The sequence below is a fragment of the Gopherus evgoodei genome, unplaced genomic scaffold, assembly GCF_007399415.2.
Source record: "Gopherus evgoodei ecotype Sinaloan lineage unplaced genomic scaffold, rGopEvg1_v1.p scaffold_31_arrow_ctg1, whole genome shotgun sequence".
Lineage (NCBI taxonomy): Eukaryota > Metazoa > Chordata > Testudines > Testudinidae > Gopherus > Gopherus evgoodei.
This window is the reverse complement of record NW_022059983.1, coordinates 5,219,011-5,288,078: the sequence shown is the minus strand read 5'-3', so window position 1 is coordinate 5,288,078 and position 69,068 is coordinate 5,219,011. Positions and strand designations below refer to the sequence as shown.

The following is a 69,068-nucleotide window of genomic DNA, read 5'->3' as shown; positions in this document are numbered from 1 at the left end:
GGCCTGAATGACTATCATGTGGCAAGGAGTTCCGCAGGTTAATGGCACGTTGGCTGGAAAAAGTATAGGGTTAGTCTCATGTTAAACAGGCAAGATTGGGGCTACAGTTCTTCAAAGTGGGGTATTTTGATTCAGGTCAAGCGCTAAATGGGGAATCTTCACTCAGTCTCAATTATCAAGCTAGTGATTTCACTAGTGATTTGCACAGGAGAGGATCTCTGACATGCTGCCAATTCCCACCGATATTCAGAGCCCCCCGCCCCCCTGCAAAACCCAGCCCTAAAAAAGGATGAGACCGTTTATAGCAGGGCCAAAGGATTTCATTGTCGGGGCAGGGGGCATCATGCTGTACGTAACTTGAGTTACTCTGCTCTGTCTTACACTCTGACTTTGGAAACACTTATGGGCCAGATCCCAGCTGGTGTCAATCATCTGCCGCTCTGCTGGAATGAACAGGGCCATAGCTCTGTCCCCCTTTCAGGAGTCGGCTTTGTCTTGCCTCCTCCCAGGTTTCCCCTTATTTAAAAACGACTTGCTTATAAAATCAGACATCAGAACACGAAAGTGTCACAGCACATTAGTACTGAGAAAATGCTACTTTCTCATTTTTACCATATAATTATAAAATAAATCAATTGGAATATGAATATTGCACTTGCATTTCAGTGGACAGTCTACAGAGCAGTTTAAACGAGTCATTGTCTGTATGAAATTGTAGTTTGTACTGACTTCGCTCGTGCTTTTTCTGTATCCTGTTGTAAAACCAGGCAAATAGCTGGATGAACTGATGTACCCCCTGGAAGATCTCTGTGTACCCCCAGGGGTGCCTGTACCCCTGGCTGAGAACCACTGGCTCAGATTATTAGCATAGACGTGTTCGCAGGATTGGGGCCAAAGTGCAAAGCAGATGTGTTGATTGTTCTTTGGTGAATGCGTGTGTCACCGCGACTGCTAAGAGCAATTCCTGCCTTTCTGTTTGGTTCTTGTGAACAAACAATTTCCAGGGAGGGAAATTTCCTTTCGACTGCCTCAGTTCCGCGAAGCCTGAAGCTTTATTGATTAAATGAGACATTTCTGCAAACGCCCCATTTAAAAAAAGAAAAAAGAAATGCTGTCCTCTAAACGCCGAGGATTTTAATTGTATTTTTCATAATCACCTTTAAAAAGAAAATTCACCGAGGTAACAGAGTTACAGCCGCAGCCTTGTTAAACAAAAGGCACCGAGGATCTTCGCAATATCAGATGCAACATTCAAACCTTGATTTATTCAGTTATTTCAATCATTCGCTTCTAGTAATTGCCAAAACTATTCATGGATCAATCAAACGAAAGAGAAATTTTGCTACCTGAATAAAATGACTCATTGTTTCAAAAAACAGTAACCTTACTTAAATCGTTTATTTAAATGTAAACATATTAAATTATTGTGTTTGTTTCTTGTGTTTGCCAAAAGCAAATGAACTAATTCAATTAATAAACGTACTGTACCTTTTGCCTGTGACGTTTTAAAATGCAGCGTAGCAAAGTGTTTTCAGTTATTTGGTTCTAGGGCTCTTCTTCCTAAAGTAATCACATTCGATGAAGAGGTTTATTGATTTTATTGTCTTTGGGAACGGAAGTTTTCATTTAATTTCTTAAAGGCAGCTGTTTGTTTCATTAACTAGTTAAACATGATTGTTTTGATTGGCCTGAGAAAAGGAAATGCTTCGAATATTTTTGGGGAAAAAAAGATGTGAAATGTACCGTATTACACGATTTCAATAGTTTAATCACTAGCTAATTAGTGCATGTAAATTGATTAAACCCAGGAGATCATTTTAATCTACAGGCAGTGAAATCTGACACGATTTGAAAAGACTAGAAAAATGCAATTGAAAAACAATCAGTGTTACTTAATAGAAATAATACACATGAATTTCTAGACATTCCATATTAATTATTAAAGTTGTTAATAAACAGAACTAACAAGCATTTAAATTTTCTTTAGGAAGCAGTTTCATTTTGCAACTTTTATTACTAAATAGGCATTTTAAACATTGAATTCATTAAAATACTATCAGAGATGTTTTTCTAGTGATTTTCATAATAAACATTCATTTTAAAAAGTGAGAATTTCCTCTGATTCCAGAAAGTGTCTTTTAAAATTTAATTTATGAAATGATTTCAATAATTTGTCGCTAATATTCTCAAAAGAAATCATTCAATTAACAAAGAAATAATAATTGGCCCATATAGTAATTGGTTGCCCAGTGTATTAATTAGGTTTTTACTGTATTAATTAATGTATGCTAATTAACTTACTACTATATTAACTTCCATTCTAATAAACTCACTACTGTATTCTGTATTATATTAATTAATCATATACTATTTTGATTCAGAGAATCAATTGATTAATAATACATATTGGCTAGTGTATTAATTAGCTAACATATTAATAAGGCTGGTTAACTTCTGTCTATTAATTGGCTAGTGTATTTATTAAACAACTAATTAAACAAATATTAATCAATGAATCTATTAATCACTAACTGGATTAATTAGCCAGCTGGCACATTAAATAAAATACATAATAAAATAAACATATTAAAATATAACTACTCTATTAATTGCTAATATATTCATTACCGTGATAGCAATCTATTTATTAGCTAACCTACTGACTATATTTGTTTCCCAGCTAATATTTCGATTAAGCCAGTAATACATTAGTAACCTCTCCATTAATTGACCAGTATATAACACAGTTAATTCAAATAGTAATTACTAACTGATCTATTAATTGACAAGACTAGTAATTAACCTGCAGGTGAGTTAACATGTTCCTAGAACTAAATGCAAGTTTTTCTGGCTTTCAGGAGCGCTGGTTCCCCTGTGATTGCTTAGCTCAGCACTACAGCACTTTGCGGGGCTCTCCTAGGGACTCAGGCTGTGATGGGTAGAAAAGCCCAAATGCGGCTTTACGCCGGCACCGACGAGGTGGGACAGTCTGGTGGGTGGTTTGCCATTACATTGCTTTGGCTTTAGTGTCCCCAGGGGCAGTTTTCCGTGTGATCTCAGCAGCACCTCCGTTGGCAGGGTAGGCGGGAGAGACAGAGCGGCTTGTATGCCAGCCCTCGCCTCTTGCAATTTTTTCCCCACAGGGCAACAGACAAATGGTTTGGAGGATCCCAGACCTCCCCCACCCCCAGCACTGGCTGTCTAACCCCCATACCCCATAGCCTCTGGGCACCTCCCACTACCCCAGAAGGGGCTGTCAGCTCCTGTTTATACCAGCACAGAGCTGCAAAGGGCTTTCAGCACCGAACTCCCATTGAGTTCGCTCTACACAGCCAGGCCGGAGGGACCTGAACCTTAGCCTCTGCACCACTTTCTAGGTGCCACAATAAAATCAGGGGATCAGGGCCTTGTTATGCCAGGTGCTACCCAGACACGGCGAGAGCCAGTCCCTGCCCCAGTTGAGATCAGGGCCCCGTCGTGTCAGGCACTGCCCAGATGCAGCGAGAGCCAGTCCCTGCCCAGCTGAGATCAAGGCCTCGTCGTGCCAGGCGCTGCCCGGACGCAGCGAGAGCCAGGCCTTGCCCCAGCTGAGATCAGGGCCCCGTCGTGCCAGGCGCTGCCCGGACACAGCAAGAGACAGTCCCTGCCCCAGCTGGGATCAGGGCCCCGTCGTGCCAGGTGCTGCCCGGACGCAGCGAGAGCCAGTCCCTGCCCCAGCTGGGATCAGGGCCCCGTCGTGCCAGGTGCTGCCCGGACGCAGCGAGAGCCAGTCCCTGCCCCAGCTGGGATCAGGGCCCCGTCGTGTCAGGCACTGCCCGGACGCAGCGAGAGCCAGTCCCTGCCCAGCTGAGATCAAGGCCTCGTCGTGCCAGGCGCTGCCCGGACACAGCAAGAGCCAGGCCCTGCCCCAGCTGGGATCAGGGCCCCGTCGTGCCAGGCGCTGCCCAGACGCAGCGAGAGCCAGTCCCTGCCCCAGCTGGGATCAGGGCCCCGTCGTGCCAGGCGCTGCCCGGACGCAGCGAGAGCCAGGCCCTGCCCAGCTGAGATCAGGGCCCCGTCGTGCCAGGTGCTGCCCGGACGCAGCGAAGCACCTTTCCGCTGCTCTGGCATCACGGGGCCGCGGCTGGCTCCAGAGGGCTGTTTGCTCAGACCCCTATCGCACAGTCTGTTTGCTGTCCCTCCACGAGGTCAGCTCCTTGCCTGCTGGCTGCCCGGACATGGCCCAGCCCTCGCCAAGCTCGGCTCCGCTCCGGCGCCCCGCAGCAGACCCGAAGGCGCCAGCCGACACACCTTCCCTTCCACGCACTCCGCCCCGGGCCAGCGGCCTTGGTAGCCCCACTGGGCAAGGAAGGGGGGAGCGAAAACAGAGCAACCGACACAATGCACAATAGATGGGTGCAGGAAATGGGATACGGGGCCTGTCCCCTTTGAGGGGGGCTCTGATCCGGCCGAGGGCAGGGGATGGGCTGGGTCAGGAGGGCAGGACAGGGACACGGGGCGTGTCCCATCTGGGGGGCTCTGATACAGCCCTAGGGCAGGGGACAGGCTGGCTCAGGGGGCGGGACATGGGGCCTGTCCCCTTCGTGGGGCTCTACTCCAGCCCCAGGGCAGGGGAGAGGCCAGCTCAGGGGTGCAGGACACGGGGCCTGTCCCCTCTGGGGGCTCTGATCTGGCCCCACGGCAAGGAACAGGGAGACTCAGGGGGCAGGACACGGGACCTGGCCCCTCTGGGGGGCTCTGGTCCAGCCCCAGGGCAGGGACAGGCTGGCTAAGGGGGGCTGGACACGGGACCTGTCCCCTCTGGGGGGCTCTGATCCGGCCCCACGGCAGGGACAGGCTGGCTCAGGGGGGCGAGACACGGGACCTGTCCCCTCTGGGGGGCTCTGATCCGGCCCCAGGGCAGGGACAGGCTGGCTCAGGGGGGCGAGACACGGGACCTGTCCCCTCTGGGGGCTCTGATCTGGCCCCAGGGCAAGGAACAGGGAGACTCAGGGGGCAGGACACGGGGCCTGTCCCCTCTGGGGGGCTCTGGTTCAGCCACAGGGCAGGGGACAGGCTGGCTCAGGGGGGCTGGACAGGGGCCTGTCCCCCTGGGGGGCTCTGATCCGGCCCCAGGGCAGGGGAGAGGCCAGCTCGGGGGGCAGGAGAGGGTCATGGGGCCTGTCCCCTCTGGGGGGCTCTGATCCGGCCCCAGGGCAGGGGACAGGTTGGCTCAGGGGGGCGAGACACGGGGCCTGTCCCCCTGGGGGGCTCTGATCCGGCCCCAGGGCAGGGGACAGGCAGACTCAGGGGGGCTGGACACGGGGCCTGTCCCCCTGGGGGGCTCTGATCCGGCCCCAGGGGAGAGGCCAGCTCGGGGGGCAGGAGAGGGTCATGGGGCCTGTCCCCTCTGGGGGGCTCTGATCCGGCCCCAGGGCAGGGGACAGGCTGGCTCAGGGGGGCGAGACACGGGGCCTGTCCCCTCTGGGGGGCTCTGGTCCGGCCCCAGGGCAGGGGACAGGCAGACTCAGGGGGGCTGGACACGGGGCCTGTCCCCCGGGGGGGCTCTGGTCCGGCCCCAGGGCAGGGACAGGCTGGCTCAGGGGGGCGAGACACGGGGCCTGTCCCCTCTGGGGGGCTCTGGTCCGGCCCCAGGGCAGGGGACAGGCAGACTCAGGGGGGCTGGACACGGGACCTGTCCCCTCTGGGGGGCTCTGATCTGGCCCCAGGGCAAGGAACAGGGAGACTCAGGGGGCAGGACACGGGGCCTGTCCCCTCTGGGGGGTTCTGGTCCGGCCCCAGGGCAGGGACAGGCTGGCTAAGGGGGGTGAGACACGGGACCTGTCCCCTCTGGGGGGCTCTGATCCGGCCCCAGGGCAGGGGAGAGGCCAGCTCGGGGGGCAGGAGAGGGTCATGGGGCCTGTCCCCCTGGGGGGCTCTGATCCGGCCCCAGGGAAGGGGAGAGGCCAGCTCGGGGGGCAGGAGAGGGTCATGGGGCCTGTCCCCCTGGGGGGCTCTGATCCGGCCCCAGGGCAGGGGACAGGCTGGCTCAGGGGGGCGGGACATGGGGCCTGTCCCCCGGGGGGGCTTTGATCCGGCCCCAGGGCAGGGGACAGGCTGGCTCAGGGGGGCGGGACATGGGGTCTGTCCCCCTGGGGGGCTCTGATCCGGCCCCAGGGCAGGGGAGAGGCCAGCTCGGGGGGCAGGAGAGGGTCATGGGGCCTGTCCCCTCTGGGGGGGCTCTGATCCGGCCCCAGGGCAGGGGACAGGCAGACTCAGGTCGTGCCGGGTTTTACTGTCCCCGAAGGCCAGGCGCAAACAGCGGCTGGGGCTTGCGACACCAGCTCCGGGGACAACCCAGGGCCCCTCACAAGTGGCGCCGGCTCCGGGCGACAGCCAGGCTGGCCAAGCCGCCTGCCAGAGCTGCTGCCCTCCCCACCAGTTCCCTCTCCCGGGGGTTGGGGGGGTCTCTGCTCTGGTGCTATCAAAACACCTCAAGGACACATCACTACCCGACAGCAAGGGAGAAGCTGAGGGCGGGGTGGGGTGGTGTTTATGTGTCCAAGTAGCGATTAGGGTTGGGGGTGGAATGGAGCTGCGAGGCACTCGACTCTGGCTGGGACTCCTGGGTTCTCTCCCTGGCTCTAGGAGGGGAGTGATGTTTAGTGGTGAGAGCAGGGGTGAGTGGGAGCCAGGACTCCTGGGTTCTGGGAGGGGAGTGGGGTCTAGTGATGAGAGCGGAGGCGGGGATGGAAGCCTGGACTCCTGGGTTCTCTCCCTGGCTCTGGGAGGGGAAGGTAGTGGGGTGGGGTGGTGAGAACAAGGGGAGCTGGGAGCCAGGACTCTTGGCTTCTCTCCCCAGCTCTGGGAGGAGAGTGGGGTCTAGTGGTGAGAGCAGGGGTGGGTGGGAGCCAGGACTCCTGGGTTCTCTTCCTGGTTCTGGGAGGGGAGTGGGGTCTAGTGATGAGAGCGGAGGTGGGGGTGGAAGCCTGGACTCCTGGGTTCTCTCCCTGGCTCTGGGAGGGGAAGGGAGTGGGGTGGGGTGGTGAGAACAAGGGGGACTGGGAGCCAGGACTCCTGGTTTCTCTCCCCAGCTCTGGGAGGAGAGTGGGGTCTAGTGGTTAAAGCAGGAGCCTGGGTGATGGGAGTGGCTCTGTCCCTAACACCAAGGCCAGCTCGTTGGCTCTGTGCCGTTATTCCCATAACCTGTAGCCGTATAGCTCACTGTTGCAACCACTGGTCTATATCTGCAGCAAATATTGTCCAAAGGTGGTGGTGTGAGGTATCTGTGGGAAGGTTCGGGTTTGCTGGTTATGATGCTGCTGCCTGTACACGTGTGTCGCTTTTGTAATTGAAGTTATGAATATGGCTCTATGCCAGCGGTCCCCAATCTTTCCATGTGGTGGGCGCTGGACGACTAGCCACCGAGGAGCGTGGCCGCCAGACAAGCAGCCGCCGAAATGCTACTAACGCCAAGAAACGTTGCCACCAAAATGCTGCTGAGAAGTAGCGTCATCAAGAGGCGTCGCCGCCGAAAATCAGCGGCATTTCAGCAGCGACGCATCTTGATGTTGCTGCTTCTTGGCGGCATTTCAGCAGCTGCTGGTCCGGTGGTCAGTAGGCGGGCTCACGTCGATGCCCCGGCTGGCGCCATGGCACTGCGTCAGGGACCCCTGCTCCGTACTGTCCGTATTTCAAACTTGTGCCATGTGTAGTAAGAGGAGGCCCTGAGATATAAACCTTGGTATCAGAGGCCTGGTGTGAGGCCTAAGACCTGAGCTAAAATAACGGTCAAGACTTTGCTAACATACAGCAAAGTGAAGCTGTGAGCTAGAGGCAGGCCCTGCTCGCAGAAGCTGGCAAGAAAAGGGCTGATGCTGCATAAACGTATGTCCATATAGTGTATTGGAGACCAGAAGTATAAACACGGTACCAGGACACCCTAATACTGGAACAGGCCACAGATAGCAAGGAACAGGCTGACGCATCCCAATGACAGGGCCAAAAGGGGAATATGATGGATAAAGTTGTTTTGTTGGAACCAACATGTACAAGGTGAGAGGCGGCACCTTACTACGTAGAGGGGTTGTACCTTACTGCGTAGAGGGGTTGCACCTTCCTACAAAGAGGGGTTGCACCTCAATACGTCAGGAGTGATGTGTAACTTGTTTCTACCTGTGTATAAGAATGTATCCCTGGGGCGGTGTCTTTGTCCGGCCGAGGGGGCAGTGGAAAGTCCCCCCTCTGACTGAGTTGAGTCCATTGCCAGGGAGCACATATGTACTGGCTAGCAGCATCTTAGCAGCACCTTGGACTTTGTTTGCCAGGGAGCTGGAGACTGTGTTTCTCTTCGGCAATAAACCTGGCCCAGGTGCCTTCGTACCTTACTAGAGTCTGTGGTCATTGGGGGTTCTCTCGGGTCTGCTGTGTCAGCGATCTGTGCAGAGTCGGGGCAGCACCCAGAGGGAAGACACGCACGCAGCCGATGGATATCAACATTGAACAGAGCAGAGCACCACGCTGGTAGCATCTGACAACACCATGCTTTTGAGTGACACCCCAGACAGTTTGGCATCATCACTGCCTGGCTGCCTGATGGCCCATTAAGGACCATCAGCTGTACAACTGACCCCTTGAGAGAAGGCAGATACACCTGGTGACCCAGCAATGCAGGGACCTGCCTAGGGACAGAACTCTGCAGTTTTTTCATGCCATGTGCTGGACACCTTGTCTTTGGGACAAAGAAAGAGAGGCCACCTGACAAAAGACTATGAAAAGCTGCTGCAGCTCCTCCGTCTTGTCTTCAATCCTGCTCTGACCTCTGGAGGGACTTTACTACAAACTGAAGCTCTGAACAAAGGACTGATGACCCATCCCAGCGGGAGATGTTCCAGAGACTTGATTTGAACCTGCAGTTTATTCCATCACTGCTACAAACTTGAACCAAGAACTTTGCCATTACTGTATGTAATTGATTCCATTTAACCAATTCTAGCTCTCAGCTAGATCTTTTTCCTTTTATGAATAAACCTTTAGATTGTAGATTCTAGAGGATTGGCAACAGCATGATTTGTGGGTAAGATCTGATTTGTGTATTGACCTAGGTCTGGGGCTTGGTCCTTTGGGATCGAGAGAACCTTTTTCTTTTACTAGGGTGTCTAAGGGAATTGCTTGGGTGACTTTTGGTTAGCCAGTGGAGTGAGACCAAAGTCTTCTCTGGCTGGCTGGTTTGGTGCCTTGGTGTGCAAAGGACCCCCCAGCCTTGGGCTGTAACTGCCTTGCTCTGAGCAATTTGTCCCAAATTGACACTCAGCTGGGTCCCACCAAAGCCAGAGATGTTTGTGGAAGTAGAGAAAGAACTGACAGGGATTTGTAGGGGATCTTAATGCATGACAGTCTCTGTTAGCAAGAGTCAGGCTAGCTGTAACCCTAATAACACGAGGTTTGTAGAAGTGAGGAATGTGTGAGGCGAGTGGAAAAGAACTGTGTGAGAAGTTGTTTTGACCATGTGTTAGATAATACGCAATGTAGACTGGAGACTCTTAAGTGAGAAAAACAAGATATCAGGATGACCTGTGTATAATCAAAATGAAGCTGTTGCTTATTATAGTCTGTAACAAAAGTATAAATGCTGCTAGAATTGTTTACCTGTTGAGAGACCTGTCTAGGAAGGGGAGACGCTATGTCCTAGTGCACTCTCTCCCTGCTGTAGCTGCTAAACAGAATAAAGTATCTGACTGTGCTGCACCCAACCAAAAAGTGAGAACTGAGTTTTTCTTCAACACGTTACAGGCTCACTTCTCCCAGCACGCTCAGAAGCCAGAGCGCGTGAACCTCAGTCAAACACCCTGAACGGCCACAGGCTCTGGGACCGTTGGGAGAGCAGGAGAGAGGTGGATGGATGGTAGGGTAACAGCAAGAGGAGCAATAGAGAGTGGGAAGATTATTCATAAATACTTATATGAAGGTAGCTCCCCGGCTGGGATCAGGGCCCTGTTGTGCTGGGTTCTGCCCAGACACAGCGAGAGCCAGACCCTGCCCCAGCTGAGATCAGGGCCCTGTTGTGCTGGGTTCTGCCCAGACACAGCGAGAGCCAGACCCTGCCCCAGCTGAGATCAGGGCCCCGTCGTGCCAGGCACTGCACAGACACAGCGAGAGACAGACCCTGCCCCGGATGGGACCAGGGCCCTGTTGTGCCAGAACTGCCATCTGCAGGCGGTACCCAGCCATCTTGTCTCGACTAGGAGAAAACCTCTATTTCCAACCCCTGCTGGAAAGCTGATGCAGCCGTTAGCCTATGCTTCCCCTGCTGGGTTAAAGCCATGCTCCTGCCCTGGGGTTTGATTAGCTGGACCAATGTGGGTTAAAAGCAGCTGGGCCTTTTCTGCACCAGGCTTTTCCAGTGTGGAAGTTCGCACATAGCCAGGGATCAGATTGGGAGGGACAAGGAGAGGGATCCTCCAAGCTCCACCCACAAGACTTCACCCACTGTAATTTGTGCATAAAATACTATTGTGTAACTCCCGGTGCTGGGATGTGTGTGTGTGAATGGTGGTGCCCCCGAACGCCATCCATTCATGGCTCCAAAAGGAGCCGTCACTCACATCACGTCCGAAGAGGTCAAACAGTCGACGACGTCACCATTTCGATCATTACCCTGGGTGCCCGCTGGCCCCTGACTGAGATAAAAAAGGCAGTTCACACCTCTCCCAACAACTGTCTCAGGCTCTCGGCAGACTCAGGCTGACATCTCTGCAGTGGCCACGGCTGAGGGCTGCTCACAACCCTCCGAACACCTGCTTCACACCTCTGCAGACACATCTCTGCATTGCTCACCCTTCTGCTGAGCTCCGTCACCAACAAGCACTAGAGCAGGGGTTGGCAACCTACAGCACGCGTGCCAGAGGCCTGGCACACGGCTACCAGCCGAGGTCCCAGCCGCTGGCCCCGCTCAGCCTGCTGCCGGCTGAGTGAACCCCAGGCCAGCAGGAGGCTGAGTGGGGCCAGCGGCCAGGACCCCAGGCCGGCAGCAGGCATGCCCCGCAGCTCCCCCCTCACCATGCTCGGGTTCTGCAGCTCCCGGGAATGTGAGCCGCCGGGGCGCGGGGCCCTGAGCCTGCTGCGGGAGGGGCATCAGCGGCTCACACTCCTGGGAGCCGCAGAGCCCAAGCGCGGTGAGGGGGGAGCTGGGGGGTGCACAGGGACCACCCCTTGCATGCATCTGCTGCAGAAGCCCCCCGGGGGGGCCACCGGGCTACAGCCCAGGCAGGTGCGCACCCCGCAACTCTCCCCACCCCCGCTGCCTCAGCACTCCAGGTGGAGTTTTGCCTCCACGTGGAGCCAGCGTCTGACCGGCATGGCCTGGTAAGGGGAGTCCCGGGGGGGGGGCAGTCGGGAGCAGGGGGAGGGTTGGATGGGTCGGGAGTTCTGGGGGTCTGCTCAGGGGGCGGGGAGTGGTTGGATGGGGCATGGGAGTCCCGGGGGTCTGTCTGGGGATGGGGGTGTGGATAAGGGTTGGGGCAGTCAGAGGACAGGTAGGGTTCTAGGGGGGCAGTTAGGCCAGGGTGGTCTCAGGAGGGGGCAGTCAGGGGACGAGGAGCAGGGAAGTTTAGGTAGGGTGTGGGGCTCTGGGGGGCAGTTAGGGGCAGGGGTCCCAGGAGGGGACACTCAGGGGGCAAGGAGTGTGGGGGGGGGTCTGATCAGGGCAGTCGGAGTGTGAAGTGGGAGGGAGTGGACGGGGGCAGGGCTAGGGCAGGGCTCTCCCCTCCTTTTTGATTGTTGAAATATGGTAACCACCGCAGTGGGGTAGAGTCGGGAGAGCTTGCAGGGGGGCTGCGCACCCTCCAGGAGAGTTCAGGGGGCAGAGAGGGGGGGAACCTGGTCTGGGGTGCAGCCCCTGGGCACGGCTGGCCCCTGGGGTCTATAAAGGCTCGTTGGGATTTGCCCCTCAATGAGGGGGGGGTACAAGGTGGAAGTTTCGCCTAGGGTGTGAAATATCCATGTACCCAGGGCGTGTGTGCACCCCAGATTAAGAACCACTGCACTAAACTGGTAAGAGCTGCAATTTAATTTAAATTTTAAATGAAGCTTCTTAAACATTTTAAAAAACTTGTTTACTTTACATACAACGCTAGTTTATAGACTTATAGAGAGACACCTTCTAAAAATGTATTACCAGCACGCGAAACCGGAACTCAGGTGAATAAATGAAGACTCGGCCCAGCACGCCAGGAAGGTGCCGACCCCGGACTCGAGCTTCCTCGCTATTATTTGAAGTGGGAGCAAATTCCAGAGACCTGAACTTTAGCTTCTGCAAAAGGGGAGATGGGGAAAATGGTTAGGGCAGCCTGATAAGAGCCGCAATCCCAGCCCAGCATCACCCCCTTTAAACCCTCAACCATCACGTCATGCGAGGGGCCTGGTGGTTGAATGTGAAATCCGTCGCTCAGCGGGCACGCTGGGCTGATCCAATGCCCAGCGGATAACCAGCGGTTCACGGGGGTTTGCTCCCAAGCAGACTGCGCCCAGTGCTGGGGACCTGCGTTCTGGGAAGAGGGGCTCGTCCCAGAACAGGTGCAAAGAAGAGTTCCGAGGATGATCAGAGGAAAGGGGAGCTGATCCTGCAAGAGGAGCTGGGCTTGATTTGCCTAGCAAAATGCAGGCTGAGAAGGCATCTGTGCTCTAGAAATACAGCAGGGGTGGACACCGGGGGAGAAGGGCTGTGGCAGCTAAAGGATGGTGTCGGCACAAGAACAATCTGGCCTGGACTCAGTTGAGCCCAGAAATGAGACGGGAGGGTTTGTGGACCAATCTCCCCTGCCAAGGCGTGGGGAAAACCACCTAACTAGCTTGCAGAGGAAGCCTGAGCCGTTTATGAACAGGCTGGCTCGGGGGCTGGGAATGGGCGACGGGATGGATCACTTGATGATTCCCTGCTCTGTTCATTCCCTCTGGGATCTGCAACCAGCATAGCAGAGGTGAATCTTGAGGATATATAGTCCAGAGAATCACATTCCACCACCTCAGCTCCCAGTGCGGGGGGAAAAAAAATCAAGATGCTCGGCTGCATGGTGGGAAAGACAACTTCATAAAGGTGAGTCGAGAGTAACCGATACCGTGACTGAGTTTGCAGAGAGCCTGAAACACACCTCAAAGAGGTGTGAACTAGGAGTCACAGGGAATTTGGAAGCATGAGGGAGGGGAATAAAGGCTACTTCACGGAGACACAGCACGTTAGTACCGGTGCAGGATTTGGTGCCATGCTGCTGCAAAATATGGGGCTCTGCCGATAAAGCTGTTGGACGAATGGAGGATCGAGAACCCGGAGAGCTGGATGAGTGACTGACTGACTATTGGGACAGACAGCGGCTGGATCGCTACAAAGGAAGAATCTTTCAGACGTTTCCATTTTTGTTTTATTGCCATTTTAAATACTCTCCCCTCCGCCCCGCCTCTTAGAAAAAAGGCAAATGAACAAACCCATGAAATAAATAACCCCGTTAACAGAAATCACCGCACGTGGGAACAACAAAACGAACGTTTTTAAAACCAAAAAAAAGGCTTTTTTTAAAACGCGAAGGCATCCTTCCAACAATGTGATGAGAAACCAGCTTCATCTCCCCTGCTCTCTCGTCAAAACCGATGCTGCGCAAGTGCCTTATTTCAGTCAACGACTCCTGATTTACACCCGGGTTACCAAAGGGGAATTGGTCCCATTGGCTCCCCTGTGTTACTCCTGATCTACTCCCAGATCAGCACCAATGGGTGCACCCATCTAACTAGGGGGAGTTGCCACACACTGGATTTCACTTCTTTCAACTGTATGCACAAAACGTGTTTCCCAACCATTTTTCACTTCCCAGTCACGCGTAAGAGAAAAATTCAGCCCCGTGGAGCTGCGGCCACTTGACAGCAGCTGGGGACCAGGCCCTTCCTTTCTGAAAGTTGTTTTTTTCTTTTTAAATGAGAAGTGATTGAAGGTTTTTGGCCCAAACGCTCCATCACCAAATGCCGACTCATCGGAACGGAAACAGGCCAGGGCCTGTGTTAATTTTGATGAAATTTCATTTTGGGGGGGTGGGGAGAATAGAAAGCGATCAGCCCTCGTGTGAGAGGAACACTTTGCCGTCTGGTTTCTAATGGTCGTTTCATTTTACGCTGCATTATAAGAGTTGGAAAGTCAGTGAGTCAATTTCAGTGGAAATTGCAAAACCCGACGTGTTGTTCCTGCAAACACATGCACCAGTCAGGGAATTTCCAAGGAAACAAAACTCTGGCCCGTGCCCGGCTCCAGGCGCTACAGTGGGACACTGGAAGCAAAGTGACGTTTATCTGCTGCTGCCCTGGCTCTGCTGAGTGAGTTATCGCAGCGGCTGACCCACCGAGGCAGGTGTCGCTCGACACCTGGAGGGGCCGCCTCACCGTGAAACCACAGGAACTTCCACACCGCAATCAGGGGAATCACTCCTCAGTTACCACAGCTTAAACCTAGACTGGCTGCTGTGTAAATCCAGACACTCGCCCACTACCGTGAGCGCACTTTGCTCCTGGACCCCTGGGAGATGGGTTGGAAACAGGAGGGAGCACAGGCTATAATGGCAGAAAGAAAGGAGGGTCAGGGCAAAGCTGGGAGGCAAGATCAAACCAGTATCTTAGATGCCTATATACAAATGCAAGAAGTATGAGTAATAAGCAGGAAGAACTGGAAGTGCTAATAAATAAATACAACTATGACATTATTGGCATTACTGAAACTTGGTGGGATAATACACGACTGGAATGTTGGTGTGGATGGGTACAGTTTGCTCAGGAAGGATAGACAGGGGAAAAAGGGAGGAGGTGTTGCCTTATATATTAAAAATGAACACACTTGGACTGAGGTGGAGATGGACACAGGAGATGGGAGTGTTGAGAGTTTCTGGGTTAGGCTAAAAGGGGTAAAAAACCTGGGTGATGTCGTGCTGGGAGTCTACTACAGGCCACCTAATCAGGTGGAAGAGGTGGATGAGGCTTTTTTCAAACAACTAACAAAATCATCCAAAGCCCAGGATTTGGTGGTGATGGGGGACTTCAACTATCCAGATATATGTTGGGAAAATAACACCGCGAGGCACTGACTATCCAATAAGTTCCTGGACTGCATTGCAGACAACTTTTTATTTCAGAAAGCTACCAGGGGGAAGCTGTTCTAGATTTGATTTTAACAAATAGGGAGGAACTTGTTGAGAATTTGAAAGTAGAAGGTAGCTTGGGTGAAAGTGATCATGAAATAATAGAGTTTGCAATTCTAAGGAAGAGTAGAAGGGAGTACAGCAAAATAGAGACAATGGATTTCAGGAAGGCAGATTTTGGTAAGCTCAGAGAGCTGATAGGTAAGGTCCCATGGGAATCAAGACTAACAACTGAGGAGAGTTGGCAGTTTTTCAAAGTGATGCTATTAAGGGCCCAAAAGCAAGCTATTCCGATGGTTAGGAAAGATAGAAAATGTGGCAAAAGACCACCTTGGCTTAACCACGAGATCTTGCGTGACCTACAAAATAAAAAGGCGTCATATAAAAAATGGAAACTAGGTCAGATTATAAAGGACGAATATAGGCAAATAACACAGGAATGCAGAGGCAAGATTAGAAAGGCAAAGGCACAAAATGAGCTCAAACTAGCTATGGGAATAAAGGGAAACAAGAAGACTTTTTATCAATACATTAGAAGCAAGAGGAAGACTAAGGACAGGGTAGGCCCACTGCTCAATGAGGAGGGGGTAACAGTAACGGGAGACTTGGAAATGGCAGAGATGCTTAATGACTTCTTTGTTTCGGTCTTCACTGAGAAGTCTGAAGGAATGTCTAGTATAGTGAATGCTTACGGGAAGAGGGTAGGTATAGAAGATAAAATAAAAAGAGCAAGTTAAAAATCACTTAGAAAAGTTAGATGCCTGCAAGTCACCAGGGCCTGATGAAATGCATCCTAGAATACTCAAGGAGTTAATAGAGGAGGTATCTGAGCCTCTAGCTATTATCTTTGGGAAATCGTGGGAGACGGGGGAGATTCCAGAAGACTGGAAGGTGGCAAATATAGTGCCCATCTATAAAAAGGGAAATAAAAACAACCCAGGAAACTACAGACCAGTTAGTTTAACTTCTGTGCCAGGGAAGATAATGGAGCAGGTAATTAAAGAAATCATCTGCAAACACTTGGAAGGTGGTAAGGTGATAGGGAATAGCCAGCATGGATTTGTAAAGAACAAATCATGTCAAACTAATCTGATAGCATTCTTTGACAGGATAACAAGCCTTGTGGATAAGGGAGAAGCGGTGCATGTGATATACCTAGACTTTAGTAAGGCATTTGATACGGTCTCGCATGATATTCTTATAGATAAACTAGGAAAGTACAATTTAGATGGGGCTACTATAAGGTGGGTGCATAACTGGCTGGAGAACCGTACTCAGAGAGTAGTTATTAATGGCTCCCAATCCTGCTGGAAAGGTATAACAAGTGGGGTTCCGCAGGGGTCTGTTTTGGGACCGGCTCTGTTCAATATCTTCATCAACGATTTAGATGTTGGCATAGAAAGTACGCTTATTAAGTTTGCGGACGATACCAAACTGGGAGGGATTGCAACTGCTTTGGAGGACAGGGTCAAAATTCAAAATGATCTGGACAAATTGGAGAAATGGTCTGAGGTAAACAGGATGAAGTTCAATAAAGATAAATGCAAAGTGCTCCACCTAGGAAGGAACAATCAGTTTCACACATACAGAATGGGAAGAGACTGTCTAGGAAGGAGTATGGCAGAAAGAGATCTAGGGGTCATAGTAGACCACAAGCTTAATATGAGTCAACAGTGTGATACTGTTGCAAAAAAAGCAAATGTGATTCTGGGATGCATTAACAGGTGTGTTGTAAACAAGACATGAGAAGTCATTCTTCCGCTTTACTCTGCGCTGGTTAGGTCTCAACTGGAGTATTGTGTCCAGTTCTGGGCACCACATTTCAAGAAAGATGTGGAGAAATTGGAGAGGGTCCAGAGAAGAGCAACAAGAATGATGAAAGGTCTTGAGAACATGACCTATGAAGGAAGGCTGAAGGAACTGGGTTTGTTTAGTTTGGAAAAGAGAAGACTGAGAGGGGACATGATAGCAGTTTTCAGGTATCTAAAAGGGTGTCATCAGGAGGAGGGAGAAAACTTGTTCACCTTAGCCTTTAAGGATAGAACAAGAAGCAATGGGCTTAAACTGCAGCAAGGGAGATTTAGGTTGGATATTAGGAAAAAGTTCCTAATTGTCAGGGTAGTTAAACACTGGAATAGATTGCCTAGGGAAGTTGTGGAATCTCCATCTCTGGAGATATTTAAGGGTAGGTTAGATAAATGTCTATTAGGGATGGTCTAGACAGTATTTGGTCCTGCCATGAGGGCAGGGGACTGGACTCGATGACCTCTCGAGGTCCCTTCCAGTCCTAGAGTCTGAGTCTATGAGTGTAAACTCAGGAATCCCCTCTGCACATCCGCCGTTAACACCAGCTGAGTTCCACCCTCGAGTAAATCCAGAGGCACCCTCCTACACCAGCCGTGTTACTCCAGTCAGCCCTGGCGTAAATCCTGAGTTACTCCCACCTCAGTCGCCCCGGGCGGAAAAGTGGAGTAACCCCAACACCAGCGAGTTACTCTGCAATCACCCTCCAGCATAAATCCAAAGTCGCCCCCCTCGCTACACTGCAGTGTAAATCCAGAGCAACTCCATGGAGCTTACTCCGGCTTTACAGCCAGCCAGCGGGACCCGGGGCTTGTTCCCAGGCCTCTGAGCCAAGCAGGACAGCCCGGCTTGTGTTGTAGAACAGAGGCAGCCTTGAAATCACCCCCATCTGTGCAAACAACCCCATCGCCTTAGAGACCCCACATGCCCCCCACTGCAAACCAACACCCCAGGCAGGACACCTGTCCATGATTCCTAGGGCACGCCAGAGGGACAGAGCACCCTGAACAGGATGGAGAATGAAATCGCCAAGATCCACGCAGGGGCAGGAGTGGAAGGGGCGCCTAAGTAACTGAGTGGCTCCCCCAATCTGCCAGGCTACCTCCTGGACCGGGGTGGTCAATTGTTTTGTGTCAAGGCCCAGACTCCAGAGAAAACAATAAAAAAATTCATCACAATAAGTAAATTTAAAGATTTCGGGGTCTGTTCAAAAGTGCCTGGCGATCCCGGTTTGGCCCGCAAGCAGTAGATCTGGGAATTTTTTTTTTTCCCCAAACGAAACGGTTTCTTGGATCAGAAAATGCCAGTTAGTTGAAACCAAAAGCGTTTGCGGGAAATAATTGGTTTAGATGAATTTCTCGGTTAAAAAAAAGAAGTTGCCAAGCTGTTATCACGTCGACGTTTTCTAAAACCAAAGAAGTTCCAGTTCTCGGGTCAAAATGACACTTTTGTTTCACAATTTTGAAGTAACTGACAGTAAAAATAATGTTTCGGTCAAACTAGAAACAAAACGCGTCCAAACGACTGAAGCAAGATGTCCCCATTGACCCGCTCGGATACGTCTTCCCATTTCCGCTTGGTGAAAATTTCAGATTTTGACATTTTTGGTCCCAATTCCAGATGGGGAAAAAAGTGTCCAAAATCTAAACCACCGTCTCGGGATGCAAAGCGCACTTCCAGGTGGGCTCGCTGGGGCCTCTCTCTGCCTCACCTTCGTGACGGGACCAGCTGGCACCGATCTCCAAGCTAAGGGAGCCGGCCCAGAAGCTGCAGCTCTGAAAGGGAACCCAAGAATCCCGCAATCTCTGCCAATAGCCAGTCAGCCCCCTGGCAAACAGTCCTGAGCCAGAGCGCTGAGGAGGGAGAAAGTCTTAATGAGGGAGAAGTGGGTGCTGACTGGGCACCTCCCAGCGTGTGTTGGGTGAACTCCGAATCAGAAGGGGACAGGGATGAGATCTGGGGGAACCCCCTTTGCCCAGGTAGCAGGGGGGGGGAGGGGATGCCCCAGGGGGATCTTAGAGGTTGCCTTTGCTCCTCTGCTCGTCCCAACACGTCTCCTAGAGAGAACTCAACGAGAAGGGGGATGTGCACCAGGGCAGGGACAATCCAGCAGGGGTCCTGCACGCACCCGAGACCTGGCGGGCGGGGAGAGGAGAGGAGAGGAGCGGTGGGACAGACCCAGCGCGCAAGTCTCACACCCTCCAGCAAAGGGCAGCAGTCTGCCCCCCCACCACTGTGCTTGCACATCCTGAGCCTTTCCACGCTGCACAGCCAGCAGCAACACAACCCCGACAACCCTCAACAGAGGCAGGTGCAATTCCTCCCAGGAGGGGACAGTGGTGCGCACGCAGATCTGAGAGCCATTTTCTCCAGCCGTGGGTGCGCACCCCAACCCCTCCATCCTTCCGCCTGCCCACGCACTGTCCCACCTCCATACACCTCCACCCCTCCAGCGATACTGCCCCCTCCAGCCAGACACGCCTACATCCTTCTGCACATCTGCCCCCCACCCCTCTCAGATCTGGGTCCACCCAACTCAACCCCCATCCCATCGCCTCCCCCCCACCGTAAAACCACAAGGAAATGGCCTGATACAAATATTATGTCTGTGCAGTTTTTTCCTCTTTTATATATAAACAGAATTAATTTGCTACTTTCCAGCATTGAAACTCTGCAATTCAACTCAAGCCACATTTTCCTTTTCTTTTCCTTAAATCTGATTCACCATTTTTTCTTTCCTTGATTCGCTCACTCACGTTCCACGGGGACCAGGACGAAAAGGATACCCAATATTTCCAACTCCATCTGAAAGTATCTTTTTTTTTTTTTTTTTTTTGCTGGTATATAAAAAAACCCAAAGCTAAAAGCTTGCTATTATCAATTTTTTTTGTTGGTTTTTGCGTATTTGTTTCTTTTAGAGCCATGCTTATTTAAAAAAAAAAACCAAAAACAAAAAAAAAAACAAAAAGCCAAAGAAAGAAATATCGTGCTTGGGGAAGAGAAATAAAGCCAAATTGAAGATCGCAAGAAAAGGGAACTGAAGAGATCTCCGGATTCTGACCCAAATATTGTGAGATCGACCACTGAATAATTGTTGTTTTTTAAAAATTATATATAGGTGTGTATATATATATATATATATGCAAAAAACCCTCCACAGAAAACAAGCATTTAGTCGACCTTGGTAAATATTCAACTTTCCGGGCTCAAGTTATCATACAGACAACGTACCTCTATACAAATGCATTTGGAACTAAAAAATAAAATACAGATTAATTACAAAAAAAAAATTAAAATAAACGAGGGAAGCTGTTAGGGTTTTCACTCTGACTTCTCTCTGCTCAAAACATAATTACAAGAGAAAAGGGGATGAAGAACAGTTCGGACGAGTGGACACACGAGACAGCCACGGTTTTAGGAAGAGAACTGGCTAGCGATGTTGTGCGTCTCTGCTTTTTCCGGCTGCCCGACAGGAGATGCCGTGAGAGGGTTTTCCGAAAGCCCCCCCTGGAAATCAGACCTCTTGGAAAAAGGTAGCTGCGATTTGACAGGCAGGGGAAAAAATGTGAGCAACCATCCCGCTAGCCACCTTTGGAAGGTTTGGTGGCCACACAGGTTTTAATTGAACTGCTCAGCTGGTGAGACGCGAGGGGATTCAATCGAATCTGAGCCGCATCAGCTGGCTAGAACTTGCCGAACTGGGCGAGTGATTTGGGATGGCCCCATTCCTGCCCCCTGAGTTGCTACATTTTCACAGGGGTGGAATTTTTCAGAGGTTCACGGCCAGCAGAGGAAAAATAAACCCCGCTGAGTGTCCAAAATGGGGGGGGGGCCGCCACAGAAACACCCCCCCCCAACGCTGACTTCGGCCGTATAGCTACCTGCCTGAGAGAGAGACAGGCAGCGGCTTGAACGGTAGGATCGGATGGAGAAGTGCCACGGTAATGCTACAATTTTTAAGCCGGAAAGGGGAGGATTCGAACCCATGGCTGGGCTGGGGGAGGGCTGCTATCCTGTGTTAAAAACCTACTATAAAAAACGCAGTTTGTTTGCTTTAATCTTAATATTTCCTACGTGGGGGGAGGGGGCAGATGGGAAGGGAACCAGTGGCCGGTAGGGCTCAGAAGAGGGGGCAGGCAAAGCGGGGGCCGGCCATGTGGCTGCCACCCCAGCACTCCCCCAAGTCGAGTTTGGCTGTGCGGCGTTAACACGGGGAGGTCTCTTTGCACCAGACAGAGGGCAGAAGGGATGGAAGGAGGCAGGGGAAGGGCGGAGATCCGGTGACGAGGAGGCGGTGGTGATGAAGAGACAGTTACTGCCCCGGGGTGTCGCCCACGGTTTCGATGCCGTGCTGCTGCAGCTGTGCTCGGAGGAGGGCGTTCTCATTCTTCAGCTCCTCGATCTGCGCAGGAGAGAGGGAAACCACGAGTGAGACGCTCTCCCCTGGCAATCAGGGCTGCCCCAATGCAATGCTAGGGGGCGCTGGGCTGCAGGGGGTGGGGTGAGGGCTCTCCCCTAGCAGGCAGGGCTGGCCTCAAGGCATTAAATATCTCGGGACAACTCCTCGGCATCAGAGATGTTAATACTGGTTTCCTGGTCAAACTCTCATCATGCTGACTCTAGAACTTTCTGCTCCAGCTTCATCTGGGTTCGACATTCTCCCTGAACGTGGCACACAGCTGCCTCACCCCAGAGGTGGCTGCATCTCAGAGTGAGGCGATCCAGCCCGGGCGGCGTTATGTGTGGCTGTGCCCCTCTGCCCCACCCCAGAAGCAGCTTCAGTGACCCCTGTGTTAACATAGCGTTGGGACGCTTTGGCATGGAAAGCTACATTTGCGGGAATTGACGGGGGTGGATATAAGGGGAAAGACAGACAGATGGGGGGGGCGGGTATCGCCCCGGCTACCTGTTGCCGTAGCAGCTCATTGTCCATCTGCAGCCGTTCGGCCTCCTTGAAGGTCTCCTGCATGCGCTGGTTGGTCTGGCGCAGCTCCCGGATGTAGTCGCAGGCCTTGGACAGGATGCCACCTTTGCTCTGCACGGATGGACAGACGGATGGGGGAATCCTTCAGCACAAAATGCACTGGACCCAATGCCCCAAATCACTGAACACTCACCCACCACCCCAGTTGTGCCCTCCAATCCCTCAGATTACCCCTAAAACCCACCACCTGCAACTTCCCCAGGTCCCCTGGAAATCCCACCCCAGGACCTCAGAGCAACCTCCAACACGCACCCCCTTCACATGCCCAATCGCCCCCGGAATCTCCCCAGTCATGCCCTCCTGAACTTCCTCACTGAATTCCCCTCTCCCACTCGCCTGCTCCTCTCCCAATGCCCCCGCCCCGACCCTTCCACCAAATCTCCCATCATCTCCCTGGAACCCCCCAAGTCATGCCCCCCTGAACTCCACCCCCCGGAACACTTTCCCACTGAATTCTTCCTTCCTACTCACCTGCCCCTCCCCGATCTCTTCCACCAAATCTCCCACCACATCCCTGGAACCCCCCTCCAATTGTGCCCCCATGGATCTTCCGCCTCACCTCCAATAACCCCCATATCTTTGGAACACCATCCCCCAACCCCACTCCCCCAAGATCCCCAGGACCCCCCCCACCTTCATGTCCCTCCCCACCCAACAGCCCCCTCACCAATCTCCCCTCCATATACATCAGCCCCCCGCAAAGGGGACCTGCCATCCCCTGGCCAAGAGCAGCAGCAGCAAAGGCAGAGAGCTCTGGGGGTCTCCAGGAACAACCCACAGGGAGGTTTTTATCTGCTTTCCCCACCTTCCAAACACAATGGCAGGATCTGGCCAGGGGACTCTGCGAACCCTGGGTTTGTTATTGTAGGGTCTCTCACATGCACCAGGGCCCCTCGGCAGGGAGATGGATGTGCTGAGCAGATTGCTCATACCAGGGTGGATAAAAAAAGCTATTTTTTTTTAATTTAAATCAGATTTTTTTTAGATAAAATGCTTTTTGAGGGAAAAAAGCTATCGAAAGATCGTTTGAATTAAGATACATTATAGCTCAAAGATCTCTCCATGGAATAGGGATTCTAAATTCTAATTCTACAGTGTGACAGAATATATTCGTGTAATGTGTAAGAAAAGTTCTGTAAATGCGTTCCAACAGTTCATGGATTAGGGACCCAATCTTGTGAGGTTCCAGGGGCTTCTTTATAGATTATTTAGATTAATCTTTTGATCTACCCAATGGGACTTAGTGCTCAGTCCAGAAGATGCCATCAGAGAGGCTTAGTTTTGCAGTTCTCCAACTGTGGATTTGTCTCTCCAGAGGTAACATGCTTGTTAATGGCAAACATGTTTTTAAAATAAATAGAGGTGAGAAATAGTTAAATAAAACAATTTAAATGTCTGTCTGGTGATGATCTCCCCCTAATACAACCTGGCAAGAAAACCCTCCAATATTAATGATTAACCTGTTGAATTGGAGATCGTTCACCTCCCAGTGACTTCATAAATATCTGCTCCAATTATCTTTGGTAAATGAAATAACCAAACACTCATTCATTTTCTGACATAGCTGTGAAACTCACCTGAAAAGTTTTCAAAATAGACCACGGTTTAAAAATGCATAGGTTGTGCCTTCTAAAAATGAAACCTACATCTGCCTCTGAGTTGTGAAGAATCTGTATTAAGGTTATAACAACCAACAAGAATCCAATTTATGTACAAATCCGTGATTAAATCGAGTCTTCCTGACTAGTGATTTAAATCAAATCCACCCTGGCTGATATTGCCCACAGTGAGTTTTCCCATGATCTCCACCCGGGCACCAGTACAACCCCATGCAGATGGGAAGGGGCAGGCTGTAATCCTTCCTCCCGCCTGCCACACTCCCAGGAGACCCTACAAAAACAAAAGCAGCGCACGGCCTCGGCAACAGTGAGTGTGGCATCCTCCAAGAGACCCTACACAACAACAAACCCAGTGTCTGTGGAGACCAAGCGCTTCCAGGAGACCCTACAATAAGAAACCACGCACAGAGACCTGACCCCAAGAGACTCTACAATAACCTGAGCACCAATCAACCTACCCCACACCACCAAGCTAGGGCGTGGACACCCCCAAGGGTTCTAAGCCTCCCTACAATAAACAAACCAGTAAGCAGACTCAAAACATCATCCCCTCACTTCCTCATGGCCCGATGGGAGCTGCCCCACGGAGTTTGTTCTTGGTGGCTGTGTCTGTGTGTCAGTGTCCCCCAACACAGGGAGCTGCCTACTCCAGTCCCAGCTGCCCCCCTCGCCTCCCCAATATCACCGTCCTGCTGTACCCTCCCGGCCCAGCCCCTGCCCCTCACCGCGCCCGTCTTGCTGTTGTCAGTGTTGCAGTCTGGAATGATTTTTGATAGCTGGACAATCCAGTTGTTAATTTTGTCCCGCCTCCTCCTCTCCACTACGGGGGGTGAAAGAGAAACACGCATGGTTAATGCACAGCGCCCCCAACTGGTGCCTCAGGGCAGGTTGCAGCAGGACTGGAGCTGATCGGAAAACGGAAGAGGGGGCCAGAAAATGTTGATGAAAATTAAAAAATTAAAAATAAAAATTGAGTTTTTGGCCAAAATTCTGAGAAGCTGTTGCAGGGCCTTCTGGGAGTTGTAGACCGGGTGCATTCTGCTCCAAATCACCCCACAGAGCCATCTCCCTGGCTGGACTACATCTCCCATAATGCACCACAGTCTACCCTCTTGGTCAGATGATGTATAATAGTAGTTGCATGCCCATGGTGCATCATGGGAGATGTAGTCTCACCAGGGAGACCAACTCTGTGACAAAAATGCACCAGGCACCACAGTGCATCATGGGAAATGTAGTCTGACCAAAGAGCTCAACTTAGAGGCTGGCAGGCATGAGGCGGAATTTTAGTACAACTGGTAGGAAAAAAGAAAAAAAAAAGGCCAACCTAAGCCAGGACACTTCCTTTCTGAACAAACCTAAAATGTTTTGTGAAATTGTACTGATTTGGACAAAATTTTGTTTAAAAAAAAACAAAAATGTAGAAAAAAATCTTTCCAGTGGAAGAATTTAAATAGTTCCTTTTGAAATTTTTTATATTAAAAAAATGTTTAAAACAGAAAATGGTCCAGATTGACCCCTAAACAGCAGTTTAGAAATTTGTATGGCAAAACACATGCATGTTTTGGCTTTTTGGCCAGACCAGGGATGAAAATTTTTAACATCTCAACAGTTTTTGCTGGATGGAAAGTCAGTTTTCAGACTAGTTCTGCATTTCAGAATCTAGATATTCAACATTTCAGTTTTTGGCCAATCCACTGCAGTTTTCAGACTCTCAACAATTTTTGGTGTAAAAATCAGAATTTTCTGCAGGAAGAAAATTTTCACTGTCAGTTCCGTTGCACGGAAAACTGAGTTTTCCATCAACCCTCCCATTCTAACAGAAAACAATCTGCTGACCCCAGTCGTGACTGTTCAGGCTTGGATCCCCTTGGTAGATACATGTTGTGGGCGCCCCTCTGAGAGCCTTTCAGAACCCCGATATCCCAGCCCTGAGATGATCTGCGCAGAGTGAATTTCCCCCTTGTTTTCTTCTCTGTCCGCACACACTGGTCAGTTTCATGTTCCCTCTCATCATTTGCACTTCCAGGATGGATGGAAATTCGCAGACCCAGTGCGCTGCCCAGGGCAAGCTTCACGGGGGTACGAAGAGCAGCTGGCCAGAGACATCAGACCTGAGGGCCTGAAGATTATATTAAAATAGAAGAGACCTTTCACACACTTAGCTAAGGGGGTGTGTAGCTTCAGGGGGCGACGGGGGCCTGGCCAGACACATTCAGCCTATCAGGGATCTCAAGGGCACAAACGGTTGTGTTTGGGAGGCGGAAGCCCCAGGATCAGTGGGGTGAAATGGGGCCACAGGGCTGGAGACGGGACCCAAGACCAGCAGGATCTCAGCCTGCCACCCACCTTCGTTGTGCTGGGCTCGCCGCCTCTCATCGCGGGGTGTCCGCGTCCCATCCATCTTCCTAGGGTGGCACCCAGAGAGAGGAAGGTGTTACAAGAGGGGCGGAAAAAAAGAAATCTCTGTCCTGACACCGAACCCCCATGCTGAGTTCAGGCCATCCTGAGCTACTGACCTTTCGCTCTCCCTCCTCACACTCAGGGCGTGCAGATCCAGCAGGGGGCAGGATGCATGCGTACACACAGTCCAGTTGCATCCAGCAGGGGGCAGAACGTGCACACGCGCACACACACACACACACACACACAGAGTCCAGTTCCATCCAGCAGGGGGAAGCGCGCACACACACGCACACACACACACACACACACACACACACACACACAGTCCAGTTCCATCCAGCAGGGGGCAGCGGTCTCCCTCTGAGTGTCTAGACTCCTTTCCAAGCCCCCCCATTCCTGAGAGCCCGCCCCAGGTCACATACTCAGTCCTGGGACCGAACCCTCTTGGCCGCAGGCTGGCTCCTCTGCAGGGTTTTCTAACTCCCTGCGAGGCGGACGCCCCCAGCGGGACGCCAGGCCCAGGCGGGTTTGCCCATGGCCGGCCGGCTCCTGGCGAGGTGCTGCTCGGGGTAGGTGGCGGAGAGGGGGAAGATCTGCTGGGCACACCTAGGCGGCGGGTGCTGGTACCCAGCAAGGAGCTGGGAAACCCCGGAGGCTGGGGGGAGGTGGTCAGAGCAGCAGCTGGGGGAGAGGGAAGCCGGGCAGGATCCCAGGGGCAAAGAGAGGTGGACAGGACAGGAAGGGGAGCTGGGGACCCTTCCAGTGATCCACTACCCCTCCCCCCCAGCAGCCAGATCCCAGCCACATAGGGGACCCCTCCCTGCAGCTGAAGCTGCGCAAGTTGCAGGCGGACGGGAGATTTTGGGAGCTACCCCCCCACACCCCAACTTCACTGGCTACGTACGGGGAGTATGGGTGGGTGCGGGGAGCGATGGTGCGTTGCGTCCCCGTCTGCAACACGTCTTGGGGCGTCATCATCACGTAGAACTGGCCTGTCGGGGAGACAGAGGGAGCTGAGAGGCAGACCCAGAACTGGACTTGTGGGAGGCAGGACTCCTGGGTTCTATCCCCAGCTCTGGGAGGGGAGTAGGGTCTGGTGGTTAGTGGAGGGGGGCTAAGAGCCAGGACTCCTGGGTTCTATCCCAGGCTCTGGGAGGGGAGGGGAGTGGGGCCTAGTGGGTTGGGGGGGGCTGGGAGCCAGGACTCCTGGGTTTTATCCCCAGTGCTGGGAGGGGAGTGGGGTCTAGTGGTTAGAGCAGGGGTGCTGGGAGGCAGAACTCCTGGGTTCCATTCTGAATGACTCAGCCTATGTTCGATCCGAACACATGAACAGCTCGGCTTGAGCTGCCCTCTATGTCACGGAAGGGAAAGGTAGGCTCCCCAGAACCGGCCAAGATGAGGGATTAACTAGGAGGGAATTAACAGCCTGACGATGAGGCTATTCTGCCAGGATGCTGATAATTTAAACAGGGGGGGGGAATCAATCAGGAAGAGCCACTGGTGCCCAAATTTCAGTCTTTCACTGCCCCTGTGCCCCGGAGACTCACTAGATCAGGGTCACCTCAACCTTTTCCATGTCGGGCTGCGGAGGATTTAAAGGGGAAGAGGAAATTGTCGGGGCTCGGGCCTGTTTCGGGGTGGTTCTTTGCAGACCTGGGAATACAGCCTGGAAGTGGTTCTGCCCAATCCCCCACTACAAATACCTGCTGCAATTCTTATGAAGGATGTAGGATGAGATGCTCTAGCCACGTGTTCAGGATTGGGCTCCTGGACTCACATGACTGAGGCAGAACCTCAGTATTCATGAAAAGGAGTTTCTGATCCTTGGGGTGTGGGGAGCTGAAAAGTGTGAGTGAGGGAAACTGACACCTGCCTGAGTTTGCCGAGAGCCTGAGCCCGTCGCTGGGAGAAGAGGGAGCTGCTCTGAGTGTGACTGATGCAGCAATGCTGCCTAAGTCTGCTGAGAGCCTGAGCCCGTCGCGGGGGGGGAGGGGGGGAAGAAGAGCTGCTCTGAGTGTGAGTGACGCAGCAACGCTGCCTGAGTCTGCTGAGAGTGGGGGTGGGGGAGCTGCCCCCAGTGTGACAGACACAGTGACGCTGCCTGGGTCCGCCAAGAGCCTGGGCCTGTCACTGGGAGAAGGGGGAGCTGCCGGGTCTGACTGACGCACCGATGCTGCGTGGGTCTCCAGAGAGCCCCACACCCATCCCCCTCTGTCTCCCAAAATGCTTTCCCACTTCTGCTAACCCTTTTTAGACCTTCCCTTTATATAAAGCAGGGCTGAGATATTCCAGGTCAGCCAAGCCATCTTCCCAGCATGCTTTGCGGATGATGCAGCGCCAGCCCTGAATCAGAGCAGCCAAACCTCCCCCGGAAAGGTGTGACTTTACCTCCCCGGAAATAGGAACGACCAAGCCGCGCGCCCAGCTGCAGGGTAGAGAAGGCCTGAGTCTTAGGTGCAATCAGACCCAGCCTCCCTTCCCACCCCCCACTCAAGGTTCGCTAGCCTGGGTGAAACCAGGGGCTGGGGGGGGCCCCCTCACCTCCAGCCTGTGCCAACGACTGATCCGTGGTCTGAACTGACACGGCCGTGGCATCCCCCACCGTGGAGGCGGGGAAATACGCGAAACGAGCCTCCCCGCTGACTGCGTCTGCAGCCGGGCTTCCGCCATTGCTGAACGGGTTCTGGATCACAGCCTGAGGGAGAGAAGACCGCACTGGTTAAAGTGGGGGAGGGGAGCGAGTCCGGACTCCTGGGTTCTATCCCTGGCTCTTAGAGGGGAATGGGGCCTAGCCCGATATCCTTCCCCACCTTCTGAGCAGACTAACGAGCCCATCTAGCCTGGAGTCCTGTCTCCAGCACTGGCCAGAACCAGCTGCTTCGGACAAAGGCACCCGCTAATGGTCAATGATGGAACTACCTGCCCTCGGATAGATTTCCTCCTGACCCCACCGCCCGCTGGAGATCACTGCCCTGAAGCCCAGACCCTCTTCTGCCCCAGTGTGGTCAATAAGATCCAGCCTGCGAGACGTGGGGAAGCCAGAAGGGGCGCTGTGATCCAGGGGGTAGGGAGGGGGTCTCCCCTGGCAGGCAGGGCTAGTGCCGATGCCCCAGGGTGTCACTAGGGGGTGTTTTGGTCCAGGGGGCGGGGTGGGGGCTCTCCCCTGGCAGGCAGGGCTGGCCCCAATGCCCCAGGGCGGCACTAGGGGGTGCTGTGTTCCAGGGGGCAGGGTAGGGGCTCTCCCCTGGCAGGCAGGGCAAAGTGCCGATTCCCCAGGCTGGCACTAGGGGGCGCTGTGCTCCGGGGGGGGGGTAGGGGCTCTCCCCTGGCAGGCAGGGCTGGTGCCGATGCCCCAGGGTGTCACTAGGGGGTGTTGTGGTCCAGGGGGTGGGGGGTCTCCCCTGGCAGGCAAGGCTGGCCCCGATTTCCCAGGGTGGCACTGGGGGGTGTTGTGGTCCAGGGGATGGGGGCTCTCCACTGGCTGTCAGGGCTGGCCCAGCGGACCGAAGCTGAGGGTCTTTTAGAAAGAGATCTAGATTTCAAGACATCCAGGCGATAAAGTTTCCACCAGGTCCCTTGGGAACGTCATGCGAAGGGTTAATTCTTTCTCGGTTAAAAAAATCTGCCCCCCATTTCCAGCCTGAATTAATCCGGCTTCACCCACCAGCTCCTGCTCTGCCTGTCCCGGCTGAGCTAACCAGCCCTCTGCTCCCCGAAATCTCTTCTCAGGGAGACGCTGACTGACCAGGATCGAGTCCCCCCTGAGCCGTCTCTGGAGAAATTCCACAGACCGAGCTCCTGCCGCAGGTTTTCCAGCCCTTGGATCGTCCCCGTCGCTCTTCTCTGACCCCCTCTGATGTCCTGTTTGACGTGCACCTCCCCAGAGCTGGGCGCAATCTCCAGCCATGGTGTCCCCCACGCTGTATCCAGAGGGGGACTCCACCTCCCGGCTCCCACTCACTCTTCCCCAGATTCCCCAGACGAGGGGCATGCTCGCCCTCTGAAGCACACCATCGCCCGGGGCGCTCATGGGCCGTCGAAGGACCCAGGACTCCTGGGTCCTTCCCAGAGCGGCTGCTCTCCAGGGCCCAGCCCTGCAGCTTGGGAGCGGGACCCACGTTCTTTGTTACGCTCGCTATAGGGTCACACACGTCGCTGCTTACATAGGCCAAGACCCAACTTTTTAAGGCTTTCAGAAAAAAAACGACAAGGGGTCACTTTACGTTAGACAACAAATAACCAGCATCATCGTACCCCGAGCTCTTCTCTAGCGCTCGAGCTCTCCGTGTGGGAACGCTGCCTGCAGGCGACCAGCGCCATTAGCCTCATGTCACAGGTGGGGAAACCGAGGCACAGAGCGCCGCCATTTGGCCACTGATACACGGCACACCAAGCCGGGAACGATCCAGCGCTCTGCCCAACAGGCCAGACTGCCTTTTACAGGCTTGCGATGGGGGGACGCCCCCATCCCACCCATGCCGCTTAGGTGTAGCGGCAGAGCCTGGGTGCCCTGGGGAAGGGCAGATTAAAAAGGAGAAGCTAGCTGCAGAGCCGGGGGGGAGGAGGATTGCCCAAGAGGAGGGGCTGCCGGAGACACTACGGAGCGAGGCAGTGACCAGCTCTCCCTTCCCACCCACAGCAGAGGGGCTCCGGCCGCCTCCGCAGCTGGACCCAAAGAGCAGGCATTAGATGGGGGCGAAGGCCGGGATTATCATGAGCCCCACTACTGGGTGAGAACCCCGGTGCCAGGCGCTGTACAAAGAACAGACGGCCCCTGTCCCAAGCAGCTGACAACGCAGACAGCATTAGAAAGGTGCCTTGATTTGCTGCCTGGTGCAGCCACAACCGCATGAGACAGCCCAGCCCTGACCAAATCCGAGCGAGGGCCCGGTCACGGAGAACAAAGATGCCCCCGCAACGTCAAGCTAAAAATAATGAGAGAGAGAGAGAGAGAGAGAGAGAGAGTGTGTGTGTGTCCGTGTCCCTCTCCCTGAGATGGTGCAGAAGTGCCGGTTGAGGACACAGGACACTAGGGTTCCATTCCCAGGTCTGCTGCATCATTCGGATGGGGACTGAACTCCTCATGGCAGGGACTGTCTCTCGCTCTGTGTCTGGGCAGCGCCCGGCACCCCGGGGCCCCGATCCCAGCTGGGCCCATGGACGCGACCGTAATACACCGAATACCGTGCACTCTTGCAACTGTGATTTGTAATTAGCTCCGCACGAGCGATCTGAGCCTCTCCAAAAGAGGCAGCACAGGGGAGGCCACTGGACTGAGTCTCAGGACTCCAGAGCTCCATTTCTGGCCCTGCCACAGGCCTTCTGGGTGACCCCCATGGCAAGTCACCTCACCGATCTGTGCCTCAGTTTCCCCAATCACTCCACTGGGGCCGGGGATACTGGGCTCCTTTGCAAAGCCCCTGGAGACCTATGGAGGAAGAACACACTGGATGGGCCAGCTATTGTTCACTCCCCGAGTCCCTGGTTAGAAAGCAGGTGCAGCCCGGCCCCCACCTGAGCGACAGCCTGCTGGCCCCCGGCGAAGGCTGCTGTCGAGACCACGCTGACAGCTCCCGTCGCGTCCGTCTGTCCATCCAGCTGACTGTCTGTCACCTGGACCACTCTGTATGTCACCTGTGAGGAGAGGGAGAGAGGAAAGATCCTTTGGGATAGAGAAATGTGAACAGAACCCACAGAGAGCACAGCGCCTCCTAGAGCCACGCTGGGGCATCAGGGTCAGCCCTGACTGCCTGGGGGAGCCCCCACCCCGCCCCCTGCAGCACAGCGCCCCCCAGCGCCTCTCACCTGTCCTCCATTGTTCTCTGTGCGGAACTGGTACTGGATATTGTGGTCTGTGAAGGCTGCTTGCTGGACACTAGCAATAGCCACTGCTGTCTGCTCATCCGCGTTCGTGACGTCCCCTGGCAGCCAGGAGAGATCAGTCACTCACGGGATCCCATCGAGGGAGGGGGAGGGTACATACCCTGGCTCTGGGGAGGGAGCTTGACCCATGGTGTCAGAGCGGGGCGGGGGAGGCTGAGAGCCAGAACTCCTGGGTTCTACCCCCAGCTCTGGGAGGGGAGCAGGGTCTAGTGGTTAGAGCAGGGGAGGATGTCAGGGTTGCACAAGTCCCACCCCGCAGGCTTAAACGGACCAAGCAGGAGCTCCAAGCTCCCACCGATGCAGCACCTGGCTGGCTACAGGGCTCCCTGCCTCGTCTCACCTTCCTGCAGCTCGACTCCTTCTTCAACTTCTTGTCCTTTCTCGTGGCTGGAAGACAGAAGGAGACAACACCCAGCATGAGTCGCTTCGGCCGGTGCACTAGTGTCCAGAGCTGGGGATAGAACCCAGGAGTCCTGGCTCCCACCCGCTCCCCCTGCTCTAACCCACCAGCCAGAGACAGAACCCAGGAGTCCTGACTCCCAGACCCCGGCTCTAACCCACCAGCCCCCACTCCCCTCGCCTAGCCAGGGATAGGACCCAGGAGTCCTGGCTCCCAGCCCGCTCCCCCTGCTCTAAACCACCAGCCCCCACTCACCCACCAGAGACAGAACCCGGGAGTCCTGGCTCCCAGCCCCCGGCTCTAACCCACCAGCCCCCACTCACCCGCCAGAGACAGAACCCAGGAGTCCTGGCTCCCAGCCCCCCTGCTCTAACCCACCAGACTCCACTTCCCTTTCCCTGCTCTCCAAGGGGACGCCAGGTGGACGAGAACCCCCATGTAGCCACTCTTGCTAGAAGACGCTGTAATTTGCTTTGTGACCGTTTGCCATGCGATGTGGATCTCAGCCCCTCAGCATGTGAAGACCGGGCAGAATTCTGCCAGGGGGGTAACATACACCAGACAACCAATGCCACCAACCTGCCAGGTATCACAGAAACCCAACACCGCCCAGGACCAGCTGACAATGTTTTAACCTCCTTCCCTACACCCAGTTCACTGCTGGAGAAGACCCTCACTCTCCAAGGACACAAGGCCTACTGGAAAGAGCTATTAATTCCCCAACATCCTCCCCCTTAAATTTTAATCTGCTACAGGATTCCCCTTGTTTTCCTGTCCCACACTCTGCAGCGTTGCTATGAGCTATTGAAGCGCCTCACCCCAGAAGCAGCAGCATTTCTGGCCAGCTCAGTTTTGCCTGATCTCTTTTGCCAGCACTTGCTACCATCTCAAAGGAGGGAGAAAGCAGGAAGATCTGATGTCTGAGGAACTGGAGTGGGAGCTGGGTCTGAATCCTGCTCTAACAGACTCCCTGCCCCAGCTGAGATTGGGGGAGACAGAGGGAGAGGTGAGACGGATCCAGACCTGGACTCCTGGAAACCAGGACTCCTGGGTTCTGTCCTCAGCCCTGGGAGGGGAGTAGGGTCTAGTAGGTTGGGCTGGGTTGCGGGGGAGGGAGGAGGGCTGGGAGCCAGGACAGCTGGGTTCTGTCCCTGGCTTTGGGAGGGGAGTGGGGTCTAGTGGCTAGAGCAGGGGGGCTGGGAGCCAGGACTCCTGGGTTCTATCCCCAGCGCTGGGAGGGGAGTGGTGCCTAGTGGTTAGCTGAGGCAGGGACTGTCTCTCACAGTGCGTCTGCACAGTGACTGACAACAGTCCCTGTCGGTCCTACCATAAACAAAGGGTCCTGAAATTCAACCCAGATATTTCCCAGTAGAGTCTCGCTACAATGCATGCGGCGACTTACTCTCCTCAGCTTTCCCACAGAAGAAGGCTCAGACAGCTGCTTTCTGAAACAGGGTTTCATGCCGGGAGGTACCAGAACGGGTTGAAATCTAATCCACCCCGCTGGCAGAGAGAGATAAGGCCCACGCCCGATCTGGATGCCAGCGTGGTATGCAACTGCCCAGAGACGCTCCCGCCTGGATGGGGAGGGCACAGGCTGCAGGGAGACTTACACAGCCGCTCACACCGTCGGTCAATTTCCTTTCCACCCCAACAGTTTCTTGTGTGCCTCCTAGCCATGAAACACCACCAGACCACCCACCCCCTTTCCAACACAGGGCCACAATGATCAGGTGAGGGTAATGGGAGGGTGCGTGGCGATGTGGCTGCCTAGTGCTACCATGGGCCCACAATTTGTACACACTGTATTTAAAGCTTTGTTTTTGTAGAGTCTTTCCTGACTTGGTGACCATGGGGTTCCCCCCACCCCAGTAAGTAACAACCACATTTCTTGCCCTGGTAAGCCTGGCAAATGAGTGACTGTCACTCCCCAGTGGCTAGATCAGGCCCAGCGGTTTGAGTCAGTGAATTCCTCTGCGCTGCTGGATCTGGTTGTTCCGGTCACTCGGAAGGCGCTTACGCTTTCAGATCCCCTGGCTGCATCCCCACAGAGGATCGAAGAGGGGACGGGACGTTACCCACCGATTAACGCCCTTGTGGAACGCATCACGCTCTGAAATGCGCTGCACGCTGCAGGTCAGCCTGCAGAAGGGCCCCAGACGGGACGCAAGTCTGGGCACCGGCTCTGATCCAGGAACAGGCTGGTGCCTCAGCGCCCATCCGGCCCCAGAGCCGGGGGGCTGGCTGAGTGAGGCAGGGAATTGGCCACGGGCCTTTCCCCTCTAGACAGTGCTGACTCCAATCCACTTGCAGCTGGTAAGGACTGGCTACGGGGCGGGGATAGAAACCAGAGAACAAGATACACACAGAACCTATTGTAAATAATACTAATCATAAAAGAGCCAGATTCTGATCTCCTGCATTTCAGGGGGAAGTGGGGTGAATATGAGGGTCAGTGCAGGGGGCCCTGGGCAATATTCCCTGGCCTGGGCTACCCAGGAGTTCAGATCTGATGGTCGAATGGCCCCGCCTGGCCTTGAAATTGACGAAAAGCCATGGGGAAATCTGCGGAGTTATTCTGGGATTATGCCTGATCGGAGCTATTTCACAGACATATAGGACTAGGGGGCAATATAAACACCCCTCTGATGCCCTCCCGCCAACAGATTCCTTCCCCGAGGGAGTAATAATCCCTCACACAGGCCTCCCTGTGCAGCCTGGGCAGCGCAGGAACTGCTAAGAAGTGCAGCTACCGCTGTCCCTGGAGGCTTTCCCTCTAAGGACAGTCCCCTGGGCAGAGCCAGTGAGACACGCCACCTTCCTCATCCACCAGCGACTTAGCGCAGACACCCAGGTGGAACCTTTTAGGGCAGCTTCAGAGCTAAGGTGCTGGGCTAAGACCCCATTCCCAGGCCTGCGACATGCTCCCTTAGACCTCCGTGCCTCAGTTTCCTCCCATCGGCAGAATGGGGAACACACCTTCCTGGCTTGGAAGGATAAATTTGAGAGTGGCTCAAATACTAGAGCCTAAAGGAGACTCAAGACCCAGAAAAGGGGCTGCTCCCCCAGAAGTCAATTTGTTGGTGAACCCTGAAATAGTGTTATTTGAAAATGCAATTGCAGGGCCTCATAAGAGTTGTAGTTCAGGCACCACATTCTCCTGGAGAGGCTGGACTACATCTCCCATCATGCACCAGGCTTCCCTCCTTAGATTAGGAGCTCTTTGGGCAGCAACTCTCTGTCTGCTCATCTAGGCAGCACCCGGCACAATAGAACCAATCTCAGCTGGGGCAGCGCCCAGCACGACGGGGCCCTGATCTCAGCTGCGGCAGGGCCTGGCTCTGGCTGTGTCTGGGCAGCGCCCGGCATGACGGGGCCCTGATCTCAGCTGCGGCAGGGCCTGGCTCTGGCTGTGTCTGGGCAGCGCCCGGCACAACAGGTCCCTGATCCCAGCTGGGGCAGAGCCTGGCTCTGGCTGTGTCTGGGCAGCGCCCGGCACGACGGGGCCCTGATCTCAGCTGGGGCAGGGCCTGGCTCTGGCTGTGTCTGGGCAGCGCCCAGCACGACAGGGCCCTGATCTCAGCTGGGGCAGGGCCTGGCTCTGGCTGTGTCTGGGCAGCGCCCAGCACGACAGGGCCCTGATCTCAGCTGGGGCAGGGCCTGGCTCTGGCTGTGTCTGGGCAGCGCCCGGCACGACGGGCCCTGATCTCAGCTGGGGCAGAGCCTGGCTCTCACTGTGTCTGGGCAGCGCCTGGCACAACGGGCCCTGTTCTCAGCTGGGGCAGGGCCTGGCTTTGGCTGTGTCTGGGCAGCGCCCGGCACGACGGGCCCTAATCCCAGCTGGGGCAGGGCCTGGCTCTGGCTGTGTCTGGGCAGCGCCTGGCACAACAGGTCCCTGATCCCAGCTGCGGCAGGGCCTGGCTCTGGCTGTGTCTGGGCAGCGCCTGGCACAACAGGTCCCTGATCCCAGCTGGGGCAGAGCCTGGCTCTGGCTGTGTCTGGGCAGCGCCCGGCACGACGGGGCCCTGATCCCAGCTGGGGCAGGGCCTGGCTCTGGCTGTGTCTGGGCAGCACCTGGCACAACAGGTCCCTGATCCCAGCTGGGGCAGGGCCTGGCTCTGGCTGTGTCTGGGCAGCACCCGGCACAACGGGCCCTGATCTCAGCTGGGGCAGAGCCTGGCTCTGGCTGTGTCCGGGCAGCGCCTGGCACAACAGGTCCCTGATCCCAGCTGGGGCAGAGCCTGGCTCTGGCTGTGTCCGGGCAGCGCCTGGCACGACGGGGCCCTGATCTCAGCTGGGGCAGAGCCTGGCTCTGGCTGTGTCTGGGCAGCGCCCGGCACAATGGGGCCCTGATCTCAGCTGCGGCAGGGCCTGGCTCTGGCTGTGTCTGGGCAGCGCCTGGCACAACAGGTCCCTGATCCCAGCTGCGGCAGGGCCTGGCTCTGGCTGTGTCTGGGCAGCGCCTGGCACAACAGGTCCCTGATCCCAGCTGGGGCAGAGCCTGGCTCTGGCTGTGTCTGGGCAGCGCCCGGCACAATGGGGCCCTGATCTCAGCTGCGGCAGGGCCTGGCTCTGGCTGTGTCTGGGCAGCGCCGGGCACGACGGGGCCCTGATCTCAGCTGGGGCAGGGCCTGGCTCTGGCTGTGTCTGGGCAGCGCCCGGCATGACGGGGCCCTGATCTCAGCTGCGGCAGGGCCTGGCTCTGGCTGTGTCTGGGCAGCGCCTGGCACGACGGGGCCCTGATCTCAGCTGCGGCAGGGCCTGGCTCTGGCTGTGTCTGGGCAGCGCCTGGCACAACAGGTCCCTGATCCCAGCTGGGGCAGAGCCTGGCTCTGGCTGTGTCTGGGCAGCGCCCGGCACAACGGGGCCCTGATCTCAGCTGGGGCAGAGCCTGGCTCTGGCTGTGTCTGGGCAGCGCCCGGCACGACGGGGCCCTGATCTCAGCTGCGGCAGGGCCTGGCTCTGGCTGTGTCTGGGCAGCTCCCGGCACGACGGGGCCCTGATCTCAACTAGGCAGGGCCTGGCTCTGGCTGTGTCTGGGCAGCTCCCGGCACGACGGGGCCCTGATCTCAACTAGGCAGAGCCTGGCTCTGTCTGTGTCTGGGCAGCGCCTGGCACAACAGGTCCCTGATCCCAGCTGGGGCAGAGCCTGGCTCTGTCTGTGTCTGGGCAGTGCCCGGCATGACAGGGTTTTGTTCTCAGCTGGGGCAGGGCCTGGCTGCTTCAGTAACCATGGACTTGACCACTAGCAGGGTTAATTCAAGCTGCCGTGGTGGGGACAACCCCCATCTCCACAGCGTCCAGTGCTGCCAGCTGGGCCCTGGAGCGGCACCGTTACCAGGCTCTGGGACCTATTCACTTCTGGACGCAGTTAGTTCCAGCCGCAGAGACCCCTCTACTCTGACAACAGCCAGATGTGTCAGCATCTCGCCCCCTGCAGCACAGCGCCCCCCAGTGCTTCCGTGGGGCATTGCGGCCAGCCCTGCCTGCCAGGGGAGAGTCCCCACCCTGCTCCCTGCAGCACAGCGCCCCCTAGTGCCACCCAGGGGCACCGGGGCCAGCCTGGACTGCCAGGGGATACCCCCACCCGGCCCCCTGCAGCACAGCGCCCCCTAGTGCCACCTGGGGCATTGGGGGTCAGCCCTGCCTGCCAGGGGAGAGCCCCCACCCTGCCCTGTGCATCACAGCGCCCCCTAGTGCCACCTTGAGGCATTGGGGCCAGCCCTGCCTGCCAGGGGAGAGCCCCCACCCTGCCCCTGCAGCACAGCGCCCCTTAGTGCCACCTGGGGCATTCGGGGTCAGCCCTGCCTGCCAGGGGAGAGCCCCCACCCTGCCCCCTGCAGCACAGCGCCCCCTAGTGCCACCCTGAGGCATTGGGGCCAGCCCTGCCTGCCAGGGGAAAGCCCCCACCCTGCCCTGTGCATCACAGCGCCCCCTAGTGCCACCCTGAGGCATTGGGGCCAGCCCTGCCTGCCAGGGGAGAGCCCCCCCCCTGCCCCTGCAGCACAGCGCCCCCTAGTGCCACCTGGGGCATTGGGGGTCAGCCCTGCCTGCCAGGGGAAAGTGCCCCCACCCTGCCCCTGCAGCACAGCGCCCCCTAGTGCCAGCCTGGGGCATTGGGGCCAGCCCTGCCTGCCAGGGGAAAGTGCCCCCACCCACTCCCTGCAGCACAGCGCCCCCTAGCACCTCACTGGGGGTCAGCATCATTCAACACTATGTCATTTCGCCTCCCAACGTGAAATCTTTTCCCGAGGGTCTCCAAGACGACCAGACTCTGCAGCACCAAAACCTTTGCCAGCCACTCGGGCAGAGGAGGTGCCACTCAACGGCTTTAACAGTGCCCAGGCCCTCGCCCCGAGTTCTCGCCTTGCCAGCGATCACGAGAGCAGAGTCGCCCACCGCAGCCTCGCCTCATTTCCACCAAAGGCGGATCCCACCCCAGGGAGTCTCCGTTCACCTCCCTGGGCCTTCGTTGTGCCATCTGTGAAACGGGGAGGACACTGACATCCTGTGCAAAGTGCTCTGAGGTCACGGGTGGGAAGTGCCAGGCGAGAGCTAGGGATTATCCCCAGGGCTACAGCCCAGCTCCCACCACAGGCGCTGACTCTGTGAGTGCTCAGGGGCTCAACCACCCCCAGAGAAAAAACAGGGGGCCTCAGCACCCACAGGGCGGCTGCTCTGCTGGCCCTGGGGCCGGCTGCCAATCAGCTGTTCAGCTGCTGGTCCCGCCCCCCCAGCTGTTGAGCAGGGCTGCCCTGCCACTGGCTCCTCTCTGCCCCCTAAGGCAGGAGGGGGCAGAAAAGAGTGAGTGTGGGAGGCTCTCAGGGGAGCGGGGGGGGGGGGGGCCACAGGAGAGGGAGCAGATCCCATGTGGGGCACCCACTCCCTCAGGGCCAGTAATGTCCCTGGCTCTGGAGAATATTAACCCAACTTTCCTCCCAGATGCCCCCTGGCTTGTCCTCCCAGCTACCGACACCCTCCTCCTCCTGGAGAACTTTATCAGCTACCGTATAGGGCCAGGAAGGAGGGGGGAGTGGCTGGGGGGTGGGCAGGGGGGTCCAGAGAAGGGTTAAAACCAGAGAAGTTGCGCCCTGGAGCTCTGACACCCAGGATGGGCTCTGCCCTTCATCCCCAGAGGGGGGGTGTCAGACATGGACACAGATCACAGGCAACACCACGCAGACCCCTCAAGGTGTGAATGACCCTTTCACAGTCCGCCAGATACAGGGGCAGACCCCTACCTGGTCAGCCACAGCTCCCCCAAGTCAGTGGGCCACAGCTCCACTGGGGTCAATGGGGCCAGATCCCAGCTGGGGTCAATCGGCCACAGCCCTCCCCACCCCCAAGAGTCACTGGGGCCAGACCCCAGCTGGGGTCAATGGGCCGTCGCTCCCTCGGAGTCAGTGGGGCCAGACCCCAGCTGGGGTCAATTGGCCACAGCCCTCCCCGCCCCCAAGAGTCACTGGGGCCAGACCCCAGCTGGGGTCAATGGGCCGTCGCTCCCCCCGAGTCAGTGGGGCCAGACCCCAGTTTAATGGGCCATCACTCCACTGGACTCCATTGAGCTGGCCCAGAGTGTACCCCCCCCCCCGTCACTGCCCCCCCGCACACTCATAGCAATACCCTCCTGTCCCTGGGCTGCCCCTAACTACAGGACACGGATACATAGCTCCAACCTCCCAACTCCCTCCCCTCCATGAGGACCCTGGTCTGCCTCCCCCTGCACTGCAGGGGGCTCCCTGCTGCCCCCCCCCGACCTCCCATATCCCCCAACTCAGGTGGATCCTAGAATCCTTCCTGCCCCATCCCCTTCCCTCCCCTCCTTTTTTTAATCTCTGCTCCTCCCCCTCCTAATGCCTCCCACCCCACTCCCCTTGGCACAGAGGATCACCAGAAGATGCCCCCTAACCGCACCCTCTCCCACTTCCAGCATATCAGCCTCCTCCCCCCCCCACACGTGTCTCCCTTGCAGGCCCCCCACTTCTTCCTCCTGGACATCAAGTACCCCTGAGCTTCTGCAGTCTCTTTCGGCCACTGCACCATCCAGGGCCCCCCCTCATCTACATCCACACCCCACTCCCCGCCACAGTGCTCCCCCCCCCACGTCATCTACAGCCAGGGGTGGGGAATCCTGGGATCTAATTACTGGGTGGGGTGAACTCCCCCTGCTCAGCTCCCCTGCAATCCCACCCCCACCGCACTTCTACCCCCCAGCGCTAACAAGAGCCCTCTCCCTCCCTGACCCACTTCCCCAGTCCTCCCCTCTGCCCCCTCCCACCTCCCCGTGACACCAATCGCTTAGCTCACAGACCCCTTGAGCTCCCTACCCCCCCAGCTCTCTCAGACCCCTGTGCTCCCCTCTTCTTGACTCACCCCCCGTGACTTGGGATATCCCAGGCCCTGTCTGTGCCCCACTCAGTCCTGTCACCAGCTCACCCCAGCCCCCACTCCTGAGTCTACCGCCCCAACACAAACCCACTCCGATCGCACCCCCAGCTCCCTCCCATATGGCCCCCGAACCCACCCATCCCCCTCCTGACACCAGCTCGCTCTGACCCCCTTTGTCTGTCTCCCCCACACCCCAGCTCCAGGATCCCTTCCCCGCCTTTCCCCCCCTCACAGCCCCCTCATCTTTCCGAACACGACCTGCCCCCCAGACCAGAGGACCCCCAACTCCCTGCCCCATCTCTTCCCCTCCCCCAGGTGACAGCCCCCATCCCTCCCCACCAGCCACTCAAGGCCCCTCCCCCTTTCCTTCTCTCCCAGCCCCGACTCCAGCCTCTTGGGCTCCCAGCCCCCCGCCTTCTGCCCCCCACCCCCTTTTCCCCTCCTTCTCTCTCTGCCTCGGCCTCCATTTTGTGCTCCCCCTCTCCGCGCCGCTGCAGCTGCAGGAGGATCATGGCTGGCTCCCTCCCCTCCCCCACCCTGCCCCTCCGCAGGCCCCGCGAGGGGGTGGGAAGGAATCAGGCCCCCCAGGAAAGGGGTGGGGAATTCCCTCCCGTCTTCCCCTTACCTGGGAGCAGCGGAGGCGGTGGCTGTGTCCAGGCCGGGATCCAGCATGTCCATGGGGGGAGAGGGGGGAGGGGGAAGGGGAAAGGGGGAAGGAGAGGGGTGGGGAGGCCCCTCAGCACCAGGCCGGGGCGGGGGGGAGGGAAGGAGAAGAGGGAGAGGAAGGGGGGCGGGTGAGTTTAAATCTCACGCCGGATGGAGGCAGAGGGGACGCGGAGGAGACACGGGAGCCGAGGCGCTGATCACGGGGACAAACACTCGGGTCATGTGAGGAGGAAAGCGAGCGCGATCCTCTCCCCCCCTCCCCTTCCCCCTCTTCCCCAGCTGGGAGCCCGGGACACGTGAGGGGGGAGCCGCCGAGCGAGCGCGGCCTGCACCCCGGGGAAGCGTCGCGGGCGGCGGCGGCAGCAGCGGATGGAACGTTGCAACAATCCGGGCAGGAGGGTGGGGGAGGGGACAGAACGTTGCGACGGTCGGGGGGAGGGAAGGAGAGCGCGGGGGGAGGGGTGGAACGTTGCAAGCGGACGGAGCCTTGGGGAGCCGCCGGGCCGAACGTGGCGGCCGGCAGGGAGGTTGGGGACCCCCCCTCTCCCCAGCAGATGGAGCGTTGCAGCGATCTCGAGGGAGGGGGCGGAAGGGAGGTTGGGGACCCCCCCGCTCCCCAGCAGATGGAACGTTGCAGCGATCTCGAGGGAGGGGGCGGCAGGGAGGTTGGGGACCCCCCCGCTCCCCAGCAGATGGAGCGTTGCAGCGATCTCGAGGGAGGGGGCGGAAGGGAGGTTGGGGACCCCCCCGCTCCCCAGCAGATGGAGCGTTGCAGCGATCTCGAGGGAGGGGACAGAACGTTGCGACGGGCGAGCTGGAAGGTGGCCAGCGCAGCTCGAGATCGGGAGCGGATGGGGCGCTGCTGGGGAGCCCCGGATCGGACGTTGCCGCCGGCCGGGGTGGATGGGGGGGCGGTGGATGAAAGGTTGGGAGCCCCCGATGGAACGTGGCGGCGGTGAACGCGGTGGGGGGAGGGGGACAGAACGTTGGCCGAGGGGCGGGAGGGAGGCTGGGGACATTGGGAACCCGCTGGGGGGCATGGAACGTCGGGAACCCCGATGGAACGTTGAGACAATCGGGGGGGGCGGGAATAGAACGTTGCGGGGTGGGGGTGGAGGGCGGAAGGAACGTTGGGGGTGGAACGTTACAGCAGGGGCGGAATGAGGAGACAGAAGGTTGCGACGATCCGTGGCAGACCTGGCGGGGGGGGGGCGTGGGTCGTTGGGAGCCCCCAGTGGAACCCTGCGACAGTCTAGTGGTGTCGGGAGGGCAGGGATGGAACCTTGCAACAGGGTGGCGGCGGGAGAGACCCACGCGGGATCGAGGGCTCACAACCTGCCCCCTCCCGCACCTGCGCGATCGCTCAAGCGGGCTGGCGGCTGCTGCTGGAAGCGTGACCCGCCCCGGTGCGTGTTTCGCCGGGCTTTGCCCCCACCCGGGCATGCAGCACCCAGGCCCTGGGCCTGTCGCGCTGCACCTGGCAACGCGGCTGTGCCCTGGCGGTCAGGTTTGACCCCAGTGTGGTGCCAGGGGGTGCTGTGCTGTGCTGCAGAGGGCAGGGTGTGGCTCTCCCAGGACAGTCAGTGCTGGCCCCGATGCCTCAGGGCTAGGGGGTGCTGTGCTACTGTGAGTGGGATGGGGGTCTCCCCTGGCAGTCAGGGCTGGCTCCAGTGCTCCAACGTGGCACTGGTGGGGCGCTGTGCTGCAGGGGGTGGGAGCTCTCCCCGGGCAGTCCGAACTGGGCTGGATGCCCCAGCATGGTGTGGGAGTGTTGTGGAGCCACACTTTGGGATACTTTTTCTTCTCTTCGCTCTGCCTCTCCAGCTAAACTTCAGCATGAATTAATCCATCCTACTTCTCCAAAGCCTCCTGGATCAAGCTGTCTTCACTTCCTGTCCTAAATGGCTGTGTCTCTTCGGGTACGTCTACACTACAGGATAAATTCGAATTAGCTTAAACCGATTTTATAAAACATATTATAAAGTCGATTGTGCGCATCCACACTAGGCACATTAATTCTGTGGTGTGCGTCTGTGGTCCGAGGCTAGCGTCGATTTCTGGAGCGGTGCACTGTGGGTAGCTACTGTAAAAGAATGTGGCCAATAACGTTGATTTGCGTCCACACTAACCCTAAATCGATATAGTAATATCGATTTTAGCATTAGTCCTCTTGTTTTCTAGGAGTACAGAAATCGATTTAAAGAGCCCTTTAAATCGATATAAAGAGCAGCATAGTGTGGACGGGTGCAGCGTTAAATCGATTTAACACTGTTAAAATCGGTTAAACAGCGTAGTGTGGACCAGGCCTTCCACTTTACTGTGTTAACATCATCTGTACAAGGTCCCTATTACAGATTTACCCACAAGAGCTCCCAGCCCTCCCTACCTTTCCAAGCAAACCACCCAGCTCAAATGGTTTGATTCTTCCAGGACATATTTGCAAACCAGCTCCCAACAGATTCTTGTTCCCATCCTGCTTTTCAGATCCCTTTGGAAACAAAGAAGATGATCTAACAACTTAGGTGGCTGCAAACCCCCAGCATAACAAGAACCAGTGGCTGAACGTTAAAAGCCAGACAAATTCCAGCTGGAAACAAGGCACCGATTTTTCTCTGTGAGGGTGATTAACCATTGAGACAAAACTGCCCAAGGAAGTGCTGGTTACTCCTCTCCTTGGCTTCCAATCAAGCCTGGATGCCTTGCGAGATGTTATTGGACGCAGTGCAGGGGGACCTCACTGGTCTGGGTTACAAGGTGGTTAGACTAAATGATGGAATGGTCCCTTCTGCGGTTGGATTGTCTGAAGCTGAATTTTGAACGTGCAGGTGATTTACAATTTTTGTGGCTGCATCATCAAAACATTTTCTTAATTTATCCTGCCTCCTGTGAGGTGGGGAAATACTAGCCCACTTTTATAGGTGGGGAAACTGAGGCAAAAAGATGCTGTGTTTTGCCAGGCTCACACAGGGAGTCGTAGAGCCAGGAATTGATCCCCACTTCTGCCACCAGGCCAGCTTTCCCCAGTGACCCCTTGTGGTTGCTCTCAGCTGAGAGGCCAATGATTGAAGAGGTTGAGACTGATGATCTGTCTCATCCCAGGTCAGGCAGGCAATTACAGGGGAAGATTGCCTTGTGACTGGGACTTAGGTGTTCTGGGTTTGAGTCACCTCATTTGTGCCTTAGTTTCCCCCTCTCTAAATTGAGAATAATTTTGCCTTTGTCTAGACAGATTGTAAGCTCTTTGGAGAGGGCCTCTCACTGTGTGTCTGGGCAGCGCCTGGCACAACAGGGCCCTGATTTCAGCCAGGGCAGGGCCTGTCTCTCGCTGTGTCTGGGCAGCGCCTGGCACAAGAGGGTCCTGACTTCAGCTGGGGTTTCCAGCAATATATAAGCAGTAACAGTTTTGCCCTGTGCTGGCCCCGTGTTAAAGATTCTGTCCTGGGCTCTTAAGCCCAGTACTTCTGATCAACTAGTATGTTTCCCTGTTTGCAATATGCGATATTAATACTTTCCAACAGCCACTGCATTTGCTCATTTAAAAGAAAACAGAAGAAATCAAATATCTCTGTGGAGCAATTGTTTCCTGTTCGCCAGGGTGATAAACGTGGCTATTTATACCTGACAAGCTGCGGGTCAGTGATCACTGTGCTAAATGTGCTTTTCGACACCTCTCCCAGGTCTGGGGCAGGCGGTTAAGGCACTGGAGATCTGGGCCTCAGCCCTTCAGCTCAAAGTATCACGGCCCTTTGAACTGAGGGATCAGTGGCACATTTCCCCCTGCAGAGGGCACTCTGGGGGTCAGCATGGGTTGGGGTGTCTCCCCATCCACCTACGCAGGAGTTAATGGCAGAAGATTGGGCCATGCATCAGCTCAGAGCCATGGGCCCATCTGCCCTGGTATCCTCCCTGCCAGGCTGGATTGGACCAACAGCTCAGCTGATGCACCATGCTCCTGTGCTGGGGGGGCCACTTTTAAGGGGAGCACTGGGGGCACCCACTGACTCAAAAAGCCCAAACAGTGCCACTCCGTCCCAGGCTTGCCATTGTAACCACTAGAGTTCCCTCTGCTGCCGAACAGAACCCAGGTGTCCTGATTCCCAGCCCCCAAGGTTGTCCACTAGATACTAGCCTCATGTGGGGCTAGAACCCAGGAATCCTGTCTCCAAGGCCCCTCGCTGCTCAAACCACTAGACCCTCCTACCCACCCAGTCCCTGCCCTCAAAAGCTTCCAGTCCAGGACCACCGCTGGGTACGGGTGGGAGAAATGGGTGTGGTGAGCAGGGTCTCAGCTGCCCACGCATTGGCAAGGCTTGTGAAGGCATCGTGGCAAAGGACAGTTGTTTGACAGTGGGGTGGAGCCTCCCCTCCTCCTGGAGCTGTCAAGCCATCTGCTCTCCTCCAGCCTTGGCAGTAGAGGTTGTTCGTTAATCTGTCTAAGGCCATGTCTACATCTAAAATTTTGCAGCGCTGGTTGTTACAGCTGTATTAGTACAGCTGTATAGGGCCAGCGCTGCAGAGTGGCCACACTTACAGCAACCAGCGCTGCAAGTGGTGTTAGATGTGGCCACACTGCAGCGCTGTTGGGCGGCTTCAAGGGGGGTTCCGGGAACGCGAGAGCAAACCGGGAAAGGAGACCAGCTTCGCCGCGGTTTGCTCTCGCGTTCCCCGAACCACCCTGCAAACCGCAGGGAAGGAGAACCGCTTGCTCGGCGGTTCGGGGAACGAGAGAGCAAACCGGGAAAGGAGACCAGCTTCGCCGCGGTTTGCTCTCGCGTTCCCCGAACCACCCTGCAAACCGCAGGGAAGGAGAACCGCTTGCTCGGCGGTTCGGGGAACGAGAGAGCAAACCGGGAAAGGAGACCAGCTTCGCCGCGGTTTGCTCTCGCGTTCCCGGAGCCACCCTGCAAACCGCAGGGAAGGAGACCTGCTTGCTCGGGGTTCCGGGAACGAGAGAGCAAACCGGGAAAGGAGACCAGCTTCGCCGCGGTTTGCTCTCGCGTTCCCGGAGCCACCCAGCAAACCACAGGGAAGGAGACCTGCTTGCTCGGGGTTCCAGGAACGAGAGAGCAAACCGGGAAAGGAGACCAGCTTCGCCGCGGTTTGCTCTCGCGTTCCCGGAGCCACCCTGCAAACCGCAGGGAAGGAGACCTGCTTGCTCGGGGTTCCGGGAACGAGAGAGCAAACCGGGAAAGGAGACCAGCTTGATTACCAGAGGCTTCCTCCTTCCACGGAGGTCAAGAAAAGCGCTGGTAAGTGTCTACATTGGATTACCAGCGCTGGATCACCAGCGCTGGATCCTCTACACCCGAGACAAAACGGGAGTACGGCCAGCGCTGCAAACAGGGAGTTGCAGCGCTGGTGATGCCCTGCAGATGTGTACACCTTCAAAGTTGCAGCGCTGTAACTCCCTCACCAGCGCTGCAACTTTCTGATGTAGACAAGCCCTAAATCCCTCTGTATTATTTGCTGGTTTATGCTGGCTGCTGGGTTTGTGGCATTAGCGAGGGGTGGAATTGCCTCCTGCCTGGGCTTGTCTGATGGGGCCCTGAGCATCAGCCTTGGGGGGAAGGCGGAAGCCAAAGTACACACCGAGGCACCGAGAACCCAGGAATCTTGGGGCTCAGTAACATCGACTTGCTGCGCTAACCCCCTAGACTCTGCTCCCCTCCCACAGCTGGGAAGAGAACCCAGGAGCCCTGACTCCCAACCCTCAGCCACTGGATCCTACTCTCTCAGAGCTGGGAAGAGAACCCAGGAGCCCTGACTCCCAACCCTCAGCCACTGGATCCTACTCCCCATCCCCTCCTACAGCTGGGAACAGAACCCAGGAGCCCTGACTCCCAACCCTCAGCCACTGGATCCTACTCTCTCAGAGCTGGGAAGAGAACCCAGGAGCCCTGACTCCTAACCCTCAGCCACTGGATCCTACTTCTCTCTCAGAGCTGGGAAGAGAACCCAGGAGCCCTGACTCCCAACCCTCAGCCACTGGATCCTACTCCCCATCCCCTCCTACAGCTGGGAACAGAACCCAGGCGTCCTGACTCCTAACCCTCAGCCACTGGACCCTACTCCCCTCCCACCGCTGGGAAGAGAACCCGGGCGTCTTGACTCCCAACCCTCAGCCACTGGATCCTACACCCCATCCCCTCCTACAGCTGGGAACAGAACCCAGGCGTCCTGACTCCTAACCCTCAGCCACTGGATCCTACTCCCCTCCCACCGCTGGGAAGAGAACCCAGGCGTCTTGACTCCCAACCCTCAGCCACTGGATCCTACTCCCCATCCCCTCCTACAGCTGGGAAGAGAACCCAGGCGTCCTGACTCCCAACCCTCAGCCACTGGATCCTACACCCCATCCCCTCCTACAGCTGGGAACAGAACCCAGGCGTCCTGACTCCTAACCCTCAGCCACTGGATCCTACTCCCCTCCCACCGCTGGGAAGAGAACCCAGGCGTCTTGACTCCCAACCCTCAGCCACTGGATCCTACTCCCCATCCCCTCCTACAGCTGGGAAGAGAACCCAGGCGTCCTGACTCCCAACCCTCAGCCACTGGATCCTACTCCCCTCCCACAGCTGGGAAGAGAACCCAGGCGTCCTGACCTGCAGCCTCCTGTGCTCTAATCACTGGTTTCCAGTCGCCTCCCGTAGTGGGGCCTGGCTTCCAAGCCTCGTCTTGCTATTGTAGTTGAAAGAAAAAACAGACTCCATTTGTTTTAGAAACAGTCTCGCTTTTTCTACCTTTTGCCACTAGGTGACGAGGCAGCTGAGTGTAAAAAATTAAAGCGGCCCAGTGAGGGTTGGCCTGGGGCCAGCACAGAGAGTGGGGTCTTCCAGAGAGAGCTGTTCTGGGGAGCCTGGGGCAGGGCCCAGAGGAGATCCATGTTCCAGTCACCTAGCGAGCAAGGCTGGGCCTGTGGTTAAACTAGGACTCAGAAGAGCTGAGTTCAACTCATGCCTGTGCACAGAACCTCTGTGTTGCCCTCAGCAAGCCCCTGCATCCCTCTGTGCCTCAGTTTCCCATCTTTAACACAGGACACAGGCTGACACTGGTTGTGCCGCACCCAGCACAGTGGGGCCGCCTGGCGCAGGGATTGCCTCTTGCTGTGTCTGCGCAGTGCCCGCCCCACCCCCCGACTTGTGCTACTTTAATACAAAAATAATCCTTGGTATTATTCTCTTTGCTTAAATAGAAGGAACAAAATGATTCAAAATAGGAAAAAATGCAACAGAAATTGTGGAAGAGAGAGTTAAAAAAAACATCATCAAAAGGTTTAATGGGGACTTACTTGACTGAGTACCATGTGGGGCCTTAAAAAGCCCCCCAGTTCTCTGTTCACAATGAAAATCTCAGGGCATTTTTGTAAGCACTGGGGTAAACTTTGCTCTGCAGCTGTGACATGGTATCTAGGTCCCACCCCAGAGACAACTGCATTCCTACCCAGTACTGGTGACAGCCCTGCGTGCCAGTGATGTGCAGCTGTTAAACACCAGGCCCCCGCCCGCTAGCAGTGGCTGTATTTCTGCATTGGCTGAATCAGCCCTGTGCAGCTGCTAAGCTGCTGTTCCTGACCAGAGGTGGCTGCATGTGTCTGGCGCAAGGCAATAGCTGTGAAGAAACCAAACTGGCAGCGCAGCTTTCTGTGCGTGTGCGCAGCTCGCTGGACTGTGAATGCTGAGTGTGCGAGTGAGCGCACGCGTCCGCACAAAGCCGATCTGACGTGTTCCACCCAGCAGGGAGCATTGGCGGACACCCGTGGGCCCCAGACGTTAACAAACTGTGAACCCCTTTCGCTGAAACGGCGTCTCGCGAACCCCCTCCTAAAATTTGGTTTTACGGTGTGCTTATTACACACTATTATTAATTATTATTTATTATAAAAACAAATGTCACATTTCCGAGATCACGACTTTTATAATTTCTACTCGGGTAAAGGAGAAAATCCCTGGAAATATTCATTTTTAGGAAGGGAGGGATGGGGTTGGGAGGTGGCCGGCTCAGAGGGACTGGGCTCAGAATGGGGGGTCAGGGCAGTGGGAGATGAGGTCATGGGGTGCCCGGCACTGAGATGCTGGGGGGTGGGGAAAGGTAAAGGGGGGGAGCCTCTAACATTCTCGTGGGGACCCCTGCGGGACCCAGGGCAAATTGTCCCACTTGCCCCCCCCCCCGGCAGCCCTGGTTGCTTTCACTTAATAGAACAAAGATTGCTTTCAAACCAACACAATTCTGTTATTAAAAGACAACAGCCGGAGGAGAGTAAAAAGAAAAAAATCAGCAGGAAGCGGGAGGGAGACGGGGAATGGGAAGGTCTCAAGAGGAGGAGGGGGCCCAGGATGGCTACAGATTTGTGTATGTCCCGGGATCACACCCAGCCTTCTCCTTTGGAGAACAATGCAGCAGGTGCTGGACTGCAGCAGGGCCAAACTGCAGCGGGCTGGGCGTTGAGTACACCGGGTAGTGGGTGTAACAGGCGCTGACTCCCTGGGTGCTCCTGGGCTGGAGAACCCAGGGGGAAAAATTAGTGGGTGCTCTGCACCCACCGGCAGCCAAGCTCCCTGCCCTGTGCCACCTCTGCCGCTGAGCGCGCTGCATCCCCCCCCCCCCCGCCAATCAGCTGTAGGGAGCTCCTGGAGGGAGTGGGGAGGAGGTGGGGAAGAGGCGGGGTTGGGGCAGGGATTTGGGGAAGGGGTTGGAATGGGGGTCAGGGGTGGAGTCGGGGGGGAGTCGGGGGGACTGAGCACCCACCGGCGCTGGAAAAAGTTGGCGCCTGGGGTGGGAGTGCTGGACTGTGAGGGGGGAGGAGTGGGATGCTGCGGGTAGAGACTGGAGCCAGGAGGTTGATAACAGCGTGTTGGCGGGGGGTGTGAGGGGCGCACGGGAAAGAGATTTGCGACAGCGGCTGCAGGGGAGGGCGGGCGCGGAGCTGCTCGGTTGGAAGAGCGAGTATCCCCTGGAGCGTGTCCGCTTGGCGCGCCACAACCGTTACGAGACGCTCCAGGGCTTCTTTCTGGTGTGCTGCGTTCTCCTTTCGGTCCTTCTTCTCCAGTGGTTCTCAAACGTTCGCACTCGTGACCCCTTTCACACAGCAAGCCCCTGAGTGCGACCCCCCCTTAGCAATTAAAACACCTTTAAATATACTGAACACCATTATAAATGCTGGAGGCAAAGTGAGGGTTGAGGCTGACAGTTCATGACCCCCCCACCATAATCAGCTCATGACCCCCTGAGGGGTCCTGAACCCCAGTTTGAGATCCCCTGTTCTTCTCGCTGGCAGCAGAGGGCATCGTAACCTCACAGCCAAAGTCCTCGGTTCTTGGCTGCTTTAGAATCATAGATTATTAGGGTTGGAAGGGACCCCAGAGACCATCTAGTCCAACCCCCTGTTCAAAGCAGGACCAAAGCTCAGATCCTTAAGTGCCCCCCCCCCGATTGAACTCACAACTCTGAGTTTCACAGGCCAATGCTCAACCACTGAGCTACCCCACCCCTCTTTCTAATTCTGTGCAGCCGTTCTGCTGCCAGTAAGGAATCTGGCCTCCCAGGGTCATCTCTCTGAAGTTTAAACACAACCTTTTACAGAAGCAGCGTTGTTTGCAATGCAGACAACACTGATTCCGTGCTTTAAAACACAGCCAGGACTCACACGCCTGTCACCGGCTGCCTGACCCCCCGGCACACGAGCCACAAGACCCCAAAATGGTGATTAGCCACAGGGGCAGGGACAGGTACATCACTCTTCCCGGACCCTGCTGTACACTGGGCACGGGGCTCTTGGGGAGAGCCAGCACCATAGGGGGGCTGATCGTCGTTCCTGTCCCCACACTTTCCGCAGGCTGTGTTCATTACGGAAGATATCTCGCTGCTGAGGGTGAGCAGGGAATCAAGGGAGGGTCTTCTCTCAGCCTGCGGCTCCCCCACCCCGGCCCCTATGTGGCTAACCTGTGTGCAGCCGTGGTCCCCCAACGGTGATGGCAGTGCCGGGTTTACAATGGCACCAGTGGCTCCATGGAGCCGGATCCATGCTGAGAATGGGCCCCAGCCTGCTCTGCTTGCACTGCGCCCCGAGACCCTGCTGGCTCCCAATACCCACCACGTCCTTCTCCGTCTGAGGGCTCCTCTCCATCCCCTGCTCCTCTCTGCCCTGTGGCTGGACCCCTGAGCCCCTCTGGCTCCGGGTATGGCCTCCCTCCCCAGAGCTGAGCTGCCTGGGACTGGTGCAGAAGCCTGGCCAGTCTCAGCCAGGTGTGTGTGTGGGGGGGTGACAGTGGGTGGGGGGGCTTGGCTGGACCCCTCAAGACAAGAGGGGCCTGAGGGAGCCCAGGCGGAGCAGGCCTTGGCCTGACTGATCGCGGCACTGCCGAGGGGCTAGAGCGATTCCCCGCCTCGGGACTAGCCCTGGCTGCGCTGCTGGCTCAGCCTGGCAGACACAGTCACCTCCCAGCATAGCCGGTGAGTGAGGCCAGGAGCCAGGAGTGGGGAGTGGGTCTGTGGGGGTGCTGGGCGGTGAGGTGACGGGGAAGATCTGGGTGGGTTGGGCACTAGGGAATGGAGCTTCTGTGCAGGGTGCTGGGCAGTTGCAGTGGGCAGGGTTGTCCTTAGGGCACTGGAAAATTTGGGCCACCACCGGGACAGCAGGTCAGGGCGGGTCGGCTCCTGCACACCCAGCATGCACTGCAGTCTCCTTAGGCAGAGGCTGTATTCCCAGACCAAATGCACCGGCAGGCGCATTGTGCATGAGGGAGAGGGCACACGGGGCTCTGCGGTGAACTATGACTCTCAGCCGCCGTGAGATGGGCCGGGCGGCTCGGTGTCCTTTGGTTCCTTGTCCCTCCCTCCCGGGCTGCGAGCCCAGGCTGCTGCAGTGTCTGCTGCATACGTAGCTCAGTGTGTATCAGCGTTGTGGGGGTTCTTCTGGGATCCGCAGGCGGGGGCAGTGGCTGTGCCCCAACTCAGACATAGGGGCCCCAGTTTCATAATACTGTGTAGGGCCCCATAAATCCTAAGGACGGCCCTGGTGGTGGGGCTGTGAGCAGTGGGGTGCTGGGTGAGGGTGGTGGTGTGCAAGGTGCTGTGCATTTGTAGGGGAGGGGAGGTGCTGGGCATGGCAGGTTCAGGGGGGCTCTGGCCATAGGGAATCGGGGGAGGGGGGTGTTACAGTGTTGGCCGGGGGAGCGGGGGGGACTGTGTAGCTCAGCATGGGCCTGTCCCCGAGGGGAAGGGGAACCTGGCAGCACAGGGCCGGCGGGGCACTGTGCATCTGGCAACTGCCCGTTGGTAAACAGTGCCCGTGCCATGCCAGGCCCCATTGCCTCTGGCTGGCCCCTCACTCTGGGGACCGACCCCCCACGCCAGGCTCCATTGCCTCCATGGGGGCCCACAAATGTGTTTGTCACCAGGACCACAAAACGTTCATCCGGCCCCATTAGTCACGCGACTGCGCCCAATGCCCTGAGTGCCAGCCCTGGGCTGAGTGATGTCATCGAGGGCTGAGGGGAGAGTCTTTTATCTCCATGGGGACTCCAGGACATCGTGGAACTTTATTGTGGGTTGGGACGTCTCAGCTCCACCCTTGACACCAGGGCAGAGCCCGGGCAGTGATTTCCCAATGGCGGGTGGGTGAAAACGATCCACGAGCCGCTTTGCCACATTCCCAGGCTCAGCGGCGTGGGGTTTATTCAGGCGCTGGGTGAGCTCTGCCCCACAGCCCTGCCCGGACTCTGAATGGCTCCTTTCCATACCCCAGCCTCCATCTCTCTGTCCCAGTCCCACCTCTTTGAACCAGGGGCTGTGATAGTTCCCTGGACTCACCGTGGTGGGGTTGTGGGGATAAAGGTAATAACCGCTTGTGAAGGGGGAGATGCCACGGCGAGGGGCCCCACATTGGTTATAATGAACAAATCACCTTCCGCTGCATTCATGCAATAAACGTCCCAATTTGCTGAAAAGCCCAGAGCCTCCCTGGTGTCAATCAGGAGTAACTCGCGTACACTGGAAGCAGTTGCAGTGACTTTACACTAGCAGAGGATTTGGCCCCATGAGGAATTCGCTCCATTCATTGGGTGTGAGTCAAACCCCAGTGAGGGCAGGGGGATAAATTCTATTGACTCTGACGGGCACTGGATCAGTCCCGCAATGCCGTTGTCTCCTGCACACTGGCGGAGCCTGTCCTGTGAGTCTGACACAGAGATGGGCCCCGGGAGAGCCAATGTGCCAGGTCTCAGAGGGGAGAGTGACGCAAAACCAGACTCACTCCGGATTGGGGTTCCCCCATAAACGGAGGGAACTGCGGATCGCAGGGTCACGGGGGCTCTGGGAAGGAAAGGGCGACACTGACGGTAGAAAGAATGAGGAGTCCTCGTGGCACCTTAGAGGCTAACAAATTTAATGGGGCATAAGCTTTTGCGGGCTAAAGCCCACTTGATCAGATGCATGCAGTGGAAAATACGTAGGGAGAGATATATATGCAGAGAACAAGAAAAGATGGGGGTTGCCTTACCAACTCTAACGGGACAAATCAATTAAGATGAGCTATTATCAGCGGGAGAAAAAAAAAACTTTTGTAGTGATCATCAGGATGGCCCATTTCAAATAGTTGACAAGATGTGAGTAACCATAGGGTGAAAGTAACACAAACAGTAGGGTGTCCTGTCTAAGCCCGAAGCGGGGTGACTGTCACTGCTGCCCCCACGCGGCTGCTGGGAGAAGGGGGTTTCCCTGTACCTTTCTCACAGTAATAGATGGCGGAGTCCTCGGGTTTCAGGTTGGACATTTGCAGGTACAGCTCATTGATAGACTCATAGACTCATAGACTCTAGGACTGGAAGGGACCTCTTGAGGTCATCGAGTCCAGTCCCCTGCCCTCATGGCAGGACCAAATACTGTCTAGACCATCCCTGATAGACATTTATCTAACCTACTCTTAAATATCTCCAGCGATGGAGATTCCACAACTTCCCTAGGCAATCTATTCCAGTGTTTAACTACCCTGACAGTTAGGAACTTTTTCCTAATGTCCAACCTAAATCTCCCTTGCTGCAGTTTAAGCCCATTGTTTCTTGTTCTATCATTAGAGGCTAACGTGAACAAGTTTTCTCCCTCCTCCTGATGACACCCTTTTAGATACCTGAAAACTGCTATCAGGTCCCCTCTCAGTCTTCTCTTTTCCAAACTAAACAAACCCAATTCCTTCAGCCTTCCTTCATAGGTCATGTTCTCAAGACCTTTAATCATTCTTGTTGCTCTTCTCTGGACCCTCTCCAATTTCTCCACATCTTTCTTGAAATGCGGTGCCCAGAACTGGACACAATACTCCAGTTGAGGCCTAACCAGCGCAGAGTAAAGCGGAAGAATGACTTCTCGTGTCTTGTTTACAACACACCTGTTTATGCATCCCAGAATCACGTTTGCTTTTTTTGCAACAGTATCACACTGTTGACTCATATTAAGCTTGTGGTCCACTATGACCCCTAGATCTCTTTCTGCCATACTTCTTCCTAGACAGTCTCTTCCCATTCTGTATGTGTGAAACTGATTGTTCCTTCCTAAGTGGAGCACTTTGCATTTATCTTTATTGAACTTCATCCTGTTTACCTCAGACCATTTCTCCAACTTGTCCAGATCATTTTGAATTTTGACCCTGTCCTCCAAAGCAGTTGCAATCCCTCCCAGTTTGGTATCATCCGCAAACTTAATAAGCGTACTTTCTATGCCAACATCTAAATCGTTGATGAAGATATTGAACAGAACCGGCCCCAAAACAGACCCCTGCGGAACCCCACTTGTTATACCTTTCCAGCAGGATTGGGAGCCATTAACAACTACTCTCTGAGTACGGTTATCCAGCCAGTTATGCACCCACCTTATAGTAGCCCCATCTAAGTTGTACTTTCCTAGCTTATCTATAAGAATATCATGCGAGACCGTATCAAATGCCTTACTAAAGTCTAGGTATATCACATCCACCGCTTCTCCCTTATCCACAAGGCTCGTTATCCTATCAAAGAACGCTATCAGATTGGTTTGACACGATTTGTTCTTTACAAATCCATGCTGGCTATTCCCTATTACCTTACCACCTTCCAAGTGTTTGCAGATGATGCCTTTGATTACCTGCTCCATTATCTTCCCTGGCACAGAAGTTAAACTAACAGGTCTGTAATTTCCTGGGTTGTTTTTATTTCCCTTTTTATAGATGGGCACTATATTTGCCCCCTTCCAGTCTTCTGGAATCTCCCCCGTCTCCCATGATTTCCCAAAGATAATAGCTAGAGGCTCAGATACCTCTTCTATTAACTCCTTGAGTATTCTAGGATGCATTTCATCAGGCCCTGGTGACTTGCAGGCATCTAACTTTTCTAAGTGATTTTTTACTTGCTCTTTCGTTATTTTCTCTTCTAAACCTACCCTCTTCTCGTAAGCATTCACTATACTAGACATTCCTTCAGACTTCTCAGTGAAGACCGGAACAAAGAAGTCATTAAGCATCTCTGCCATTTCCAAGTCTCCCGTTACTGTTCCCCCCTCCTCATTGAGCAGTGGGCCTACCCTGTCCTTAGTCTTCCTCTTGCTTCTAATGTATTGATAAAAAGTCTTCTTGTTTCCCTTTATTCCCATAGCTAGTTTGAGCTCATTTTGTGCCTTTGCTTGTCTAATCTTGCCTCTGCATTCCTGGGTTATTTGCCTATATTCATCCTTCGTGATCTGACCTAGTTTCCATTTTTTATATGATGCCTTTTTATTTTGTAGGTCCCGCAAGATCTCAAGGGTAAGCCAAGGTGGTCTTTTGCCACATTTTCTATCTTTCCTAACCATCGGAATAACTTGCTTTTGGGCCCTTAATAGCGTCCGTTTGAAAAACTGCCAACTTTCCTCAGTTGTTTTTCCCCTCAGTCTTAATTCCCATGGGACCTTGCCTATCAGCTCTCTGAGCTTACCAAAATCCGCCTTCCTGAAATCCATGGTCTCTATTCTGCTGTACTCCCTTCTACCTTTCCTTAGAATTGCAAATTCTATGAGTTCATGATCACTTTCACCCAAGCTTCCTTCTACTTTCAAATTCTCAACAAGTTCCTCCCTATTAGTTAAGATCAAGTCTAGAACAGCTTCCCCCCTAGTAGCTTTTTCAACTTTCTGAAATAAAAAGTTGTCTGCAATGCAGTCCAGGAACTTATTGGATAGTCTGTGCCCCGCGGTGTTATTTTCCCAACATATATCTGGGTAGTTGAAGTCCCCCATCACCACCAAATCTTGGGCTTTGGATGATTTTGTTAATTGTTTGAAAAAAGCCTCATCCACCTCTTCCGCCTGATTAGGTGGCCTGTAGTAGACTCCCAGCACGACATCACCTGTGTTTTTTACCCCTTTTAGCCTAACCCAGAGACTCTCCACCCTTCTGTCTCCTATGTCCATCTCCACCTCAGACCAAGTGTGTACATTTTTAATATATAAGGCAACACCTCCTCCCTTTTTCCCCTGTCTATCCTTCCTGAGCAAACTATACCCATCCACACCAACATTCCAGTTGTGTGTATTATCCCACCAAGTTTCAGTAATGCCAATAATGTCATAGTTGTATTTATTTATTAGCACTTCCAGTTCTTCCTGCTTATTACCCATACTTCTTGCATTTGTATAAAGGCATCTAAGATACTGGTTTGATCTCGCCTCCCAGCTCTGCCCTGACCCTCCTTCCTCTCTGCCATTATAGCCCGTGCTCCCTCCTGTTACCAACCCATCTCCCAGGTCTTGTTCCCCACTTACCTGTGGGCTTTGCTCACCTGTCCCCGTCGAACCTAGTTTAAAGCCCTCCTTACTAGGTTAGCCAGTCTGTGCGCAAATAAGGCCTTTCCCCGCTTCGAAAGGTGAACGCCATCTGTTCCTAGCAGTCCTTCCTCAAATAGCATCCCGTGGTCGAGGAAGCCAAAGCCCTCCTGGCGACACCATCTTCGCAGCCAGGCATTCACCTCCACGATGCATCTGTTTCTGCCCGGACCCCTACCTTCAACAGGAAGAATCGAAGAGAATACCACCTGCGCTCCAAACTCCTTAACCCGTACTCCCAGAGCCCTGTAGTCACTCTTGATCTGCTCAGCATCACACCTCGCAGTATCATTTGTGCCTACATGGATGAGTAGCATGGGATAGTAGTCAGAAGGCCGGATAATCCTCGACAAAGCCTCTGTAACATCTCGGATACGGGCCCCTGGCAGACAGCATACCTCCCGGGATGAACGGTCAGGGCGACAGATTGGTGTCTCCGTCCCCCTCAGCAGAGAGTCTCCAACCACCACTACCCTACGTTTCTTAGCAGTGGTGGCAGCAGTCCTCCCAGCCTTAGGGGTACGAGGCTTCACCCCCTTAACTACTCGGGGTGATTTCTTCTCTCCTGTATCAAGAAGAGCATAATGGTTATCTTTTACCACAACAGGAGGGTTCGCAGCAGCGGTGGAGCACTGCCTGCTGCTAGAAGTAACCAGCTGGCTGTGTCCGCCCTGAGCCTCCTCCTCCACTGGAGTGTGAAGCATCTCCTCCACTGGAGTGTCAGTAGTCCTGTCAACAGGGACAGCACCATCAGCTGTCTCCACATGGATACTGTCCAGGAATTGCTCATGGGCATGGATGTTCCTCAGCCTGGCCACCTCCTCCTGTAGCTCTCCCACCTGCTGCCTGAGAGATTCCACCAGCAGGCACCTTTCACATTGGATGCCACCCCCAGCCTGGATATCAGTAAGTGGAAATTGCAAATTACAGTCTTTGCAAGCCCACACCAGAATCTGGGTAAAAGCATCCATGCTTTGGTGCTCTGTCTGGCTACAGGCGCAGGTGGAGGAGACAGAAGTAGTGCTAGCACAGGTGTTGCGGGTCCTCCTCACCATTGTAAGCCTCCCTCTGTCAAACTCTCTCAAAGTCCTCTCTGCTGTAAACAGAAAGGTTTTCAATGTGATCAGGTTATGGGTTCAGGGGACCAGTGGGTCACAGATGAGACCAACAAGGGACACCCCCTCCCTTCCTACTCCCCTTCTAAACTCCCTTGCAAAACTCCCTGTTAGCAGCTCCTGTTTGCTAAGCTCCCTGGTCGCTTGTGCGCAGCTTTATAAAGCCCTGGCCTGAGTGAATGCCCCGCCCACTGGTTAAGGTTCAGCCAATTACCAGAGGCTTCTAGCTTTCAAACCTTCCTAGTAGCTCCACCTCCAATAATTATAATTATCCCTGGAGATGGTGTATCGGCCTTTCACTGAATCACGGTAGCGCGTCTCGCTCCCACTGGGGTTTATATAACTGACCCATTCTAGTCCCTTTCCTGGAGCCAGTCGGAGCCAGCTCATGTAGGAATCACTGAAGGAGAACCCGAAGGCTTTGCAGGAGAGACGGAGAGACTCTCCGGGGTTTTTCACACCCCCTCCAGACTCCACCAGCTGGACCTGGGACTGGACACCTGCGAATAAAGACAGGCCATTGCTATCGGTATAGAAATAGCGAAAACACAATATTCCTCTAACTCTGCCAGTTATTCAGAGGGAGGAACGTACCTTCTAAAGCTGCTACCACGAAACTTAAAAGGAGCAAAAATCTCATTTTTCCTGGAGCTGGAGCAGAAAGTTCTCAGGCGACTGGCTGGTAACTGCTCAGACCCAGGAGGCTGCAAAACGTGTCTCCAGATGCAGAGAGAGGCCCAGATTTAAACAGGAAACCGTCTCCCTCATTTGCATGCCCCCCCCTTGTAAGAGACACACTCTTCTCCTGCCAGTGATCTGATTGACTTGCCCTAGTGGGGTGTTTTACTTGGCCAGCTCCCAGCACTAAAAGAATGGGGAGAGGCCAATGCTCCAGGTCAGCCTCAGTCAGCCTCTGAGCGGGATGGACGGGGCGGGCAGGCTAATCAGGGAGTCAGGAGGCCGGGGGGGGACCCGTCCTCCCTGTGAGCTGGAGTTGCCTGGGTCAGACAGAGTGGGGTCGAGTTAAGGAGGGAGCAGGGGCCCAAGCTGAGCTGAGGAGCAGAGCCGAGCCGGGCCGGGCCGGGCTGGGCCAAAAAGCAGAAGCAGCAGAGCTGGGAGCAGAGTCACAGGGACCCAGCCACCATGTCAGGGTTCCCTCCCCACTCTGAACTCTGGGGTACAGATGTGGGGACCCGCGTGAAAGACCCCCTAAGCTTATTTCCACCAGCTTAGGTTAAAAACTTCCCCAAGGCACAAATCCTTCCTTATCCTTGGATGGGTACCGCTGCCACCACTAAGTGAGTTAGACAAAGATTCAAGGAAAAGAACCACTTGGAGTGTGCATATGTGTGGGTCCCAGCTGCTCCCTGCCCCTCTCATTGAAGCAGGTGTGCAGGGTTAGTGCCTTGGGAGCTGCAGGGCACCAGTGGACATGGAGCTGGCTGGAGACAGGGGTGTGTGGGGTGGGCTGGCTGGCTTCAGACAGGGCTGTAGGGGGTGTGGCAAGGGTTGGCAGGGCTGGAGACAGAAGAGTGTAGGGCTGGTGTGGGCAGGGCAGGGGGTGCAACGGGCTGGCTGCGGGCAGGGGGTGCATGGCTGGCTGGAGATAGGGGCTGGTGTGGGCAGGGCAGAGGGTGCAGCAGAGGCTGGCTGCGGGCAGGGGGTGTAGGGCTGGCTGGAGACAAGCTGGCTGCAGGCAGGGCAGGGGGTGCAGGGCTGGTGTGCGCAGAGGTGTGTTGGGGCTGGCTGGCTCCGGGCAGAGCTGTGGGGGGGGGGGTGTTGTCAGAAGCTACCAGTGTGGTGCTCTGCTGTCTCCTTGTTGATATCAGTCGGCTGCGTGCGTGTCTTCCCTCTGGGTGCTGCCCCGGCTCTGCAGATCGCTGACACAGCAGACCCCGAGAGAACCCCCAATGACCACAGACTCTAGTAAGGTACGAAGGCACGTCGGCCAGGTTTATTGCCGTATTGGACACAATAATAGTTCCCTGCAGGTTTCTTAGCCTAACTCAGGGCATACTACGAACATGTACCCACGGTCAATGGACTCGGCTCAGTCAGTGGCGGGACTTTCCACTGCCCCCTCGGCTGGACAAAGACACCGCCCCAGGGATACATTCTTATGCACAGGTACAAACAAGTTACCCGTCACTCCTGACGTATGAGGTGCAACCCCTCTACGCAGTAAGGCGCCGCCTCTCACCTTGTACATGTTGGTTTGAACAAAACAACTCTATCCATCATATTACCCTTTTGCCCCTGTCATTGGGATGGATCAGCCTGTTCCTTGTATCTGTGTGGAATGAGCCAGTATGTGAATGTTCTGATCTCTGGTGTTCAGTACCTTTTAGGTACGTATCATCTTGCAGCATCAGCCCTTTCCTTGCCAGCTTCTGTGAGCAGGACCTGCCTCTGGCTCACAGCTTCACTTTGCTGTATGTTAGCAAAGTCTTGACCATTACTTTAGCTCAGGCCTCATACTGGGCCTTTGATACCAAGGTTTATATCTCAGGGCCTCCTCTTACTACAGGGGGTGCAGCAGGGGTTGGCTGGAGACAGGGCAGGGGGTGCGGCAGGGGCTGGCTGCAGGGAGGGCAGGGCTGGTGTGGGAAGGGCAGGGGTGCAGGGCTGGTGCAGACAGGCAGTGCAGGGCTGGAAGCAGGGCACGGGGTGCAGCAGGGGCTGGCTGTGGGCAGGGGGTGCAGGGCTGGCTGCAGGGAGGGCAGGGCTGGTGTGGGAAGGGCAGGGGTGCAGGGCTGGTGCAGACAGGCAGTGCAGGGCTGGAAGCAGGGCACGGGGTGCAGCAGGGGCTGGCTGTGGGCAGTGGGTGCAGGGCTGGCTGGAGACAGAGGCTGGCTGTGGGCAGGGCAGGGAGTGCAGGGCTGGTGTGGGCAGTTGGTGCAGCAAAGGCAGCTGGAACCCTGGCTCTTTAAATAGCTCCTGAGTCTCCCACTATCCCAAGCTCTGGGGGCTATTTAAAGGGCCCAGGGCTCCCCTGCTTCTACCACCCTGGCCCTTTAAATAGCCACAGGAGCCCTGGGGAAGCAGTGGGGCATAGGCCCCCGAGCCCTGCAGCCCTACTCCAGGGCACCAGCAGTGGGGTTCTGGTGGCAATTTAAAGAGTCTGGGGCTCCAGCCTGAGCCCCAGTCCCTGCTGGGGGCCCCAACCCCTTTAAATTGTCCCCCAGGGAAGCCGGACGACCCTGGTACAGTGTACTAGCTCTTGCCTGTACGCTGTATCAGGGCTTGGGCCCAGGGTCCTCTTAGGCACAGGGCCCGATTCAGGGGAATCGGTTGAATCGGCCTAAAGCCGGCCCTGCTTTTGGACAGGTGCCAACCAGGTTATTGGAGCTTCTTAACCCTTTACAGGTAAAGGAGGGATTTCATGCTACCCTGCCCTGTATGTTTATGACATGTCCCCAATCCTCATGCCCACAGTTTCTGCTGATTAATCAAATATCCCATCCCTCACCCTGCAGCCTCTCAATTTCTCCCGGGCCCTACGGGATGTTCCCTTGAAGGGGCAATGAGTCTGATCTTTCCCTGCTCTCTCAAGCCCTGCATCTTGCGCCACTGGCTCTGTCCAGTAGAACCAACAAATCTGTCTTTACCCTCCCATTATTGCCCAGACTTTGTAGCCTACAACTCCTGCCACTTTATTGTCTCGTTGAAGTCATGAACATTTCTTCTTTCCCTCTGTGAAAGGCCTGCCCCCTACATCCCGCCACTGGAGATGTGTCTACCATAGGTGAAAATATGGGCCCCCATAGCTGAAGTATCTGCCAGTCGTTCATATCCTTAACCTTCAAAACCCCTGCATGGAAGGGCAGTGCTCTTATCCTTCTCTTACAGATGGGAAACTGTGGCACAACTCTTTCAGGCAAGAGCTCTTCTGAAAACACACCCACACCTGACACCTGTTCTCCCTGTCTGCCCTTGTTCATCTCTGGCAGGCACCGATCTCACGCTGATAAGAGCCATGGCTTCTGCTTCCTCCTTTTAATGACTGACTGTTCCCAGTCTTAAAAACCAAGTGAATTGTGCAATCGGGGTATGTCTACATTGCAAAAAAACAACCCCATGGCAGCGAGTCGCAGAGCCAAGGTCAACTGGTTTGGGCTCATGGGGCTCATGCTGCTGGGCTAAAAATAGCAGGGTAGACATTCGCACCCAGGATGGAGCCCAGGCTCTGAGACCCTCTCCCTTTGCTGGGTTTCCAGCCTGGCATGGAATGTCTACACTGCTATTTGTAGCCTTGTAGCGTGAGCTCCGCAAGCCTGAGTCAGTTGACACAAGCTCTAAGAGTCACTGGTGCAATGTAGACATGCCCTCAGTGATGATCCAGATGTTCGTTGTCTAGCTGGGATCTGTACGTTACAGCCTGGGTTGAAAGTTTAATAAAAACCTGCTGAAGAGGGACCCTACCAGCCTACCTTGTACATGGAGAGAGTATCCCAGGGCGAAGGTTAGTAAAATGGAATCAACTTGGACTCATCTTTGGTCTTCGAAGCTGTTTCTGTCAAGACCAAATGGGCTCAGTGGACAGAATCATGGATCCTCTTCCACACCACAGCCAGGTCTCTCGCCAAGGGATGTCAGAGATGAGTTGTGGGAGGGTCAGTCCCGTTACCAGCAGGACAGGTGTCAACACAACTCAGCTGCCCTCTTCATTGACACCTTCAGCAGCATGGTCAGGGATTAAAATAGGCCCAGGAGACTGAAGCTGCAGCATCCAGACGACGGCTTGTCAAAAACTTACCATCAAAAACAGTATGTCCCAAACTGAAATATTTCCATTCTCAAATGCCACCAGGGTGCCTCATGGGAGCTGCAGTTTGGGTGACTCATGCTTTTGGGCTAGGCCCTGGTCAGACTCCCATGATACACCATGGTCATACAACTGCCATGATGCACGGCCCCCCCTTGCTAAGCGAGGTGCTGGCAGTCCATCATGGGAGATGTCCAGACGGGGAGCTTGGTCCACTCAGCACAGTATGAGGCACCATTTCAGAATGGAAATACTGCGGGGGGGAGGGGTTCCAAAAAACTCCAAATTTAACCCCATTTTCCAGCTCTAATCCAGACCTCTAACTACTCTCCAACTGCTTGCCAAGCATCATCAGCATGGAGCCCCAGGGCACCAGACACTCACTCTGTTTTCTCCCAGGGAACAGCACCGCCCACCTTGCCAGTTACATCTCAGATCCCCGTTTGCTTGCCGTCTCCCTTAGAGCTGCTTAGGGAGACGGCAAGCAAACGCTGATTTAACACAGAGTAGATTTCAAAGAATAGCAAATAGGAGTAACTGGAAACCAAAAGTTACATGTAAAATAAAATCACAGCACATATCCTGGGGCCTAGGCAATTAACCAAATACTGAGGGTTGCTCCCCCAAGGATCCTGACAGCAATTTCTGGCCTGCTTGGCTGCGACCTTCTGTTCACAGGCAAACACACAGCTTGCTTCCTGGGAGAAGGATCTGGACTATCTCTTTGCAACCCCAGATATTGCAAAACAGTCCTTTGATCTTTGTTCCTAAACTGTGTGCTTTTTCCTGACCATTTCCCGGTCTCTTGTCAATTTCACAATCTTCATTAGCTGGAGGCTGTACAAGAACATAAACTTACAGTCTGAGATCACATTACACCATGATCAGACAGAGAGAGAAGCACCTGCTGCCCCCTGCCTGAACAAAGCCTGTCCGAGGCATGTCACCACCTGGTGACCTGCCTTTCACTTCGAAAGCTTTAAGACATAACTTCCAGTATAAATACCTCACTTCTTAAACATGAGTCTGCATACATTTCACAAAGATGCTGATGATTCCTGGCTCTCAGCAGACACCTTCTCTGCCATCCTTTAGTGACTTGTTCTGCATATACTTGACCCAGGAGATCCCTGTAAAGCTATCCCCCCTCGCCCCGTGCCTTCTGCCCATTAGCACAGAGAGGTTTCTGTGTCACATGTCACACAAGAATTTGGGAAGTCCTGGGCCAAATCTCATTCAGTGGGACCTCGTTCTGTGACCCTAGTGCCCCCATTACCCTCCACCAACATGCCTCTGCTTCTCCCTCAGCGCCGTCTCTCCCTGAGCCATCCCAATGAATCCCGTCATGTTCCCTTCTACGACCCTTATGGCAGAGTGGCACAGAAAAGTTACCGTTAATGGGGCAAGAAACAAAGCAGCTCTTCTGAGGAACTTGCGGCAGCGGATTGCCCAGTATCTCGAGAATTTCCTAGAGATCTGTGAGGGAGATTCCCGTGAAGTGAGGGACTCTATCAACAGTCTGTTCCACCGCTCGGAAAAGGCAGGAGGTGGGAGACAAGCCTGCTTTCTGCAACCCTCCTGCCCCCAACAACTCGCTTCAGCAATTCCCAAAATCAGACCCACTTACCAGGAGCCTCCTCTCCTCTTTGTGCTTCGCCAAAATCTGACTGTTGTGACCGGCTAGGCTCCTCCGGGGTAGAAAAGAGCTCCTGGCTACATGCATCTCTGGCCTCCGAGTCATCCTCTGCCTCTGGGACCCCCTCTTCACCCAAGATTTCCTCCTCCTGGCTCAGCCCACTCTCGACTAGCACGCAAGCCAACGAAGTATGCACAGGGCCCTTCGCAGTGGAGGTGGGGTCGCCGCCGAGTATCGCATCCAGCTCTTTGTAGAACCGACAGCTCGTGGGTGCAGCACCGGAGCGGTGGTTTGCCTCCTGCGCCTTGTGGTAGGTGTTCTGCAGCTCATTCTCTTTGACCCTGCACTGCAATGTGTCCCAGCCATGGCCCCTTTCTCTCACATATCATGAAATCTGTCTGTAGGTATCATAATTCCTAAGGCTGGATCGCAGCTGGGACTGCACAGCCTCCTCTCCCCAAATGCCGATGAGGTCCAGCAGCTCGGCTTTGCTCCAAGCTGGGGATCGCCTGGTGTGTGGAGCAGGCAGGGCCACCTGGAAAGATGCGCTGAAACCACTGCACGCGTCGCCGAGCGAACGGGAAGGGGACTTTCAAATTTGCAAAGGAATGTACAGGGCTGGTCACCTGAGGGCAGGGCAGTAGAGTTCAAACCGGTGACCAGAGAGGCGAGAACAGGCACTGTGGTCACTCCCCGGAGGCCAGTCGCAGCGCTGTAATCACCAGGGTGCCTACACTGGCACCACGGCGCTGTAGCCCCGGCGCAGGCAGCTCTTCGCCTCTCGTCAGAGCGCTGCGGCAACCGTGCCAGTTCAAACAATTCCCCTGAATTGGGCCCCGCCCCTAAGAGGGCCCCGCGCCCAAGCCCCAGTACGGCGTACGGGCAAGAGCCGGTGCATTGTACCGGGTGGCCCGGCTTCTCCAGGGGCAAGTTAAAGGGCCCTTTCAATTGCCAGCAGAGTCCCATTGCTGGAGCCCTGGGGTAGGGCTGCGGGGCTCTGGGGGCTATTTAAAAAGTTTGAGGCTCCCATTGCTTCTTCCACCCCGGCCCTTTAAATAGCTGCAGGAGCCCCGGGTGGCAGGGGGGCTCCAGCTGCCTCTGCCTCCCTGGTCCTTTAAATAGCCGCCGGCGCCCCGCTGCTTCCCCAGGGCTCCCGCAGCTATTTACAGGGCCGGGGCAGTGGAAGCAGGGGAGCCCCGAGCCCCAGGATGCTGCTGCTACCCCAGTGAAGGAGGGGGCATTCACCATACAGGGTGGGCTGTACCCCCTGTACCCGCACCCCCTGACCGCAGCCAGCCGCTGCTGCACCCCCCAACCTGCCTGCACCAACCCCTATCTGCAGCCAGCCTCGAAACCCCTGCCCACAGCCAGCCCCTGCTGCACCCCCTGCCCTGCCTGCATCAGTCCCTGCCTGCAGCCAGCCCCGCGCCCCCTGCCCGCAGCCAGCCTGTCTCCAGCCAGCCCCTGCCCGCACCAGCCCCACACCCCCCGCCCTGTCTCTAGCCAACCCATTCCACACCCCCCTGCCTGAAGCCAGCCCGTCCCGCACTTCTCTGCCTCCAGCCCAGCTAACTCCTGCCGCACTCCCCTGCGGCCCTGCCTGAAGCCAGCCAGCCCACCCCACACACCCCTGTCACCAGCCAGCCCCGCACCCCTTGCCCTGCCTGAAGCCAGACCCTATCTCCAGTCAGCCCCTGCCCTGCCTCCAGCCAGCCCCATATCCATTGGTGCCCTGCAGTTCCCAGGCCAGTAACCCTGCACACCTGCTTCAATGAGGGGGCAGGGAGCAGCTGGGACCCACACATGTGCACACCACTAAGGTGACCAGACAGCAAGTGTGAAAAATCAGGACGGCAGTCGGGGGATCCTATATAAGAAAAAGACCCCAAAATAGGGACTGTCCCTATAAAATCAGGACATCTGGTCACCCTAGCACACCCCCGGTGGCGGGGGACCCACACATGTAAAACGGAGCTCATTTCTAGTTCAGGCCCATCTTTTTTAAAAAGAACTTTAGGTAGGGTTAACATACAGCCGTATTTTCCCGGACATGTCAGGCGTTTTGGTTCTTAAATCGCCATCTGATAGGAATTTTTAAAATTTAAAATAGATATATGGTAACCCTATTGGTACAAAAAATACACACTGGGGCACATCCCTTAAATCAGAACTTTTTATAGAGAACTGGTTGCTAAGAAATGAAAGGCTTTTTTTTACATATTTTTTTTTTAGTCATTCCTGCCGAGACCCTACTGAAAATGTCTGAATTGGGCCCTGCACGTAGACGGGCCATAGTGAGGGGAATCCAGATACTGCTAATACAAAAACTCCAGCTGCAGAATTGTGCTTCTCTTGTGCGCCGGCTGGGGGCAGCACGCCCCCAAACAATCCAGCACGAGGCGCAGGAACGGGATCTAGAGACAGTGAAAAAATACCTGTCAGCAGGTATCAGATCTGTATCTCCAGCTATGATCACAGGTCCATAAAAACTGGGGTGTCTTGACTAGTCACAAGTTTGAATGTGGAACTTATCTGACAGCAGAGTAAAAATGCACAGCGCAGAAGAGGAAGCTTTGGGGAATCGATTGGTCCAGGTGTCATAACGAGGACTTGGATTTCAAAGGGGCCGAAAAGTGCCGGGTGTCAAAATCCTATCACAGTTTCTTGGGAAATAGGTACAGATGCTCTCAGCTTCCTTTGAAAAATAACCAAACGCAACAATAGTTCTAACGTTCTCTTGAAAGGAGGCATCAGGTCCCAAACACCTCTGCCCTCAGTACAAACACAGGTTTTCACATGATGTTGCCTGTTCACTAGCTGGATACTGTTCTCTCTAAGGGTCTGACCCACAGTCCACTAAAGCCAATATCAGAGGGGTAGCCGTGTTAGTCTGGATCTGTAAAAAGCAACAGAGTCCTGTGGCACCTTATAGACTAACAGACGTTTTGGAGCATGAGCTTTCGTGGGTGAATACCCACTTCACCACCCTATATCGAAAACCTACCGACCGCTATGCCTATCTTCATGCCTCCAGCTTCCATTCCGGACACATCACACGATCCATTGTCTACAGCCAAGCACTGAGGTACAACCGCATCTGCTCTAACCCCTCAGACAGAGACCAACACCTACAAAATCTCCACCAAGCATTCTCAAAACTACAATATCCACACGAGGAAATAAGGAAACAGATCAACAGAGCCAGACGTGTACCCAGAAGCCTCCTACTGCAAGACAAACCCAAGAAAGAAACCAACAGGACTCCACTGGCCATCACATACAGCCCCCAGCTAAAACCCCTCCAACGCATCATCAAGGATCTACAACCCATCCTGGACAATGATCCCACACTTTCACAGGCCTTGGGTGGCAGGCCAGTCCTTGCCCACAGACAACCTGCCAACCTGAAACATATTCTCACCAGTAACTGCACACCGCACCATAATAACTCTAGCTCAGGAACCAATCCATGCAACAAACCTCAATGCCAGCTCTGCCCACATATCTACACCAGAGACACCATCACAGGACCTAACCAGATCAGCCACACCATCACTGGTTCATTCACCTGCACATCCACCAATGTAATATACGCCATCATATGCCAGCAATGCCCCTCTGCTATGTACATCGGCCAAACTGGACAATCTCTACGGAAAAGGATAAATGGACACAAATCAGACATTAGGAATGGCAATATACAAAAACCTGTAGGAGAGCACTTCAACCTCCCTGGCCACACTATTGCAGACATTAAGGTGGCCATCCTGCAACAAAAAAACTTCAGGACCAGACTTCAAAGAGAAACTGCTGAGCTTCAGTTCATCTGCAAATTTGACACCATCAGCTCAGGATTGAACAAAAACTGTGAATGGCTTGCCAACTACAGAACCAGTTTCTCCTCTCTTGGTTTTCACACCTCAACTGCTAGAACAGGGCCTCATCCTCCCTGATTGAACTGACCTCGTTATCTCTAGCTTGCTTGCTAGCATATATATACCTGCCCCTGGAAATTTCCACCACATGCATCTGAGGAAGTGGGTATTCACCCACGAAAGCTCATGCTCCAAAACGTCTGTTGGTCTATAAGGTGCCACAGGATTCTTTGCTGCTTTTAAAGCCAATAGTGGGTCTTTACATTCCCTTCAACAGACAGTAGCTCAGCCCTTACGCCTGGAGGGATGTGACTCCAGCCCCTTCCCGGGATCCTGTCGGATCCAGTTCATAGATCCATAGATTCTAGGACTGGAAGGGACCTCAAGAGGTCATCGGGTTCAGTGCGCTGACCTCATGGCAGGACCAAATACTGTCTATACCATGCCGGATAGACATTTATCTAATCTGCTCATAAATATCTCCAGCATCGTAGCAGCACCTGGCTGGGCTGGATCAGACAGGAGCTGGGAAAGGGGAGTGGCTGGCGCTGTATCACGAC

At 55.2% G+C, this 69,068-nt stretch overlaps 1 protein-coding gene, 1 long non-coding RNA gene and 1 gene segment (V, D, J or C); 1 reads left to right on the top strand and 2 right to left on the bottom strand.

Annotated features, from left to right (window-relative positions):
* Window positions 1-19,556: 19,556 nt before the first annotated feature.
* USF2 (upstream transcription factor 2, c-fos interacting) lies at window positions 19,557-41,384 on the bottom strand. Of its 2 annotated transcripts, none has more exons than XM_030543276.1 (10): window positions 32,623-32,813; window positions 32,185-32,231; window positions 31,767-31,882; window positions 31,476-31,595; window positions 28,503-28,656; window positions 26,866-26,953; window positions 25,905-25,963; window positions 24,281-24,375; window positions 21,859-21,987; window positions 19,557-21,354 (listed from the first exon to the last, which is right to left on the bottom strand). In XM_030543276.1, exons 1-10 carry the CDS (start codon window positions 32,796-32,798, stop codon window positions 21,265-21,267), a joined length of 1,074 nt encoding a protein of 357 aa, XP_030399136.1. In that variant the 5' UTR covers window positions 32,799-32,813; the 3' UTR covers window positions 19,557-21,264. The 2 variants fall into 2 exon arrangements, with proteins under 2 accessions (XP_030399136.1, XP_030399137.1); XM_030543277.1 differs by lacking the exon at window positions 32,623-32,813 and adding an exon at window positions 41,258-41,384 and having other exon boundaries at window positions 19,561-21,354.
* Window positions 41,385-41,720: 336 nt separating this feature from the next.
* LOC115640512 lies at window positions 41,721-44,920 on the top strand. 5 transcript variants are annotated; one of them, XR_003997887.1, is made up of 4 exons: window positions 41,721-41,825; window positions 41,895-42,223; window positions 43,123-43,217; window positions 43,783-44,920. It is a non-coding gene; the product is annotated as an uncharacterized LOC115640512 (long non-coding RNA). The 5 variants fall into 5 exon arrangements; XR_003997886.1 differs by having other exon boundaries at window positions 41,891-42,223; XR_003997888.1 differs by having other exon boundaries at window positions 41,726-42,119.
* Window positions 44,921-53,678: 8,758 nt separating this feature from the next.
* LOC115640509 lies at window positions 53,679-58,957 on the bottom strand. The segment is given in 3 exon segments: window positions 53,679-54,087; window positions 58,496-58,732; window positions 58,827-58,957. Coding segments are annotated over 3 exon segments (423 nt in total).
* Between the last annotated feature and the right edge of the window lie 10,111 nt (window positions 58,958-69,068).

Bases quoted from the DNA above. Each gene is read 5' to 3' on its own strand.
- USF2 (XM_030543276.1), bottom strand. From the start codon at position 32,798: ATGTTACCCCCCTGGCAGAATTCTGCCCGGTCTTCACATGCTGAGGGG. The intron at 31,596-31,766 runs GTGAGAGGCGCT...CTCTCCTCACAG, and splicing joins CAGAGAACAATGGAGGACAG to GTGACATACAGAGTGGTCCA. The intron at 21,355-21,858 runs GTAGCCGGGGCG...TCTCCTGCGCAG, and splicing joins ATGAGCTGCTACGGCAACAG to ATCGAGGAGCTGAAGAATGA.